This window comes from Oncorhynchus kisutch, linkage group LG6, assembly GCF_002021735.2.
Source record: "Oncorhynchus kisutch isolate 150728-3 linkage group LG6, Okis_V2, whole genome shotgun sequence".
Lineage (NCBI taxonomy): Eukaryota > Metazoa > Chordata > Actinopteri > Salmoniformes > Salmonidae > Oncorhynchus > Oncorhynchus kisutch.
In genome coordinates this window covers 75,644,501-75,715,883 of record NC_034179.2, presented here as the reverse complement: position 1 = coordinate 75,715,883, position 71,383 = coordinate 75,644,501, and the positions used below count along the sequence as shown (strand labels likewise).

The 71,383-nt window shown below is 41.8% G+C and overlaps 5 protein-coding genes and 1 non-coding gene across 13 annotated transcripts in view; 3 read left to right on the top strand and 3 right to left on the bottom strand.

Moving 5' to 3' along the window:
- Positions 1-4,203, bottom strand: part of LOC109884380 (caspase recruitment domain-containing protein 10-like) — a 13,916-nt gene extending 9,713 nt beyond the window's left edge. The window contains exons 1-2 of one of the 4 annotated variants that reach the window (XR_004210405.1): positions 4,024-4,202; positions 618-851 (exon numbers count right to left, since the gene is read on the bottom strand). Coding sequence is in view for 3 of the 4 variants with exons in the window: in XM_031827580.1 (XP_031683440.1) it covers positions 618-851; positions 4,024-4,030 (241 nt within the window). In the remaining variant the exon portion in view is untranslated. Of the gene's footprint in view, positions 1-617; positions 852-4,023 lie in introns of all 4 variants that reach the window. The other 3 variants (XM_031827580.1, XM_031827578.1, XM_031827579.1) reach the window with 3 other exon arrangements.
- A 15,549-nt stretch (positions 4,204-19,752) lies between these two features.
- LOC109884387 (cdc42 effector protein 1-like) lies at positions 19,753-30,345 on the top strand. The gene is made up of 3 exons (XM_020476360.2): positions 19,753-20,559; positions 24,611-27,339; positions 28,405-30,345. Exons 2-3 carry the CDS (start codon positions 26,886-26,888, stop codon positions 29,046-29,048), a joined length of 1,098 nt encoding a protein of 365 aa, XP_020331949.1. The 5' UTR covers positions 19,753-20,559; positions 24,611-26,885; the 3' UTR covers positions 29,049-30,345.
- A 7,413-nt stretch (positions 30,346-37,758) lies between these two features.
- Positions 37,759-45,952, bottom strand: LOC109884378 (galectin-2-like). 2 transcript variants are annotated; one of them, XM_020476348.2, is made up of 6 exons: positions 45,634-45,952; positions 45,324-45,421; positions 40,844-40,943; positions 40,361-40,440; positions 39,734-39,905; positions 37,759-39,468 (listed from the first exon to the last, which is right to left on the bottom strand). In XM_020476348.2, the coding sequence occupies exons 3-6, from the start codon at positions 40,856-40,858 to the stop codon at positions 39,322-39,324; spliced, it is 414 nt and encodes a 137-aa protein (XP_020331937.1). In that variant the 5' UTR covers positions 40,859-40,943; positions 45,324-45,421; positions 45,634-45,952; the 3' UTR covers positions 37,759-39,321. The 2 variants fall into 2 exon arrangements, with proteins under 2 accessions (XP_020331937.1, XP_020331938.1); XM_020476349.2 differs by lacking the exons at positions 45,324-45,421; positions 45,634-45,952 and adding an exon at positions 41,466-41,558.
- Positions 42,267-51,348, top strand: LOC109884376 (PRKCA-binding protein). 4 transcript variants are annotated; one of them, XM_020476344.2, is made up of 13 exons: positions 42,267-42,454; positions 43,117-43,186; positions 45,019-45,130; positions 45,346-45,474; positions 46,455-46,521; positions 47,170-47,259; positions 47,781-47,834; positions 47,927-47,989; positions 48,191-48,324; positions 48,516-48,608; positions 48,736-48,786; positions 48,917-49,061; positions 49,606-51,348. In XM_020476344.2, exons 2-13 carry the CDS (start codon positions 43,146-43,148, stop codon positions 49,863-49,865), a joined length of 1,239 nt encoding a protein of 412 aa, XP_020331933.1. In that variant the 5' UTR covers positions 42,267-42,454; positions 43,117-43,145; the 3' UTR covers positions 49,866-51,348. The 4 variants fall into 4 exon arrangements, with proteins under 4 accessions (XP_020331933.1, XP_020331934.1, XP_031683435.1 ...); XM_020476345.2 differs by having other exon boundaries at positions 42,275-42,454; positions 43,121-43,186; XM_031827575.1 differs by having other exon boundaries at positions 42,275-42,877; positions 43,121-43,186.
- A 3,862-nt stretch (positions 51,349-55,210) lies between these two features.
- Positions 55,211-55,283, top strand: trnar-ccu (transfer RNA arginine (anticodon CCU)). The gene has a single exon. It is a non-coding gene; the product is annotated as a tRNA-Arg (tRNA).
- A 10,506-nt stretch (positions 55,284-65,789) lies between these two features.
- Positions 65,790-71,383, bottom strand: part of LOC109884384 (heat-stable enterotoxin receptor-like) — a 17,920-nt gene continuing 12,326 nt past the window's right edge. The window contains exons 21-27 of the mRNA XM_031827574.1: positions 71,011-71,169; positions 70,414-70,606; positions 68,055-68,229; positions 67,793-67,891; positions 67,561-67,655; positions 67,394-67,470; positions 65,790-67,282 (exon numbers count right to left, since the gene is read on the bottom strand). Coding sequence (XP_031683434.1) covers positions 67,078-67,282; positions 67,394-67,470; positions 67,561-67,655; positions 67,793-67,891; positions 68,055-68,229; positions 70,414-70,606; positions 71,011-71,169 — 1,003 coding nt within the window. The 3' untranslated portion in view covers positions 65,790-67,077. The remainder of the gene's footprint in view (positions 67,283-67,393; positions 67,471-67,560; positions 67,656-67,792; positions 67,892-68,054; positions 68,230-70,413; positions 70,607-71,010; positions 71,170-71,383) is intronic.

The window sequence follows — 71,383 nt, the reverse complement described above, 5'->3', positions numbered from 1 at the left end:
AACAATGACCCCAAGCATACTTCCAAAGTTGTAGCAAAATGACTTAAGGACAACAAAGTCAAAGTATTGGAGTGGCCATCCAAAGCCCTGACCTCAATCCTATAGAACATTTGTGGGCAGAACTAAAAAAGCGTGTGCGAGCAAGGCTGCCTACAAACTTGACTCAGTTACACCAGCTCTGTCAGGAGGAATGGGCCAAAATTCACCCAACTTATTGTGGGAAACTTGTGGAAGGCTACCCGATACGTTGGGCCCATGTTAAACAATTTAAAGGCAATGCTACCAAATACTAATTGAGTGTATGTAAACTTTTGACCAACTGGGAATGTGATGAAAGAAATAAAAGCTGAAATAAATAATTATCTCGACTATTATTCTGACATTTCACTCTTAAAATAAAGTGGGGATCCCAATTTATCAAAGACAGGGAATTTTTGCTAGGATTAAATGTCAGGAATTGTGAAAAACTGAGTTTAAATGTATTTGGCTAAGGTGTATGTAAACTTCCAACTTCAACTGTACCTTTTACACTCTTCTCATTCACTTCCATAATTTTTTATCTCATTCTCCCTCTCTTTTTTGCTCCCACACATTCCCTCTCCCTCCCTCTCTCTCACCAGCCTTGCTGATACGTAGTGGGTACTGGATGGAGTTGAGGACCTCATCCTCATCCTGCTCGTCAATGACCTTGCACTGCCTCAGGTAGGGGGTGAGCTTGGCTGGGTTCAGGATGCGGGTCAGCTTGTGCCTCACCCCCTCCACCCTGTCCCACAGCTCCTCACAGCACTCCTCAGAGAACGGGGACACTGTCCGCCCCTCTTCCTGTCCCGTGTCATAATCCTTCACCCATACTGTAATGCCAGGTACAGAGAAAGCAAGTTAATACAGGACTGGTTTGAAAGAGGAGCCAACATTCTGTGTTATAAAGAGAACAGGCTCAAACTATGTTGATAATACAGTTTATGGCCATTGTCTGCTGCATTGTGAGAAGTAGCAAAAGGAGGTGCTTTTCTGGCTGTGTTCCAAGGAAAGCTGGAGGGGATTATTTTGCAATTAACATACAGATCGTTCGGAAAGTATTCAGACCGCTTGACGTTTTCCACATTTTGTTACGTTACAGCCTTATTCTAAAATGTATTCAAAAATTGATTTTCCTCATCAATCTACACACAATACCCCATAATGACAACACGAAAACAGATTTTTAGAAATGTTTGCTAAAAAACAGAAATACCTTATGTTTGATTTGACATTTTGAACATTGAGATATTAAATAAATGATGGAGAAGAAGCATAGAATAGTGAAAGTGACTGGGTTTTATGTCAGAAGTTAATGGTTCTCTGTAGAAAGACATATGGCTTTGGAATGTGTTGGCTGGATGGGAGGAGAGCAACATGTTGATATAGGGGAGAAAGATAGAAATCTGTGGATTAGGTGAAGGAGGGGTTGAGGTCAGGAGGTGAGGTCAGATCCCCTGAAGGGAGTAATAAGGGTTTAGTATCCTGTTACTCTTTTCCTGTAGAACCATAAGATGTAAGGATTGGAGAGAAGGAGGAGTGTCTTAAATGGGATATATATCTGTGATGGGAGAAATGTTGGGTTGTCTGAATTACAGCTGTACAGAACCTTTGGGAAGAATTTTACTTGGTTAAAGCTTATCTAGTGTCCTTAAGAATAAGAACCTAACACTTATTTACATAAGTATTCAGACCCTTTGCCATGAGACTCGAAATTGAGTGCATCCTGTTTCCATTGATCATCCTTGAGATGTTTCTACAACTTGATTGAAGTCCACCTGTGGTAAATTCAATTGATTGGACATGATTTGGAAAGAAACACATCTATATAAGGTCCCACAGTTGAAAGTGCATGTCAGAGCAAAAACCAAGTCATGACATCGAAGGAATTGTCCGTAGAGTTCCGAGACAGGATTGTGTCGAGGCACAGATCTGGGGAAGGGTTCCAAAAAAAAATGTAGCATTGAAGGTCCCCAAGATTGCAGTGGCCTCCATCATTCTTATATGTAAGAAGTTTGGAGCCACCGAGACTCTTCCTAGAGCTGGCCGCACGGCCAGCAATCGGGGGAGAAGGGCCTTGGTGAGGGGGGTGACCAAGAACCCAATGGTCACCCTGACAGAGCTCCAGAGATCCTCTGTGGAGATGGGAGAACCTTCAAGAAGGACAACCATCTCCGCAGCACTCCACCAATCTGGCATTTATGGTAGAATAGCCAGATGTAAGCCACTCCTCAGTAAAAGGCACATGACAGCCTGCTTAGAATTTGCCAAAAGGCACCTAAAGGACTCTGACCATAGGAAACTAGGTTCTCTGGTTTAATGAAACCAAGATTGAATAGTTTGGCCTGAATGCCAAGTTTCACGTCGGAGGAAAACTGGCACTATCCCTACGGTGAAGCACAGTGGTGGCACCACCATGCTGTGGGTTTTTCTGCAGCAGGGACTGGAAGGCTGGTCAGGATGGAGGGAAAGATGAATGAAGCAAAGTACAGAGAGATCCTTGATGAAAACCTGCTCCAGAGCGCCTAGGACCTCAGACTGGGTTGAAGGTTCACCTTCCAACAGGACAACGACCCTAAGCACACAGCCAAGATAACACCGGAGTGGCTTCGGGAGAAGTCTCTGAATGTCCTTGAGTGGCCCAGCCAGAGCCCAGACTTGAACCCGATCTAAAATCTCTGTAGAGACCTGAAAATAGCTGTGCAGTGATGCTCCCCATCCAACCTGACAGAGCTTGAGAGGATCTCCAGAGAAGACTGGGAGAAACTCCCCAAATGCAGGAGTGCCAAGCTTGTAGCATCATACCCAAGAAGATTCCAGGCTGTAATCACTGCCAAAGGTGCTTCAACAAAGTACTCTGAATACTTATGTCTGAATACTTATGGAAATGTAATAGTTCAGTTTAATTTTTTAATACATTTGCAAAAAATTCTAAAAACCTGTTTTTGCTTTGTCATTATGGGGTATTGTGTGTAGGTTGATGGGGGGGGGGATATTTAATTGATTTTAGAATAAAGCTATAATGTAACAATATGTGGAAAAGGTCAAGGGGTCTGAATACTTTCCGAATGCACTGTATAACAGGCTGTAGGATGAACTTCCAGTACTATGAACACATTTGATGGTGCATTTATCTGCGCCAATGATTTACTCAAGTTTCTCCTGGTGTTGCACAAGGTTGGTTGGTGGGTTGTAAACAATGATAGGGACGACATTAAATCTGTCTCAGAGTTCAAGAATGCAAACACTGATGTGATTCATATCACACACTTAAAAACCTACTGTGATAGCAAACAAAGACCTCAACTACTGAGGAGCAGTTGTGCCATCTCCCTGGACTAAGAAAAAACACGTTCAACTGAGACTCTCGACGCGTTTAGTAGCACAGATCAGGGACCCATAATCTAATTCCGTAACTGGGTGTAAATCCACATCACTTACTGTAGTTCAATAACCAAAATAGATTTTTTCCAACTCAAGGCGCCGTGTCATAGCTGACACCCCATTTTTTCCCGAAGAAGTCTAAAGCAACATAGTATATGTTTTAAAGTTAGCTATTTACCAACAATGAGGAGTAAGTAAGTGATCCATAACCACACCCCCCTTGCTCACATATAGGCTAACAGACAGACAGGTCGAGACACATCTGTGTCCTGTGGAATCTTTTCCTGACATCTCTCTTTTTCCCCATGTAGGCTACTCATGTAGTCCATAGAAAACATGAGATACTTTTTATCAAGAACAACATTTTCCCAGAGCAGTGTCAACATCTCAAAATAAAAATTAACACCCCTCAGACTACTTGGCAATATGAATATTTACTACATTAATTGACTGGAGCTTACAATACTAAAAATAACTGTGACTGACAAGACAATAAGGAGGGCGAAGTGTCATTCAGTGCCGCAACTTTTCACCCCCGATTGAGTCATCTAACTTTATCTGATAAAGTCAAAAATAAATTTAAATAAACACGACAAGAAGAAATCTTAATTTCCCACTTACCACTCATTGTCAAGGATTGATCGTGTTGTAAGCAAACTCGTCAGACAGATATTCCACTTTTCGTTTTGATCAATCATAAAAGGATGAATGAGTCCATAGAAACGTAAACTACTATTCCACTATGGCTATGCTATTGCATTGAGAAGCTGGTTGTGTTGTACCTGGGACACAGTATCACACCCCTCCCCAACTTTGCAGTCCCGCCTCCTCACAATTGTCTGCACATCCCATATTCCACCAATCAGCAATTGTTCACAACTGTCCTGATCATTCCAGATGACCAAACCAGGATAAATTTCCAACAACCGGATGTATCCGGTTTCAGGGATACAGCTAATTCAACATAGGCTTCCTTTTCTGCTGAAAACCGGATGTGGTACTCCTCTCAGGCGTTTTCTTTTAAGCCTGCTACTTTAGGTTAAGGCCAGGTCAACCCAAATACTGTATTTCTGGTTAACCCAAGGGAAACATTTTCTGTTTGAAGAATGAGAAAGTGGAGGAGTTGGACTGTTTTCATGCCCAAAGTTGACCGTTAAAGCTAATTTCCTGCAATAAAGTGGCCTTGGTCTTTGGAAATTGACATTCCTGTACACACAGTGTATGGTTAACTTTAAACAAATGTTGTTAAAAAGGAAAGCCTACCATAGTTCAAATGTAACCAGCCATCAGTAGGCTAGAGCACAACTTCCATTTCAACAGGCCATACAGATCTAAGATCATGAAGATCAGTCATTTTTGCTGTTGAACTTTTAGAGTTCACTCCCTCCAACTCAATTAGGTATTAAAGCTGCTTTGAAGAGGGGCTAGAGAAGGGCTTTCCCACAAGGTGGAGCAATCCACCCACTGTTTTACAAAGTTGCTCAGTTTAATTCTGTCACACCCTGACCATAGTTTGCTTTGTATGTTTCTATGTTTTGTTTGGTCAGGGTGTGATCTGAGTGGGCATTCTATGTTGGATGTCTTGTTTGTCTGTTTCTGTGTTTGGGCCTGATATGGTTCTCAATCAGAGGCAGGTGTTAGTCATTGTCTCTGATTGGGAGTCATATTTAGGTAGCCTGTTTTGTGTTGGGTTTTGTGGGTGGTTGTCTCCTGTGTCAGTGTTTGTACCACACGGGACTGTTTTGGGTTTTCACGTTTTGTAGTTTATTCATGTATAGTTTCATTATTAAAGAACCATGAATTATAACCACGCTGCATTTTGGTCTGCCTCTCCTTCCCAGGAAGAATCCCGTTACAAATTCACCTTTCTTTCGTCAATATCTTTGGAAGTTCCATTGCTCACACCAATAACACCAGTTGTTTTTATTACATCTTTGATTAATTCTATTGAATATATAAGACAGTTTAGTCCTATGTTATGTTTTGTTAGATAGCTATACCCTGGGGCACTTGCCCAGCATGTGACTCACCCTGGCCTGGTCCACTGAGCACTGACTTATTCATGGTCTCTCTTTTTTTCTCTCTTTTTGCTACCTTAGGAATGATATTTAGATAAGCCCACTTAACGCGTACAGTTAAGACTGATAGTGTGTTAGCGCTTACAATTCGACAGATTCTGTGTTATTACAACAGAAGTCAGCAGTGACATTGCAGAGGCATTCAGGCTGATGCGTCTGGCCTGGGCACAGTAGGGGGGTTTAAACTGGGAAGGTGTTAACTCCCTGTACTCTATCTGTGTGGTGCACTTTGTTTTGTTGTCTGTGTAAACCCTGATCCAAATTGTTTACACAATCCTAATAAAAAAGAGAATTACAAAAAAAGGCTAAAAAATTACATTTAATAATAATAAATAAACTGGGAATGTGTCTCAGTTACAGTGCAATGTGAGACAGGAATTGCGGGGTGCCTGACAAACGAATGTGTCTTTCTCTTGACACACTGAAAGGAAATGTCAACCTACCCTCGGTCCCTGGGCCTCCCCTGAATAAACAAGCAGACCAGTGTCTCAGAGCTGCTGGACTGAAGCAGGGCCTACAGCACAGAAGCCAAAGCACTGGGGCCTACAAAAAAACAAAAAACATACGTTACTTTTTTTTAGATATTCATAGGCGCCTTAATGTTCAGAAATAGATGTTTGAAACCGCTTTAGCACGTCCTCTCCCCATCTCTCTTTCATTTTCATATTTTCTCAAAGCCCTCCCCTGCTTCTCACATTCAGAAGCACTACGGCCACAGGCCAGGCCCAGAGGGGACATCATTCTTCTAATTTCTGAGGTGACAGAAACAGAGAGGGCATTGAGAGAGCCCCAGAGCCCAGTGCTGCAGTGGTGGAATACGTTGTCCCAGTCCAGCACAACCACACTGGCCTTCACCCAGTAGACCCACAGCCCCATCTCTGACTCGGGCCTCACTGTCGGCTCTGCTGCAGCAGAATCAACCCTTTGTCCCCACAAAGAATGTGTCTTTCCTCACTTTTTGGGGGATAACAGAGAACAAAAGAGGGATGGGTGGCATGAGTAAATTCAAATCTTGCTCTGTAATTTATTCTCCTCTAATTGTCCCCATATGATATGGAAGAGATTATGCATTTTCATGTTTTAGATTCAGATCAACACAAAAGATGCAACAACACCAAGGAGGATCCAGAGTCTCAGAGTGTAAGGAATTGTTTATTTAAACAAACAGAAGTCTGAGGAAAAACAAAGAAGAGAGAAAAATAGGAATGTTTCTATACATAAAGAAAATTCCTCAGCCCATCAGAGGAGGCTCTCTTTGGGCATTATGCACTGTTTTCAAAAGTTGGAGGGGCTCTCTTTCAATGGATTCACCCCGAGTGATTTGTGATTCAAATAAGTCAGCTGGGTAGTGACATCTTTCAAAAGCCATTAACTCTCAGATAGAGGCTGATGATGAGGGCAGGGCCCACTGTGATGGTCAGGTGTCTCAGGAGCCGCTCACTCCAGTCCAGATAACGCAGCAGCTTCTAGCATTCTGGCTGTCGCCAAGCTCAGTCAGTCAGAAAAATAACAATTTCCTGGAGACACAGTGACTGCTCCTCAAAAAACAGCAATGCACTTCACTAAGGCATGCGTGCCTAACTGTGGAAGCGCTGAGAGTAAACAGGAAAGGAGCAGGCGTTTCTCAAGATCCCGTGCTGACCCCCCTGCATTTCTTGATGTCTATACAAAGTTCTAGTGAGAGAACACAGCACTGTGAAATAGGTTAGCACTCTCACTTAACCCACATTATTTCCTAAGTCCTATAATTAGTAACAATTATAGTCTGTATAGTTTTTTTTTATGATTGGGCATGTCTCACAAGCTCAGAGGAAACAGGATGTTTGCTGAGGGGTGAGTGACTGTCACTGGCAGCTTCTTTGTTTTGCTTTGTCAACGGCTGCTCAGCCAGCAATTACAAAACACAGATATACTTCACACAAATGAGTTCAGTCCACTTTCTTGCCAACAAGTTCAAACCCTGTGGTGAATAATAACAAATAAAAATACAGGGTTACACACTTAGAAAATAGGTTTCCTCAAGGATTATTTGGTAAGGGTTTGTGCCCTTTAATGGTTCTTTGCAGTTCAGGAAAGGGTTAGTTTATCTTTTGTGATAATTAAAATGTAGTGGTGGCAGTTCATTTGAATATTTTGGGGTGTGGTTTTACCGTGAGTGGGAGTGTCATTCCAGTTGATCTAACCTGTTGTGTTATGTTTTTAAATGTTAATTATGACTATGGCCAATAACGGTGTTTTGTGAAAGACTCACTCACGTATGGCCTTGTGTCAATTGAGAACTGTTGACTTAATCAGTGGTTCTCAATTCTCCCCTCAGGGACCCCTAGGCATTCCAGAGCTGGCATGCCTGATCCAACTGGTCAAGTAACACAATAATAACACCTATGGAATTTTAGCAATATAACATGCCTAACCAGAATTTTAAAAACTTGCATGGTTATCCAAAAGAGCCTCTGAGTTTGAGAAATGTTCTTTATTTAACTGTTCTCCATAAAGGTTTCGCTATGGTTCTTTATAGAACCATTAAAAAGGGTTCTATCTAGCACCCAAAAGGGTTATAACCATAGTTAAACTCTGCTGTATGAAATGAGTATGGTTCTTTATAGAACCTTAAAAAAAAGGATCTATATACCACCAAAAAGGGATCTGCTTTGGTTAAAAGCCAAAGAACCCTTATTTTGCACTATATATATATATATATATATATATATATTTTTTTTTTTTTTTGTGTGTGTGTAGGTCATAGAACTTCCATTAGAACAGGGGCTTCTTTGGAACAGTGTTTGAATCAACTCTGTCAATCACCAAAGCACCATGAAGAAGCTGATAGCTGCCAACTGAAATATAAAGGAACTGGCCACGGATCAGAGACTTTGAACCAGCCAATGTCAAGTTGTTAAAAAATCTAAAATGGATAAAAGGATGCAATTAATGTAAAACATTTCAGTGAGGACCAAAGGTATCTGTATATGTCCCACTACTGGCAACTGAGTGAGAGAAGAAAGGTTTGAGAAAGGTTCTTTATATAAGAACAACTCTTCTCCCTCTCCTTCCATGGTTCTCCTCACTATAAATGTATTTTTCAGTCAGAAAAACCATCCAACACCATTAAACTGAGCCCATTGTGTTTTGTAGATCTAGTAACCATTCCAGGACATTCCCTCTCTCCTAACCACAGAACACTATACTGGGATCTGGGCACAGAGCCATGGGTAGCAGAGCAGCCACATCCACAGACCTGTCTGTGTTTTCCATCAGGCCCTGTGTAGTGCAGGACGCAGACTGTAACATAAAGCCCAGTTAAAAATGGAGCATATTGGCATTAGTGGTTCAGTTTGTATAGTTAGAGAATTTGCGGAGGGGTCATGGGTTGAAATTTGAGGCCTTATTTTGTCTTAATAACTCCCTCACTCACACTTAGAGACACACCTAAAAGAAAACATCCCTCTACCCAAAATGTACATACCTTGCACATGCACACAAATGCACCACCCAACATCACCTTATTCAATATTAGCCTCATGCCAGCTATATCTTTATCACTTTCTTTCCAAAAACATGTGGTTGTCATTAACCTTTAAATTATAGGATGTACTGTATGTAGCATGCATGGCTATCTAAATGTAAGCACTGCCACACATATGAACTGCATTTATAGACAGCTTTGTTGACCACTCAGACTTCATAAAACATTTCGATTTTAGAATGTGCCTTTTCATGTTTTCATGTTTAGTGTTGTGTTAAATGGGTTTAGACACATTTTAGAAAAAGCACTCAAACAGAAATGGAAAGTTGTGGCAAGGCCACACAATAAATACTGACATTTTTTTATTTCCTATTAGAGGGACTCCCAGTAATGTTGAAAATGGAACAGCAATACTTGGCTGACCAGTTACAGTCGCATCTGAAATTATTGGCACATTTGATAAAGATGAGCAAAAAAAAGACTATATAATAAATAATACATATACTGACCTATATTGTATGCTCCAAAAAAATGTTTTTTATTTTGATTTGGTACTTATACAATTGAGAAAACTATTTTGTTTAAAGGCCCAGTACAGTCAAAAACACGATTTCCCAGGTTTTATATATATCTCCACACTGAGGTTGGCATAATACAGTGAAATTGTGAAAATTATGATAATGCCCTTTTAGCGTAAGAGCTGTTTGAAAAGACCGCTTGAAAATTTCCCCTGTTTTGGTGGGATGGAGTTTTGGTGACATCATCATTAATAGACCATTAAGAAAGAGAGTTCCAAACCTCTACCAATGACAGCTAGTTTTCAGTTTCCCCCAAAAAGAGAAGTGTCAAAATTATTGGCACCCTTGTTTTTAATACTTTGTGCCCCCCCTCCCCTTGCGAGGACAACTGCACTTAGCCTTTTTCAAATAAATTGCATGAGATTGAAGAACACATTGGGAGGAATCTTAGACCATTTCTCCATACAGAATCTTTCCAGATCTTTGATATCCAACAGTTTGCACTTATGGACTGACCTCTTCAATTCAAACCACAGGGTTGGTGTTCAAGTCCAGAGACTGAGATGGCCATTGCAAAATGTGGATTTTGTGGTCAATTAATAATTTCTTTGTGGATTTTGATATGTGCTTATGGTCATTGTCTTGCTGGAAGATCCAGTTGTGGCCAGGTTTTGGCTCGTGGCAGAAGCAACCGGGTTCTTTGGCTAAAATGTCCGGGTACTTGGTATAGTTTCTGATGCCATTGACCTTAAAAAACAAAACAAAACAGCCCCATAACATCAAACATCTACAACCATATTTTACAGTAGGTATGAGGTTCTGTCCTGCATATGCATCCTTCTTCGGCATGGCCAAAGAGCTCTGTTTTCATCTCATCTGGCCATAGCACCCAGTTCCAATCCAAGTACCAATGCTGTTTAGAAAACTCCAGTTGTTCACATTTGTGTGTGTGTGTGTGTGTGTGTGTGTGTGTGTGTGTGTGTGTGTGTGTGTGTGTGTGTGTGTGTGTGTGTGTGTGTGTGTGTGTGTGTGTGTGTGTGTGTGTGTGTGTGTGTGTGTGTGTGTGTGTGTGTCAATAAAGTATTTTTATGGCAACCCTTCCAAATAGCCTATTGGCATTAAGTGGTATACAGTGGCTTCAGAAAGTATTCATACCCCTTGACTTATTCCACATTTTGTTGTGTTACAACCTGAATTAAAAAATGGATTAAATAGATTGACAAAGTTAACATATTTTTCAACATTTTAGCAAATATAAAATAAATAAAAAATACAGACATATCTTATTTGCATAAGTATTCACACCCCTGTGTCAATACATGTTAGAATCGTCTTTGGCAGCCATTACAGCTGTGGGTCTTTCTGGGTAAGTCTCTAAGACCTTTGCACACCTGGATTGCACAATTTTTGCACATTATTCTTTAAAAATTCTTCAAGCTCAGTCAAGTTGGTTGTTGGTCATTGCTAAAACCGCCATAAAAAAAGCCAGACTACAGTTTGCAACTTCACATGGGGACAAAGATCGTACTTTTTGGAGAAATGTCCTCTGGTCTGATGAAACAAAAATAGAACTGTTTGGCCATAATGACCATCATTATGTTTGGAGGAAAAAAGGGGAGGCTTGCAAGCCGAAGAACATCATCCCAACCGTGAAGCACAGGGGTGGCAGCATCATGTTGTAAGGGTGCTTTGCTACAGGAGGGACTGGTGCACTTCACAAAATAGATGGCATCATGAGGACAGAAAATGATGTGGATATATTGAAGCAACATCTCAAGACATCAGTCAGGAAGTTAAAGCTTGGTCAAAAATGGGTCTTCCAAATGAACAATGACCCCAAGCATACTTCCAAAGTTGTGGAAAAATGGCTCATGGACAACAAAGTCAAGGTATTGGAGTGGCCATCCAAAGCCCTGACCTCAATCCTATAGAACATTTGTGGGCAGAACTGAAAAAGCATGTGCGAGCAAGGAGGCCTACAAACTTGACTCAGTTACACCAGCTCTGTCAGAAGGAATGGGACAAAATTCACCCAACTTATTGTGGGAAGCTTGTGGAAGGCTACCCGAAACATTTGACCCAAGTGACCCAAGACCCGAATGTGATGAATGAAATAAACTCTGAAAAAATCATTCTCTTTACTATTATTCTGACATTTCACATTCTTAAAATAAAGGGGTGATCTTAACTAGGACCATGCCCCAGGACTACCTGACATGATGACTCCTTGCTGTCCCCAGTCCATCTGACCGTGCAGCTGCTCCAGTTTCAACTGTTCTGCCTTATTATTATATGACCATGCTGGTCATTTATGAACATTTGAACATCTTGGCCATGTTCTGTTATAATCTCCACCCGGCACAGCCAGAAGAGGACTGGCCACCCCACATAGCCTGGTTCCTCTCTAGGTTTCTTCCTAGGTTTTGGCCTTTCTAGGGAGTTTTTCCTAGCCACCGTGCTTCTACACCTGCATTGCTTGCTGTTTGGGGTTTTAGGCTGGGTTTCTGTACAGCACTTTGAGATATCAGCTGATGTATGAAGGGCTATATAAATACATTTGATTTGATTTGATTTGAACTGCGCTAAGACAGGGAATTTGTACTGGAATTAAATGTCAGGAATGGTGAAAAACTGAGTTTCAATGTATTTGTCTAAGGTGTATGTAAACTTCTGACTTCAACTGTATATATTTCTTTGGAGCATACAATATTGCTCAGTGTTTGTATTATTTATTTTATATAGTCTTTTTCTGCTCATCTTTATCAGAGATAATATGCCAATGAGTGTGTGTCTGTTACTGTGTGTGAACACGGGCATGCAAACGCATTTGCATGTGCGTATTAGAGAAGCAAGGCATAGACATGTCTCCGAGTGGTCTAGACCCTCAGTCACAGGTCAACAGTTAAAGGTCACACAGGGACATTTTTCATGACTCTTGACGGCAAACATCCCACTCCTCACATTCCCTTGGCCCAAGAGAATCCCACTAAATCTGTAATAAAGTCAGCAAGCAGGCACAGAAGTGTCATCTCTCATGAGGACCATAACAATGGGAAGAGTGTGGTGGGGACGGGATGGGAGAATGCAGGGTAACAGCAGGATATGCTGTTGTATTAGTGTGTGTGCATTTTATCTGTTATAATTAGGTGAGTGACACTATTTAGGAATTGTGTTTGTACGTTAAACGTTTTAGACAGACACATTTTCATACTTCAGTATACTGTGTAGGGGAACGTCTCACACAATAAACCACAGTGCACTAATGCATCCAGCACAACCGTTGAAGGACTGTTTTGATGTGTGCGTGTCTGGACCATGAATGTGTGCATGTTTAGGCGCACAATGGGCTGTTTCATACAATGGACTGTCTCGACCAGACATCCAAATACGGAGAAAGGGAGAGGGTATGAACCCCTGTGTCTCTATGACTCACCCATGACTCAAACTGGAAGACTCCACTCCACTATTGTCCCCTCTTTTCAACTGGGTTCCTCTGACCCCGTCCGTTCAATCCACCCCTCTTCTTCCACCTTTGACTGGTGAAACCTGGTTCTCTAGTTTCTTTGGTGTGTCAGTAAAACATACAGTACCGTTCAAAAGTTTGGGGTCCTCTAGAAATGTCCTGGCCACATTGAGCCTGTAATCGAACCCACAAATGCTGATGCTCCAGATACTCAACTAGTCTAAAGAAGGCCAGTTTTATTGCTTCTTTAATTAGAACAACCGTTTTCAGCTGTGCTAACATAATTGCAAAAGGGTTTAATAATAATCAATTAGCCTTTTAAAATGATAAACTTGGATTAGCTAACACAACGTGCCATTGGAACACAGGAGTGATGGTTGCTGATAATGGGCCTCTGTACGCCTATGTAGATATCCCATTAAAAATCAGCCGCTTCCAGCTACAATAGTCATTTACAACATTAACAATGTCTGCACTACATTTCTGATCAATTTGATGTTATTTTAATTGACAAAAAAAAAGCTTTTCTTTCAAAAACAAGGACATTTCTAAGTGACCCCAAACTTTTGAACGGTAGTGTATCTTTTGATTGGTGTGTTACAGTGAGCATCTCATACTATAAGTGCATATGAGACTATTTACCTTTGATAGAGAATACGTCTTTGAAAGAGTTCTAACTTTTAGAATTCCCCTGTTTGGTTCTTTGAGGAGCCCTGACTGCAAGATATGCCTAAATTATGGTTGAATTTCCTTGGAAAAATTGTATGGAAAAAGACATACTGGAAGAAGGAAAAGTAGTGGAAGGGGAAGGATTGCAGGATACCTTAAGGGCTCGATACTGTGCCGGATCATCTGTCAAGTCATGTTCAGTGTATCATCTGACCCCGGAGACACACAGGGCTATATATAGCCTGGCTCGTAAAAACACAGAGGTGAAGAGTCTCACAGCCTCTCAGTGTGTGTGATTGAATTTTTCAATGTGTGTCTCTGCATGAGTGTGCATGTCTGAGTATATGTGTATTTGTGCACACTCAAGTCAGTCTTCCTGTTTTAGCCTGACAGGAGCGGTGGCTGGACAGCACAATGATCCATTGTCTCTGAGCCAAGCATGGCTTCCTGACCGGTCAGAATTCACGGAAATAGGGGTGCAGTCCAAACAAAAACAAAGGGTGGAGACTTTGACCCACAGTCCCTTAGTATGTACCCCCTAACCCAACCTTTACATACATGACCCTTTCAACCACAGACACACACACACACACACACACACACACACACACACACACACACACGCACGCATGCACGCACACACACACATGCACAAACACACATTTGTTTTACTATCCTTGTGGGGACCAAACAATTAATTCCCTTTCAAAATTATATTTCCCTAACCCCTAAACCTAATCCTAAACTGTAGCCTTAACCCTAACCCTAACCGCTAACACTAAACCTATCCCTAACCCTAAACCTTAACCTTAACCCTAACCTTAACCCCTAAAACTAAACTTAACCCTAAACCTAAGCCTATACCCTAACCCTAATTCTAACTTTAATTCTAACCTTAACTCTAACCCTAACCCCTGAGCCTAAAATAGCCTTGTCCTTTTGGGGACTGGTGAAATGCCCCCTAATTTTCCTTGTTTTACTATCTTTGTGTGGACTTCTGGTCCCCACAAAGATAGTAAAACCAAACACATGCACACACACACAAATGCACACACACTGGCTCTGTCTGGATGGGAGTCAAACTGAGGAGATCCTCTTCCTCCTACACAAAGAGGACAAATAAATCTGAAGGGGAAATGTATGTGACACAGTGAATGGGTTCATATACGCTAGTACTAGGAACCTTCAGTATACCAGAGACCAATTGAGTCTGTCAGAGCTATGATCCCCCTCTTCCTATTTTACCACAGACTGTGCGATGCCATCCCATCCATAGTGTGGTTATGGCAGAGCGGTAGCTACATAATTCTCAGACCCTGCAGGGAAACCCTTGACTCTGGGTCCGAAGAGACGTTTCCCCAATGGCACCACCATGGTCTCCCTGAATCCCCCTCGTACATCCCTCCCCTCCCCTCCCTGGCTGTCCCCTACGTTCCAGGAGAACATCTGGGTTTCATAAGGGATTCTAACTCCAGCCCTGCTCTCCACAGCTCTCCTAATGCACTTTAATAGCAGGCCTGGCAAGGTAGCGCTGGAAGAGAGGCAGAGGAAAATACAGAAATGAACCATTTGTATTTGAAAAATATGTTGATGTATTTTTCCATATCCCACCAGCTTTGTACTGTATGTTTGATTGACTGTTCTAGATACAGGTTAGTGGCTAGTTTTAGTAAGGGCTGAAGAGGCTTTGAACAGACCAGTAGGGGACTGGAAAGCATTCATAGACACACATTATGCCCCCTGCCCTTGGCCATGCTGCTCTTGGCCCATGCTGTACTAAAGTATATTCTTGGTATTGTTTTGTTTGGCCGGCTAAAGAGATGGTCGATGCAACATAATTCAAAACTGTTTTCATTCCGGTGATCACACACAAATAATTCATCTTAACTGAGGGATGTGGTCTGCGGAGTGGTGACTGATGCATACTGGTCTGCCACTTCGATTTATGCTCTGGGTGCAGTGGATAGATGATTGTATGAACATAGTGCAGCATCAGCACCACTACTCTACAATATGACTTTATTAAAGATAACCCATTAGACATAGACATCAGTTCAAAGTTTAGTTTTGATGAACATTTCATTGAATTGTCATCTAATGTGAATTTAACGTGATATCAACAAAAATGTTAAATATGTAATTGGATTTAGGTTAAAAGTTTTGGTAAAAAAGACAAACATTCCCAAAATGTCTTTGCGTTTATGACTCTTTGCAAATTCAATCATTTTTATCCGTTTTACATGTTGATTCAACGTCACTGCATTGAATTTCGTTGAAATGATGTGGAAACAATGTGGATTCAACCAGTTTGTGCCAAGTGGGAAAGCACGTTTAATGCCCACAAGTATTTTGATGTACTTGCAACAGTGAGCACTCAATTGGAAACATGTGTGGTAGAAATGAGCAATACAGCATCACACATTAAACAATAACTTTAGTTAAATTAAGTAGTTAAGTTAAGCCAAATTAAGTAGTTGTTCCTATTACAATAAACTAACAAAACGTTCATATCTTACAATTGAGCGTATTTCTACTGTAGTTAAACCATATACAGTAAGTTAGTGAAAGTGTTTCTTGGCAGCCTGTAAAAGCTGTGTGAAAGTAATTTCCTGAGGAGAAATCCCTTTTCTGTCTGAGAGACTTCTCATCCTGTTTTACTAGCCCTCCTTCCTCTCTACCTCCCTCACGTTCCTCCTCTCATGCCCACAAGGCCTCCCATCCTCCCTGCTCTATCTTCCTTCATCTTTTGCTCCCCATGTCTCTATGTCCGTTCATCCTCTTTTTATGCATGTCTCTTGGCTCTTCTTGTTTCTCTCTCATCTTTTTCTCCCTCTCCCTCTCCCTCTCCCTCTCCCTCTCCCTCTCCCTCTCCCTCTCCCTCTCCCTCTCCCTCTCCCTCTCCCTCTCCCTCTCCCTCTCCCTCCCTTGTTTCCCTCATTTTATTTAGCTCATGTGGCTCCCCTTAAAAGAAATGGAACACTGGTTGACAGAATTCCGAGCTTTCTTTTGGATGTGAAAATTCTGCTCAGCTCCAGCTCTCTCTCTCTCTCTTTCTGTCTGTGTGACTGGCATGGGTCCAGCTCTAAACCCCCTCTAGTTTCAATCTAAAATGTCTAAATCTCAACAGGAAAACAACAACAGTGTCAGCCTGAGGCCATCAAAGCAAATCACTCTTACAAACAGAGATACTCAACACTGTGTACATTCCCATGTGTGAGTGATGTGTACGCAGCGGCGACTGTGGGTGTATATGACTACAAGAGGATCCTATAATAATAAGCAGTTGTGACTGTTCCCAGGCCAGTGTGTGTGCGTGTATATGCTAGCGCATTTGTGCATTTGTGCGCATGTGTGTATATTTTATCAGCATATGAAAGTGAAAAGCCCTCCAGTCTCTGAACTCGGCAGATTCCCGTCTTAACCTCGGGGCTTCTGGTGTGAAGAGGGCCTGCTGTTCCCAGGCTGCATCTGCACTCTCTGCATCAGGGTGTCAGATGACATCACATTGCTCATTTGTCACCAGCAATCCCCTTCAATCCCTTCGATTCTAGGGTCTGTCACACTTCAGGTGGTTTGTTTTGGGGATGCATGCGAATGCACACTCATCTCATTACTGTAAATCATGACAAGACAACTGGTATTGCATAGATACCTCATCAAAACATATTTTGCACAGTAAAACATATTGGCACAGAACTCACGTACAATTGAAAGGAAACACATGTATCCATGCATGCACATGTAACAGTAAACTTTAGACCGTCCCTCGCCCATACCTGGGTGCGAACCAGGGACCCTCTGCACACATCAACAACAGTCACCCTCGAAGCATTGTTACACATTGTTCCACAAAAGCCGCGGCTCTTGCAGAGCAAGGGGAACAACTACTTCAAGGTTTCAGAGCAAGTGACGTCACCGATTGAAACGCTATTTAACGCGCACCGCGAACTAAGCTAGCCGTTTCACATCCGTTACACACACAAACAAGCACACACACACATTCACACACTCAAAAGCCGCCAGTGGAGCTTAAAAATATATGATCCCCTAAGTGGTCACAAAGGAGCCATCAGTCCTTTTCAACTCCTCTCTCATTCCCACTGTGTAAACAGTGTGTGTGTGTCTGTGTGTGTGTGTCTGTGTGTGTGTCTGTGTGTGTGTCTGTGTCTGTGTGTGTGTGTGTGTGTGTCTGTGTGTGTGTGTGTGTGTGTGTGTGTGTGTGTGTGTGTGTGTGTGTGTGTGTGTGTGTGTGTGTGTGTGTGTGTGTGTGTGTGTGTGTGTGCGAGTGTGAACTGTGGAGATCATACTCCATTAGTACCCAGCCACTGTGGCTACTCTGAGGCAGATCTAATGAGCCACAACATCACACAGGAGTGTATGAAGAAAAGCATAGACGTGTGGATAAATTACTAAACAAGAAGTCCAAGAGAATAGCACTTCCCTAAAACAGGAAAATGAAGGAATAGATAGAAATGCAAAAAGAATGCATAGACATGCAGACAAAGACCCTTTATTCTGTATAATTTGACTGATCTATGTATCCATTTACCATGTGTTCATACTGTATGTGTTATGCATTATTAAACTTGACTGACCCTTGACTGACTTCAGTTGCTTCAGTAAGTGGTTGATTGGATTCTGGCCTGCTGACTGGTTTATGAGTGAAGTGGTAGCACCGATATCATCATGAGGGATCAGGACCTGAAGAACATGGGAATAGAAACTTCAAAGCCACCAAAAACTACGCAGAATCAGTCAGAATTCACTCTGTGACTGTCAAGTCTACACTCAAAACTTTAGAACAACAGTGCTGAATGTGCCAATGCCTCAACCAGCATAAAAGGTATCCCATAAAAACGGTCCTATAAGTTTGCCAGACTTTGCCACTGTACAAAGATATCCTGGGTGATTCTGAACATCCCAACGATGTGGATATTATTTGTTCTCACCCTCAGATCATCAGTTCATATTTTACTTCAACTTTGCACCAAGGCTTCTGGGGTTCGTGGATGTGCCTGTGGTTTCACTGACGCCCACTTCAGGAAGGCCTGGCAGCTGGAGAATTGAACAAATAGAGACTAATGGCAGGAGAGGCTTTCATAGTTGCCTGGGAAATAAGTGATCAGTGGAGAAATCAATTTCCCATGAAGGGGAATGTGCCGGAACCTCAGAAGCCAATAGGGAGGGATGGAGAGAGGGAGGGAGGGAGGGAGGGAAGGAGGAGTGGGTGTAAAGGATGGATTTGGGGGCTGATGAGGTCAGACAGACTTCTGTAAATGTATGAGGACTACCAGGTCCTGTTGACAACAGCCGCAAGAACATAAGTATCTCTAATTCTGAATGAGAGCATGGAGGGTAGAGCATTGAGAAAAGGTGATTAAAAAGGTGAGGATTAGAAAGTTGAGAGGGTACAAAAAGAGAGGAGAGCAATGGAAAATGGAAAATAGTATGTGAGGAATTAATTCTATGTATGAGAAAGTGTGAGAGGGAGAAAGAGTAAAAGAGGGGGTTGTAATCTTGCCATCCTTTAGGGACCAATGTCTGTCCAGGGTCCAAAACTGTCATGCTCTTTTTTGTTGAAGAACCGGCATACTCAGCCCAAGACTGTTTTCCTTTGGATAGAGTGGAGTGGGAAATTGTGAGGGAGAAAAAATAAGGAAAAGAGGGAGGGAGGGAGCTGACTTAGAGAGGGTTGTATGAGTAAGGGAAATCAAGGTTCCAAACTATGCCTCATCGTTCTGGTCTCAGAGTGTCTTCGGTGTCTGACATCCTTACACCCCCTCTTCTTTCTGCCTACTAACTTCAGCCCAGTGGTATGTGGTTTTGTGTTTTGGGGACAGACATGAAATGTAGCACATTGACCCCCAGACACTCCAGAGCTGCCTGCCTTCCTGCTGTTCGCCTGATGTTTTGAGAAACAGCCAACAGCCCAGGTCACCAGGGCTCAAGGAGTTTTACAAGATTATCCCAATCACTAACCACTTTGGAATTTGGAAACTATTTGTTGGCACATCAAGGCTTTGTCGATTCTTGGGCATTCCTGACGAGGCTGTATCCATTTGGAGTGTCCAGCAGTGCAACCCCCCGCCCACCCCCCCCCCTAACCCCCTCCATCTAACTCCCTGTTCCAAGCTCTTGCTGGCTGGGATGGATGGCAATGCTTTGTAGACATCAAGACCTACAATCTAGGGGAAAAAGGGTTCCAAAATGGTTCTTTGGGTGTCCTCATAGGAGAACCCTTTTTGGTTCCAGGAAGAACCCTTTATGATTCCATGTAGAACCCTTTTGGATTCCATGTAGATACCTCTATGGAAAGAGTTCTACATGGAACCCAAAAGTGTTCTACCTGGAACCGAAAAAGGTTCTTCAAAGGTTTCTCTTATGGGGAGAGTCAAATAACCATTTTAGGTTCAAGATATCACCTTTTTCAAGAGTGTACAAATAATTAGTGGCACGTTTTTGTATTGGACTAAAAAACATCCTTCAGGAACTAAAATAAAGAGAACGTATCAATTGAATTTAAAAGCCGGAGTTGATTAACAACCACATTGTATTTGAGAAAAGAAAATACAATGAATTTATGTATCATAAAGGCGCTTGCTGCTGCAACAGTACAGCGATTACTGTGCATAAATGTTACAAGACTTCCAAGTCCCCTCCCAATTTATTTTTTTACGGTGAACGTTTGTTGAAGGCGTCATTCAAATCCTGATTTTACAACTGTTTTGTCGCTCACGTTCCTGCGGCGCAAACATGTATCTCCTTCCCATCTTCCAGCGAAACAATTTCTAAGCAGCATCGCAACACCTCTGCACAGCACATTATGGACTTTACTGGAAACCTTTTAATACATCGAAGCATATCAAAGAAGACAAGGGTGGCACACATTGAAAATACTATTTTCTATATACCTTTTCCCTTTATAGTTTATGGAGCGATAGCGAACTTTCAGCGGATTTTATGGTAAGATTACATCGGAATAAATGATTACACTGTCTGTACTTCGTATGGAAATGACTTTATTCACATATATTTATCCTAACTGCTGATACATTATTATAGGCTAATGCATAAATAAACTGTAAAGTAAAGACAAATTGAAACAATTTGTTTTCAATTCAGTTGCTGATGGTGGGGGTAATGTACTGGTATAAATCACGTTGATCAGTCCCTTAAATTTTGTATCAAATCTGTAACGTATAGTCATTTTCTACATCGAGACAAGGTAGACTGTCGGATATTCTAGACGGGAGTTGGGATCCGTAGTGTGCCTGGAGTGCATAATTGTGTGTAGAGAGAGAGAGAGCTGACAGTGGCGCATAGCTGGGGACAGAGGGACCAGTACACAAGGTGACAGCAACCGCCACTTAGTGAATGTTCTCAGTCCAGTTACCAAAATATAATTAGAAATTCACATTGTTATTGTGTTTCAGTGATTATAATTTCAAGTAGGCTACAGGAAGGTAGGCTAATTATTTTGGAGTCTGGGACCATCATCTCTTATGCATTAATGTTTTATTGTGAGTGTCTGTGTGCGCGTGTGTGTCACCAACAAGGGAAGCTCTGGAAATTTGAAATCCAATCTCTGTGGGAGATAAAATTGTGTTTGTGTTTTGATATTTTCTTTCTCCAATCAAATTTCTGGCCCATTACATACTTACATTGTCAACATCCCCAGGTGCCATACTGTAGAATGAACCTAAAACCAGACCACTCATCTTGGCTGCATGTACATGTTTAAGAAACTGTAAATCAGGGTTAACTTACAAAATGAGGTCCAAGTTGATTAACATTGATTGATTTCCTCTGAATGTGTGCACCCCTACATCAGGGAATTACTACCCACTGCCAGTATTCAGCATGATGTGTAAATAGAACAAGAGTAGCCAAAAGCCTAATTCATTGTCCTGTAACAATTTGAATATGTAATTCTAACTCAATGCTCTCTCATATAAATTCTATAGAGGTTAATTATTTCACAAACAGGTGTCTTAAAATCTCTATGGCTTTCAATTGGACCCCAAGAAACCCAATACTTCGAAACAGTGAAATCAATTGGCTACTGCTGGTGTGTCATGGCACAACTGTACTGAGATCCTGCCAGCATCACAGGCCAGTGAATAGTGAGGCTTGCCTCACACAATCACTCTGCTAATAACTGATCTGAGAGCAGCAAGAAGGGAGCAACATTTCTGATGGTATTTCTGTAAATGGCCTCTACTGATGTTTGCTATGTGGAAGTTTAGAGAGCAAACACTCTCTGGTCTGGTGGTCTAACATGCTATTGAAATGGAATAGAGATGTATTTACACTCCACTGTTGTTCTGACTTATTGCCCCTCTGTTGTGTTAACATACAGTAAGTATGGTCAAGAAGACACTGGTTAATGACGAGAGAAAGTGTTGGCAAATTAACATCTTTGGAGATTTATTTGAGCATTAGGCAATGCAGTGTTGAAATGTTGCAATCTACTGCATCAAGGGAATTATGGGGAGGGAGGACTATGTATACACACACACACACACACACACACACACACACACACACACACACACACACACACACACACACACACACACACACACACACACACACACACACACACACACACACACACACACACACACACACCACTAGGGGACCTGGCAGACCTTCTATAGCCACGTCGCAAAAGTAGATCCTCGTAAACTAAGTGACAGTATTTGGAGTCATGCATCTTAACCCACAGCCTGGTGGTGCAATGCTCTTAAACCGGGATAATCAACTAGATTCTGCTGTGGGACGGATTTTTCTTGAGCAGATGTATATTTTTAGAATAAAACAAAATCATTTCAAACGTTGCTTACATTTTGTATATGGTCACATGTCTCTCTATAATGTGTGGGAATACCTGCAAACAGATTTACAAAATTAAAATCACTTGGAGCTGATTTCCTCCTTTTTTATGTCCTTCAATCGGGGGACGGGGGGGGGGGGGGGGGCCCGTGGGTGCGGTTGAAAGGGACCAGGACTATCCAGTGGAAGCAGCCTCAGAGCTGACCCACTGTGGCAGGACCGTTCCAGTGCAGAGCTCAGTTCTGCAATTTGCTGGCTTTGTGGTACCAGCTGTTCCTCTGAAAACTAAACCCATTTACTGGGCAAGCAGGAGGACACCGAGAGGGAAAAGAAGAAAAGAAAGAAGGAAAGAAAGAAAGAAAGAGGCAAGGAAAGAGTGACGAGAGAGAAAAAAGAGTATAAGGAGACAGAGAATGAAAACATTTACAAGAAAGGGAGATTAAAAGTGTTTCCATTCAGAGCTTTAGGTCCTTTATTTGACGGCCATAATGAAGCTCACCCGGCTGTCTTCCCCTCACACACTGCTCCCATCACAGTTTCAGATCGCCATGTCTCCCATAGTTTAGATACAATCAGACAGGCTGCCCTCGCCAGCCTTGCGGCGTAACTCATCTTGTTTACGGATGTGTGCCGGTACAATTAAATAATAAATATAATGTTTAGCAGAGCCATGCATCTCCCTGTGAGTCTTTAACCAGTCCATGTACTGTATAAAGAGCCTGCAGTGGATTCCTGATCTGCAGTATAGGGTTTATGAGCACAGAGGCATCTAAAAGCTCACAGAAAGTTGTGGAAGTACTGATAAAGAGAGGGAGAGATGGGACCGTGTAAAATGTCAGGGTAGCAGAAGGAGGGAGCCATTTAGTGTGAGATTAGAAGAGCTTGCAGAGGTGCTATAAGAGACAGAGACACCCACTGTGAACGATAGGAGTGGCAACTAGCCAAGGACAGGCATCCCTTACAACAGATTGGTTTTGACGCACCAGGCAACCAGCCAGCATCGACCGTCCCTCCTCCCTGTCACTCGTACGCTACCGTCGCAGACGACTAATCAGCCTCTTAATTGAATTGCAGCTAATCGTTAATGAGAAGACGAAACAGTACAGGCGCCAACGACAAACATCCTCAGTCCTCCTTCCCCCTTTCCTTCCCTCACTATCCTAAGCCCGAGTAGCAGCAGCCACAGGTGCCTCTACTCTAACCCCTGTACTCCAAATGAGACACCACGTCACACTGACAGGCCGTGACACTAATCCTCAGAGACGCTGTGGAGCAGTCAGCCAAAGCCACATGGGGCTAAGTTAGGTGTTCACTTCCTCAGCATGCAGGAAGAACATGGCAGACTAGAGTAGACCTACATAAACATGGCTACCTTGTACCTACACAGTCCTGAAGTGCCTTAAATACAGTTAGTGGTGTAAAATTAGAGGTATATTGTAACTCTAGAATACAGAATTATGTCATTCCGCATTCTTCCTAGGGTGTCAATTTAGTTAAGAGGGTTTGAGACAAACCTGACAATTAAACAATTAAGATTCTATAAAGCAGGGATCACCAACTAGATTCAGCCGCGGACTGATTTCTTTTCTCGAGCGGATGGTCAGGGTCCCGGAACATAATTACAAATCATTTGTAGACTGCAAATTGACCGCAAGAAGCCTGAAAAACTATCATGTTTGACCAAAACATAATCACATTACATTTGAATTAAATCACACATCTCTCTATTGTACTTGGGAATAGTTTGGAACAGATTTCCAAAATCACTTAGAGCTGATTTTCTGGTGTTTTTACAGTCTTTTATGCTTTTTTTTGCTCAGAAAACGGGAGGACAAATAAAATCACCTGACCTGCAAGTTGAACCTTGCTGTAAAGACCTCTGTGTGAAGTGGTCTTGTTGAAATGGATATATTGCATTTGGAGACTGGCAATGACATGCAAGGCTCTTTAAAATGTGTCGTGGTGCTCTCTTATTGTGGAAAACAACTCACATACCAAAAAACAAACATTTTATGACCTGTTGGCTGTAAGAAGTGACTCATGAGCCAAAACTGGGGGAAAAGAAGCATTCCCAAAATAAGTCATTCTAGATGTTTAGCAACCGGACACATTTATGTGACCCCATTTATGTGAGTCCTATTAATGGTTGCATTTTCTCTAACTCTGTAACTCTCTGAAGTCTTCTCCAGGCAGCCCTGACATGGTCTCAATGAAGAAAGAGAGAGGAGCCACTTACCTGTATCTCAAAACACTATCTGGATTGTGAGAGGCAGAGAACGAGGGAGGAGAGGGAGGAATGGAGAGAGGGATTAGAAGCTAATCCAGGACACAGCCAATCCCAGAGGAGCTCCTTTTCTTCCAAGACGCAGACAAAACAGTCGCACGGATTACTGCACTTTAGTGTATTGCCTTTTTTTTAAAAGCATTATCCCTTTTTGTATGGTGTTTCATTGTCCCTAAATGCCTGGTGTCCCGGGCCTGTGGTACATTTGCTGAACTGTACAACAAAGGATAAAAGAGAACAACAGTTCCGTTGAGAGGGGAGCGAAGTGACAGGATGTCCCATGGACTGTGTGGTGCCACACGCAGATAAAGCGCTTTAGTGGAGACGACATGTGTGAACGGACCCCCTGCTCTTTCTGCTGGGTCTCAGAGGGACTGAAAGCTGACACCCCTGTGGACGGTACATTCAAGATTAAACTTCTATGAGGGAATACTAAAACGACTGAGCAGCTAGTGAGTGACAGGTTGGAGATATTTTAGTTGTTGATTACAAGGGAGTATAAGGTGAGGTTGCTTTCAAAGCAGGATTACAAATTCGTTTCTGGAAACACTTACTGTATCTGAAGGGAAGAAGGACTTGATTGAGGGGACCTGCGGCAGCCTAGAAACCTCCATCACTAACGGGCAGGACCTGAGTTGTCAGTTAAGTGACTAAGTATCAAGTGTGTGTTTTGGTATTTGAGTGCAGTGTGTTCATGTGTGTAGGTGCATTAGAGAAGATTATTAGCTGCCAATCAAAGGTGTCAGCCTATTGAGTCACTCCTCAATAAGCCACATCTAAAGTGACCTGGTTGGTGAGAGTTGTTGTCTTGGTGTTGTGTTGGTGTTGAAACCTGTAGTGTTAAGAAGAGAAAGCACTGGGTGATTGTGAAGTGGTAATAGAGGTTGTTTTAAAGCTGACACAATCCCATTACAGTTCCTTAACAAGTTATTTATAATCTCCAACAACTTTATTGGACAGAGCACACAGGGCCAAGCAGCTTAAACATAACCACTTTCAGATGTATAACACAGCCTGACTCCTATCTACTGTACTGTGCCAAGTCGAGAAGGAATTTTAACTAGGTTTACAGAAAACATAAATATTTCTTCTCATTTACGAGGATCTCGTAAACCTCTGGCAAGGTGATTAGTGTCTAGACGGGTGGGATGTTCGTTAACTGTTTGTAAACAAGACCTTGGATGGTTTTCACAGAAAGGGGTCTCTAGGTAACACTGCTGGCTGTCCAGCCTTGACAGAAGACATCGGTGCTCATTTTAAAAGAGGCAGGTATAGACTTCAGTTTGGACTGATCCTAAAAAGAGGCTTTTTTTGTAAAGCCTCATTGCTTAACTTTGAGAGGGAAGTTTAAGGACCTGTATATTTTTGTTGCTGAAGGGAAAGGTGCATTTAAGTGACCTAATTATAGAAATAGTTGTTCACGTCTAATATTGATTTAGCTCTAGAAACGTTCACAGGTATGAGCTTGCCAACAGAGAGAGCATCATAGTTATACTGTTAGTGTTCACAAGCAGAAACACAAGTTCAAAATAGTGAAATGTATTTTGTCTGATGGACAGAATATGAGCATCTCTTGGTATTCTCTCACTCTTTCACTGCACAAATACTGGATGAGTTATGTTTCACTGTCAGTATATATTTGATAGCCGCAACTGGATATATTTTCTGAACTGATATTCAAAAACCCACCGTCTGGAAAAAGCCTAGTGGATCACAAGCTCTCAGACCACATAGGCTGTGGTTATTCCAGAATCCCTGGGATGTGTCATTCCTCTTCTTTTTATTCCTCATGACTGAAAGCTGCTGGGAAGGACAGGCCTCTTTGAGGCTGGAGTCATTCTAAAGCACAGAATTGGCCCTGAGAGAGAACGCTTTGAATGTTGACTGACTCCAATAGATAACCATCATTCAGCTGAAAACTTCAGTGGGACTTCCTAAAGCCAAACTGCAGGCTTACGCTCGATGAATAGCTGGCACTTGCTGCCGTGTGGAGAATGTATTCTACACACATTCTCAGCACACAATTTGTGTTTTTCTTTTTTTTAAGGATCCAGAAAGTTGTTTAAGTGTCTTTTAACACTCCTTTTACATTGGAAAAGTTGACTGATTTCTTACTGGATTTATTATCCCCGTGATTAATTATATTTCAAGGGTATTCATCTCTGCTACCATGAGTCTGGGAAAACTGCCAGGAATTAAAGGCCTAGTGTCGGGCTCTCAGGGGAAGAGGCGCTTTAAGAGCGAACTCTCCGTGGACATGATCAGCCCACCGCTCCCAGACTTTCGCCACACCATGCACGTGGGCCGCGGTGGCGATGTCTTTGGAGATACCTCCTTCCTTAGCAACCATGGGGGCAAAGGGGAATCAGTGAGCCCCGATTCACCCCCCAGCAGCACAAAGACCACCAGCTTCTTCTCCCGCACCTTGAGGCATGTACGCCGGTCCCCTGTGCCCCGTGCCAGGATCGGTTCCCGTGATCTTTCACCCCCACCGCCTCCTGTCTCACCCATCATCAAGAACGCCATCTCACTGCCCCAGCTGAACATTGACATGCCCAACGGCTACCAGAGGGTGCTGTTCCCCAGCTCAGAGAGCTCCCCAGATACCTCCCTCTACAGCTATGGTAAGAACATCTGTAAAGGGAAAAAGCACATATTGCACACACACACACACACACACACACACACACACACACACACACACACACACACGCACACACACACGCACACACACATTTCCTCTTCTCAAATCACCAAACAGTCAACAAACAGATTATTTTGTTCTGAGTCATCTGCAATTACCTTGGTTACACCTGTGCACAATTACACCTATAAACACAAACAAACACAGCTGGGGAGAGAAAGATACCGAGAGGGCATTTCCTGTCATCTTTAGTGTTTGTGTGCTGCTTGACTGCACCGCATAAACCCAACACTCATTTCCCTTTTTAATCACTGATGGTACAGCAAAACTGTGTGTGTGTGTTCAGGGGTAGGGTTTTTAGAATAGTATGTGGGATGTCTGGAATTCCCCCCAGACACTGGAATAGTTACCCAACTCAGATGGAATGTACCCAAATAAAGAGCACCAACAGAGGGCACAGAGAGCTTGATGATCTGGGGGATCTGTGATGTACATGTTCATTTGTATATTCTGGTCATTTCTTTAGCTCTTCTTTCTTTCCTCTCCTGTCCTATTTTCCTCTCATTCTTTTTCTAGTCTCCACATCATCAACTTTTTTTAAACTTTAAGTTCCTTTCTCTTTCCCTCTCTGGTATCCTCTTTATATATCTTTCTGGGTCCTCCCCTCACTTCTCTTTCAGTAGCGGCTGAGAACTGTCCACTATGCATAAAACCAAGCCCCCCCCCCCCCCCCAGGGAGCATTCAGAACCAGGAACCAGTGAAGTCATGGCACTGTGGAATGTGTGTGGGTTGGGCTGGTGCTCTGAAAACACTAAACACCTTGCTTGTTTTATACTGTCACCCTCTGGCGATTGTGGCAAACTGCAAGGCTCCCTGACAGGATTTTCAATGCACTTATTTGATAGTTGGTTTCTCTGTCTAATGAAAGTAATTGGATATTATACTGTAGATGCATTAATAGAATAGACAATTGACTTTTTCAAGGCATGAACTGTTCTAAAAATGTTTTACATTTGAATATGTTTGTCTCCTTCCTGTCTGAAGGTCTGCAGTCTGGTTTCGTCACACTACCCCGCCACTCCCGCCTTGATAAACAGCTGCAGGACGGCACCGGACTGTTCGCTCAGAACTTTAGCTGTGGCTCGCTCCCAGACAACAACAGCTTCGCGCTAACGCGCTCCGACTCCTTCACTTCATTCACAGTGGACCTTGGTCCCTCCCTCATGAGTGAGGTTCTGGGAATGATTGACAGCCCCGGTTGCCTCACTATGCCCAATCACAACTGGGAGTTGGGGGAAGAGGAGGAAGAGGAGGAGCAGAGCTCTGTGTTTGAGCTGGCTGTGCAAAGCCCCATGCTAAGCTCATCAAACCCTTCCATGTCAAGCACTCCGCTCAAAGTGAATGTGAACAACAGTGGGCGCTCTTGCAGCTCAGAGTGGGCAGAGGGAGAGGAGGAGGATGAGAGGGCTCTTAAGACGCCAGATGCATCTATGGGGTCTCCTACACAGGTAGAACCAGTTATGGAAGCTGAGAGGTTCCAGAGAGCAGCTGACATGCTGACGCGTCACTACGGGGGAGGTTCCTTCTCCAGGAGTCATCGCAGCGATTCTGCCTCCTCCTCCTCCTCACCCCTCAGCCAGCCTAAAGCCCCTTACGCCTTCCCTGAGGAAGAGGAGATCAAAGTCTGAAACATTTACCAAATGTCTACCATTGTGAGGAGAAGAACCCATTTGATCATTAGACTACTTACTAGGTGACCTTGGTTCTGAATCCTTGCACTCAAGACCTTCAGAGGGATCCATGTTTTTCTATAAACCTTTTACATGAATAATTTGAATTGGAAAGCTCCTCCTCATAATGATAAGAGCTCTCTTGTCTACCATCTAACAACTGGATCAATACTGTCTCTTGTTCAGTTCTAGAGAAGCTTGTGTAGAGTTTCTCAGACATGATCTGACAGCAACATTGGACAGGGTACATATAAAAAACAACCTTTAAAACATGACAGGTTTCATTATATCTTCATAAGAAATATACCTTATTCTAAGCAGATTCCATTAAACTGTCATTAAATTCTGGGATGGAACAATCTCTTGATATTGCGCAACTCTGTGCTATAGCAGCTGCAGTACAACAGTCACACAAGATCCCGTACAACAACCAGAAGGAAGGGCACAGGTGTCATGAGCCAAGGCTGTGTCTGCCAAAAGCACTCGTAGTGGTCATTCACAGAAGTAAGGAACATAATACGTTTTATTTTTAGAAGACAAAGGTAGGATTTCCAGCCTAATGACACACTCCTTCTGTGAAAAGGGTTGAAAAGGGAAATAAAACATGACTATCTGCAAAACTATTACTATTAAAGGGACAATACATTTTGTTTTGTTTGATTGTGTTTCTATCCACCTGACCTAAATGGACATATCTTCAGTGAGTTCAGTGGTCACAGTTTTTTACTTTCATTTAGACCTAACACAAAGCCAGTTTCATCATTTATCATTTCCTGAGAAAAGTTTGAAAGGAATAAAGCTTTTCTCACTAATATCTGGAATAATATCTGAGATTGTACTGCATGCTAAGGTGGAAATGAAGGGTGTGCCCTGTAAAATGTATCAAACTAATTTGGGTTACACAGCCCTATAATCGTTTAAACCTATAGCTGCCTTACAGTGATAGTTATTGTCAAGTACTTTTTCCAAGTATGTTTGTTCTCAGTGTTATGTTCATACATGTGAGTATAAATGTTTTTAATAACAAGGAAATGAATGCATTGTCATACATGAAGGTAATCAAATTAAGTTGAATATTAGCTATGTTCATAAGACTACAGGCACTCTACTTAATATTACCAGTACAGACTTGTATGTGATGTCACATATGAATACAGTATGTATACGGAATAAAATATGACTGTATAATTTGATCCATTTACCAGTAGCTGTCATAGCAGTCATATACTTAATAAATACCGTTTTTTAATAAGCATTGGTTCTGTCCTTTTTGACACATTGAGTGGATAAAGAAAATATACAGATACAAGCAGTGATTTTCAACCAGGAATGGATATTCACTATAGACCAGAGGTAACTTGATTCAGCCGTGGGACAATTTATTTCTGAGTGAATAGGGGGCCGGAACATAATGATAATCATTTGTACACTGCAAATTGACCACAAGTAAGACCAGATAGATATTGTATTTGGAAATAACATTATCATTTCATACCATACATTTAGACACTATCACATGTCTCTCTCCTTATTCAAGGGAATACCTGGGAACAGATTTACTAGATTAACATCATAATTTATACTAAAAACTACATTAGACATACAAATACTATATTGTCCCTTCATTCAGATGTAGAAGCTAAACACTCAAATTCCACTTTCTGAGATCCCAATGACTAAGAATGAGGACTCCATGGCACCTGTTGTATAGGACTGGGCAGAGCTGCTTTTAGTTCAGAGCAGAGGCACTGCATCTCTTCCTCTCTCTCTGTCAACTACTTCCTGCACACACACACACACTTGAGGTTATCTTGGTGCAAGTAAGATGACATTTCACAAAAGCATTCACAGACAAGCACATGTATGAACACAAATGCACTTTTACATCTACCCACCACACCCACACACACAATGCTATGCAATTTCTCGGAGCAAACGAAACTCATTATCCTTGTAAACCTGCTTTATAAAGGTGAGTAATTCAACTCTGTCTTCATCATATGACAGGGTGGGGGTATGCATTCTCAAAGGTCTACAGTTGAAGTCGGAAGTTTACATACACCTTAGCCAAATACATTTAAACTCCGTTTTTCACAATTCCTGACATTTAATCCTAGTAAAAAAATTCCCTGTCTTAGGTCAGTTAGGATCACCCCTTTATTTTAAGAATGTGAAATGTCAGAATAATAGTAGAGAGAATGATTTATTTCAGCTTTTATTTCTTTCATCACATTCCCAGTGGATCAGAAGTTTACATACACTCATTTAGTATTTGGTAGCATTGCCTTTGAAATTGTTTAACTTAGGTCAAACGTTTCAGGTAGCCTTCCACAAGCTTCCTACAATAAGTTGGGTGAATTTTGCCCACTCCTCCTGACAGAGCTGGTGTAACTGAATCAGGTTTGTAGGCCTCCTAGCTCATACACGCTTTTTCAGTTCTGCCCACAAATTTTCTATAGGATTGAGGACAGGGCTTTGTGATGGCCAATCCAATAGCTTGACTTTGTTATCCATGAGCCATTTTGCCACAACTTTGGAAGTATGCTTGGGGTCATTGTCCATTTGGAAGACCCATTTACGACCAAGCTTTGATCTCCTGACTGATGTCTTGAGATGTTGCTTCAATATATCCACATAATTTTCTGTCCTCATGATGCCATCTATTTTGTGAAGTGCACCAGTCCCTCCTGTAGCAAAGCACCCTCACAACATGATGCTGCCACCTCCGTGCTTCACGGTTGGGATGGTGTTCTTCGGCTTGCAAGCCTCCCCCTTTTTCCTCCAAACATAATGATGGCCATTATGGCCAAACAGTTCTATTTTTGTTTCATCAGAGCAGAGGAAATTTCTCCAAAAAGTACGATCTTTGTCCCCATGTGCAGTTTCAAACCGTAGTCTGGCTTTTCTATGGCGATTTTGGAGCAGTGGCTTCTTCCTTGCTGAGTGGCCTTTCAGGTTATGTCAATATAGGACTTGTTTTACTGTGGAAATAGATACTTTTGTACCTGTTACCTCCAGCATTTTCTCAAGGACATTTGCTGTTGTTCTGGGATTGATTTGCACTTTTTGCACCAAAGTACGTTCATCTCTAGGAGACAAAACACGTATCCTTCCTGAGTGGTATGACAGCTGCGTGGTCTCATGGTGTTTATACTTGAGTACTATTGTTTGTACAGATGAACGTGGTACCTTCAGGCATTTGGAATTTGCTCCCAGAGATAAACCAGACTTGTGGAGGTCAATTTATTTTCTGAGGTCTTGGCTGATTTCTTTTTATTTTCCCAGAATGTCAAGCAAAGAGGCACTGAGTTTGAAGGTAGGCCTTGAAATACATCCACAGGTACACCTCCAATTGACTCAAATGATGTCAATTAGCCTATCAGAAGCTTCTAGAGCCAATACATAATTTTCTGGAATTTTCCAAGCTGTTTCAAGGCACAGTCAACTTAGTGTATGTAAACTTCTGACCCACTGAGTTATAAGTGAAATAATCTGTCTGTAAACAAATGTTGGAAAAATGACTTGCGTCATGCACAAAGAAGATGGCCTAACGACTTGCCAAAACTATAGGTAGTTAACAAGAAATTTGTGGAGCGGTTGAAAAAACAGTTTCAATGACTCCAACCTAAGTGTATGTAAACTTCCGACTTCAACTGTATATAACTTTTAAATTAGGTCAAATGTATACTGCATTACACACATTCACGAGTTTTGTTTCCCTACCACTCCAATAAAGGATTGTGTGCTAACGCTAACACACCTTTGATTGGGATTTGTTTCGCTGATTTGGGGGTGTTTGAAGGATCTACGTTTGTAAGTGCCACTGCATTGAGCGCAGCTTGTAGTTTCCATCCGGTAGAGGTGTTGTGCGGTGGTAAATGTTGGTAAATTTTGTCAATTTAAATTTTGGGGTGGTAAATCAGAGTTTAACAATTGTGCTCTGAGATTTCTGTCCCGTGAGAATATGTCAGAAAACACATCAGAACTCTTGATTTTAACCTTCATTTACATTTCAGTTATGAACAAATTTGTATTTTCATTGGTGGTCTTGTTCAGGGGCAGAATAACAGATTTTTTTTAACTTTGTCAGTTCGTGACTCGATCATATCACGTTTCAGTTACAAGGCCAACGCGCTAACCACTAGACTACCCGCCGCCCCACTCCAAATAGCAGGTAGTAAGAATGCTTATTTTCTTCTTTCCTTTTTGATCTGACCATTTGTGTACCCGCTCTCCTTGAATTTATTTTGCATCTCAGCCATATTTCTCTCGAAATCTGATTGTTTTTTGCAAATTCTTTTGATTCGACAGATTTGGTTGTAGGGAAAACTGTTTTTCAAGGGAACAGCAATCAGCCCTCAAAAAACTCTTACGGTCAGTAGGTTTCCTATATAGATCAGAGTACAGAACATTAACCTCACACAAAATCAGAAGATCAAGGAAACGGATTTGACGTGTGCCAGACTGCATAGTAAGTCTCAGGTGCTCAGAACAAGAGTTAAGAAAAGCATGGAATGCCTGGAGCTGTTTTTCATCACCCCTCCATAGAACAAAAATATCAATGAACCGTTTCCATATAATAATGTTAGGCAATACATCTTTTTTGAGTATTGAGTACTGTTTCACATACAAGTTAGGAGCCAATGGATGATCCCATAGCAGTACTCTTGGTCTGAATGAAGAAATATTTTATAAACATTGAATAGTTTCTAAACGTGTGAGTACTATTTCAGTAAATGTTATAATGCATGCACTGGAAGGTAGTTCGTTAGGGTAAGGTTGCAGAAGAATATGTTACATGGTTTCAACACCGCCCTCGTGTGGAATATTCGTGTATAATGATTCAACATCAAAAGTAACTAAGTATTCACAGGGAGAGAATCAAGAGATTCAATAATAGAGATCATACTGCTGGTGTCCTAAGGAGGGGAGCTGTTCTGCGAGTGGTCTAATAAAAAAAGTCAACAAAAGTTGATAAAGGGGCAGTGACTGCGTCAATGCCCGCTACAATAGCATGCTCTGGAGGTTTTGTAACATTCTTGTGTAATTTCGACAAAGTATAGAAAGTGCCAATTTTAGGGTGATGAATAGCCCAAAAGTCGTGTTATTTTTTGGGTGAAACCTTGGGTTTGAAGTAAATGTAATCTGATCACTACCTTTTAATTTACACAGTAACTATAACAAAATACTTGTAGAAATGTTTGTACTCAAATGATGTAATCTAAATATGTATTTTGATACTCCCATGATAATGATTCATCCACTAAAACTATTTCTATAGTTGGAACCTGAGGGCCTTGACATCACAGACAAAGATGAAGAAAGGACAGACATCACAACAATTTCTTCTAATTTCCCACAAAGCAGTAAGATAGGTGGGAGCGTTGTAGTCAACCATCATTTAATGATCACAGTCTATCTTTGATTTAGAGATACTTCTCTAAATTGCTCTTATTATTATGCACTATATTTTTGTGACACACCTGATAATTGCATTGATTGGTGACATTGATTCTGTTGGCTCTATTCTCAGCTGGTGCCAAGGCGGTTATTGTCAAACAGTTAGTTAGTTAGTTAGTAATTTTGGCTTGTAAAAACTGGCGCTCTGGCATTTTCCACCTTTTGCACCAGGGTTGGCAATTTACCTGTTTAACATCAGCTCGTTTGCGCAGGGGTGAGAGGGGTGGCAGGTGGGGACATTTGAGAACCACTCAAATCACCTCTTTTCCCAAACGCAGATGATTACAGCATGGATTTTGTCAGCGGTGGCCATGGTGCAATGCCCATGTAAATATATATTTTTTTGTACATCTTAATCACCAAAGAATTATCAAAACCATGATCGAGAGATGCGATGATGCCGGTGACCCTAGTATTTAGAAACGTGTAATTTATTTTCCTGTACAATTTCTTGTTTTACGTTTCATTTAATTCAAAATCAGGCCATCAATAGGCTATCCTACTACAACAAAGTCTGGTTCATCTGCGTCTGTGCATATTTTAATGGCCATGCATTAGTCAAGCAACCTATCAATAAAAGGTTTTAAAATTGGTTTTAAAATTGTCTACTCAGAGTGCCAGAGGTTTTTGCCCGCATGCTTTTGTATAATTCACACACTGTACCTAACTTTTGATTTCACCTAATTTTAACATTGTCATAAGAAGGACATGTTCAACTTAATTAAAAAAACGAGTTTTTCCATCTCAAGAGGTGACAGGGTGAATGGAAGCTTGTTGTGTGTAACAGGGAGTGGCAATTGAATGCTAGCTTAATATATATCTTTTTTTAGTTAACAATTCTAACCTGTCTATCAATGGGTAAAGGGTTGACGTGTTATGCTCGACCTGCTCAGTTTGGCCACAAAACACCAGGAAATTACCAAAAAGAGTAGAACCAGTTCAACTGTTTTTACACTATGAACACCAGATTCAATGTCTCTTGTGAAAGCAATTATATTGAAAAAGGAATCATTTCATCATTTTAATATGAGAGTTCAGTTCCTGTAACAGGGACGTAGATGAATCACCAATCACATGAAATAAATAATTATATTCCCGAAATGACTTTGTCAAAGCTACAAAATAACTAGGGCTTTACAATGATGGTGAACACTTTGAGACATGTTGGGGTTAAGTGGATTCAAATCTTCCTAGAAGTCACAGAGCGTGCATGGAGGGACATGTCAAAATGCAGAATTTTGGCACTTTAGCAAATCTTTATTAATATTCCAAAAAATCTGATTTATTGCATTCTCCATGTGGTCTATATGAAATGGCACTTAAATTTAATATAAACGGCTTATAAAATGCAATATTAGCAAATCAAATCAAATCAAGCTTTATACAGCACATTTCAGAAATGGAATGAAACGCAATGTGCTTGACAGGAAAAAACTATGAAAATAAAAGCTGCAATATTTACTACACAACAAACATAAGGTAAAAAACAAAAGAATGACACAAACTGAACAACTAAAAAGCACCCTAAGGAAAAGCAAAGCTAAAAACATATGTTTTAAGATCTATTTGAAATATGTCCACAGTTTCGACCCCCCTCAGGTTCTATGGGAGGCTCTCCATGCCTCTTGGTCCTTGTCTTTGGATAGTTAAAAGGACAGTGCCAGAGGACCTGAGGGACCTACTGGGTACATAACTTAAAAACATGTCTGACATGTATTGGGGTGAACAATCGTGGATTGATTTAAAAACCAAGAGAAGAATCTTAAAATGAATTGTAAAACTCACAGGCAGCCAGTGGAGAGACCTTAAAACCGGTGTAATGTGTGCTCTCTGTCTGGTCTTGGTCAGTACCCATGCTGTAGCATTCTGTATGTTTTACAGTACAGAGACCTTTAAACCGGTGTAATGTGTGCTCTCTGCCTGGTGTTGGTCAGTACCCATGCTGCAGCATTCTGTATGTTTTGCAGTTGACCAATGGCTTTCTTGGGTAGACCAGACAGGAGAGCTTTACAGTAGTCAAGCCTACTTGTAATAAAAGCATGGATGAGTCTCTCTGTGTCAGCCTGAGAGAGAAACGGCCGTACCTTGGCAATGTTCCTCAGGTGGTAAAAAGCTCTTTTGGTCACATTCCTAATGTGTGATTCAAAATGTAGAAGATTTTTTACCTGGTGTTTTGTCTTTATTAACCGTGAATTCAAATGTGCGGCTAGATCCTCTCTCTGTGCTTTGGCTCCAACAATAAGTACCTTGGTCTTTAACTGAAGGAAGTTATGAGCCAACCAAGTATTTAAATCACTAATACAGTCTAATAATTTATCCATGGAGCTAAAATCCTCTGTTGACACAGAAATGTAAGGTTGTGTATCGTAGTAGTGAAAATCAATGCTCTGCTTTCTGATAACACTGCCAAGGGGTAACATATATAAACTGAACAGTACCGGACCCAAACTCAAAACTTGTGGAAAGCCACGTGATATGTATTTTCTCTGAGTTATGTTCACCAAGGGTCACAAAAAAACTCTTGACCGGTTAAATAGGTATAAAACCAATTTAGAACCGGAGAGGCCAACCCACCTCTCCAGTCTGTCCAGAAAGACATCATGGTCAACAGTGTCAAATGCAGCACTTAAATCTAACAGTACAAGGACAGAAAGCTGTTTGGCATCTGTGTTGTCTCTATAATAATTTACTACCTTAACTAAGGCTGTCCCTGTGCTGGGCACAATAACCACATTGGATTTTTTTATTTTTAAATACAGTTGGAAATCATTTAGCTGTTTGAACACCAATTTCTCCAGAATTCTGGTTAAGAATGGAAGGTTGGAGATTGGCCAAAAATTTCTAAAAGCTGAAGTATCTAGATGATCTTTCTTCCGAAGGGCTTTCACAATAGCAGTTTTTAGTGCACACCAATATCCCATTATTATTCTGGATACTTAAGTATTCTGTTTTTGAGTTGAGGCATATGAACATCATATCCCGTTTCCAATAACCCAAAAAGCTTGTATCCCGTTTATGAGAAACCTGGATAAAATGCCTGGGATATGATCATCTTAGACGGAATACTGTGGTATGTAAACATCTTATCCTGTTTACTGTTATTTTTCACAGTCTGTGCAGACTCAGTTTCACATTACATGGGTGTTGTGTGATGTTGTCATCTGATTGTCAAACAAATCACTTCAAAAAGTAGGTTTGATCCACCATACTCAATTCATAATAATTTATTTTGCTGATACTCATACTGCACCGTATTGCCTACTGGCTATTTTCACCCTTAATTTAGACAAGTTTCAATGACAATGACAGTTACGTGCAAGAAATAGCAACTCATGTCAAAGAAAGCATAAAGGAATTTGAATCTAAGATAAGAAAATATGCATTCAAAAAGGAATTTACGATTGATCTTTCACTTCATGTGTGTGAGCTTGCAGGAAGTAAGTTAGCAGATTCCCATAACAAATTCAGAAGCAACAATGATGCCCTTACTTACCTGGAGCAGAAGAGAACACAATACAACAACATTTCCAAGAGACACTGCAAAGGTTCCTCATCTGCAGCTGTGATTGGTGAGTGAATTTGCAACACACTGAAAGAATCTATTGTACAGGCGGTTTATGACCAGACGGCCATTGACTTGGCTGGAGAAACGCAATTAAGCCACCCACCATTCAGTGGAAACAGGCCTAACACAGAGAAACACATCCTGACATGACTGGCGGAGGAGAACTTTGACAAGTTCATGACCTACATTCACAACCCAAGGAAACACTTTGAGAAATTTAGAGAGAATGTAGAGAAATATATGCTCACAGAAAGGTCCACAGTCCTTGCCTTGATTGAAGGGAACATAAAAGTTAAAGAGCAGCGTGTGAGCCATGCATTGCATACAGCAACAAGACGGTCAAAAACAGGAATGGAGACACTAACATGTGGCTTAGAGAGCTTTCCAGGGCTCTAAAAGATTATCTGAAATGAGCAGAAAATCATTTCAGGGATTTCTGTGACATAACCGACTTTGACTTCCTCGAAGAAGAGGTAAGGGAAGGTCTTGCCAACAGAATCATGGAGATTAACAGAAGCCTCAGAAATGTGTCACTCCTGGGCATGAAGCAGTTCAGGGAGAGGCCAGATGAGATTCTGATCAAACACTTTTGTGATTGCTGCTGGGTACGGTGTCCCTTCTGTAAAGCCATCTGCACAAACACCAAGTGGCATCCAAACCGAAGGATCACAATGTCCCTTTTCATCGCCCTAAACTAATCAATGGATGCCACTTCAAGGACACAGTAGAATTTTGGATAGATTTTTGTACAACTTCAGTAACAAGAAGTAATGGCCGGTTTTACCCATCCCATGAATCAGAAGATAAATATATTTTGAAAGAATACTGAAAAAATGGCCCAGGATTTGCTGATTGGAGCATCACACCAGACCTCTCTGAAATTCCATACTGGAAGTGGTTTGTTTGTCGATTTCAAGAAGATCTGGAAAGGTATTATGACCTAAATTTCCAGGGCAAATAGTTCCATAACCTCATCTTCATATTACCCTTGAGGTTAGTGTACGTGAGATTGTGAATATTATTGCAACAAATATACCATACTATGGGGAAAAAAAGATAAACAGTGATAGACTGTGGTCAACCCAGATACATATTTAATATGCCCAACAGTTCACTAATACATATATTAGAACAATGATTTGATGAGTGTCATTGCTCCTGTCCTAACCCATTGATCTAACTAAATCACCCCTCATATATTGGGGTCTAGTAGATTTTGAAAGAAGTAAGTTTGAGGTCTCCTTTGATACGAATGTAGGTAATGACGTGTAGGCCTTCACGATTGGGGAACTGGATCTCCTGTCCATCAGGCATCTCCACTTCAAACATGTCGCCCGTCAGCTTCAGCACAATCTTGAGAGGGAGAAACCCCAATTGTTTACATCATTAGTGTTGTAGCGCATTCACCCTTACACCCACATGGCCAATTGCAACGAACAAGCGGGACTAAGCATTAGCGCTAGTTTCCTTAAAACGATACTAGCGGGAGATTACATGGACATAGGCCCTAATTGTTTCTGTTATATTGAACACCTGAAACATTATGCCCAATATTCTAAATTTTTATAGTCAGGACCAAACCCCCCTCCCTCCATATTTTCAACCTCCATTTTCACACCTTAAATGTAGAACCCCTTTGGAGTGGATTGTGGATCTCTCTCTTCTCATCACCCCAGCAGCCGGCAATCTTTGAGTTGCACACGAGCACAGTACCATCAGTGTCATCATTGAAGCGTGGGTTAAAGTGCAGTGCCAGGTCATCTTCATCACAGCCCAGGTCGATCTGGAACCTGGATATGGGAAATAGGAAATCCAGAAACCCTAATACATGTCTGTCTAACATGAATTGATTTCACACATACAGTATACCAAAACAAAACCCTTCTCTGGTCCGTCCTCTCCTCTTTCGAGCAATAATTTGTGAAACTGGTCGTTTTATTTGTATTTTTATGCAAAATATTAATTTATGGGTCCCTCTGTGTGATATAAACACACAAAAAACAGTTAAATGCAGCTCCCAAGTGGTGCAGACATTGCATCTCAGTGCAAGAGGCGTCACTGCAGTACCTGGTTGGAATCCAGGCTGCATCACATCCAGCTGTGATTGGGAGTTCCATAGGGCGGCTCACAATTGGCCCAGCATCGTCCGGGTTTGGCCGGGGTAGGCCGTCATTGTAAACAAGAATTTGTTCTTAACTAACTTGCCTAGTTAAATAAAATGAAAAATGAAAATGTTTAAATGTACCTCTCAGCCTCATCCATAATCCTCCCCTGTACTTTGAACTGGTCTCCAGCTCTCAGCTCCACATGCTTCAGCTCAAGTTCCTATGAAGAACAATATAATTAAATGGAGTGCTTTTGAACACAAGGTAAAAGTGATTTTGTATTTTAATATGACATGTTGGGTTATAAAATATTTAATGACTGACTTTTAATAATCATTGGAATCACAATGTGCAGTGCATGCATATATTTATTTTTCAACAATTACCATGTTGTCAAAACATAAAGACTCAAGGGCCTGACCTTTTAAATGAATTCACTCAGCAACACATATCTGAGTGCAGTAAGCATGTAGGCCACTATGGCTGCGTTTACACAGGCAGCCCAATTCTGATCTTTTCCCACAAAAGATAAGATTTGGGCTGCCTGTATAAACACAGCCTCTTCAGTAAGTAACTGTGTGGAATAAAAGTATCAGCCATGCATGAAAGTTAATGAGACTTACCATTGGCATTGCCATGTTGTCACTGGTGGTGAAAGGGGCCCTGAATGTGGTTTGAGTTGCAAGATGGACGGACTGGGATCAGACAAGATAGCCTTATTTCCTGAGATACAGAGAGTAAAATGTTAGTTGGAAGTTTGAACTATCCTTTTATGTGCGCAACCCTCCTCGCACAGGTCACTCACTGATTAGCATGATAATGAGGCATGATTAATGATGATTCAATAAATAAAAATGATTATCTCACTCACACCCCAATACTAGGTTATTAGAAGAAGCTTGGTGGCAGACTGGCAGTGAAGATAGTTGCCTACTAAACTGATGCTTTTACTCACATGGAAAAGCCTGATCTTTGATCAAAGTCAATCTGATCAGTAATCAACTGTGTAGTGCTGCACTGTATATTATTATCTGGGTGGTTTGAGCCCTGAATGCTAATTGGTTGACAGCCTCTAGTGGTGCTGTAATGACAGTGTTTTAAGTAAATGACTGTCTAGTGAAAAATCTCACTTTTAAAAGCTCATGCTGTGTTAACTCATACCCAAATAATGTTATCAACTCATATTTTACTCATATTTTGTGGCCAAAGCATACATTTCAGAAGAAAACACACTTCAAACCCCACCTTAAAGTTGTATCTCAAACAGACCGTTAAAAAAAGCTTGCTATTTCCTCATATAACGTGATGTCACGTTTTTGTCCCAGACGTCTCATTGGCTCATTGGCTGAGCTGGCTATTAAGTCGTTTACTTGTCATTAATATTTTTAATGACTGGTATACACACACAGCATTCTGTTGTTTCAAACACAGAAAAGATGCTTTTAAACATAATTTAAAAAAAGAAGGAAATAACTATACAACTAATATTGTAATTAATTATAGGTCATATTTAATAGAAATCTGGAACCACTGGACAGTTAAAGTGCATGATCTGCCCTTAACAAATACAACAGTGAATAGATTTTACGAATCAACAGTATATTCAGATATATGTGCTGTGAAAGTGTGACTACGTCCCTATACTATCAACCGTTTAGTCTTTGAATGGTCTTCCAAGTGCAAAAAAAACACAAAAACGCTATTGAAAAACTTTTAGAAAAGGCATCAGGTAGAATATGTAGATGAATCCACAAATACAATTTTATACATATCTTAAATTACAGCGTGTTTATTAATTTTATGATATAATATTGAAATCCAGTCCAAAACAGTATGGTCCTTGCTATCTGGAATTCTTGGGACCTCCCTACCCCATTGAAGTAGAAACGTTAAATGGTTAAGGTTAGGTAAGGATTATGGTTAGGGTAGGGGTTAAGGTAAGGGTGGGACGTCCCAAGGGTTCAGGATAGCGCTGTTTTGCATGTTACTGTTTAATAAATAAAAATATCTTTGGGGAAAGAGGAAAAGGGAATCAGTGACAGTTTCCGCTAAATTCCCGGAAGTGACGAGAACAAGTAAACAGAATCTTCTTTTTGACAGATGAATAACCCGTGAAGTGGTCCGAAGAAATACAAAATAGTCTAAAATAAAATGTACATTTAAAGAAACATTCCCCAGGGGCATGAGATAAACGTTTGTGTTAAGATAACAACGCGCGTCATCAACTGTCGGAGGTAAATAGCTGGCCAGTGGCCACCTTTCTTTTTTATCATGCTCATTTGCAATATACTTACTGCTGACAGCTGCCAACATTGGGTAGCCTAGCTAGCATGTAGGCTAACCAGTATTTAGGGAAGTGGCTAGCTACGGTGCAGCGGTCCAAGGCACTGCATCGCTGTGCTAGAAGCGTCACTACAGACCCTGGTTCGTTTCCAGGCTGTATCACAACCGGCCGTGATTGGGTGTCCAATAGGGTGGCGCGCAATGGGCCCAGCGTCGTTAGGGTTTGGCCGGGGTAGGCCGTCAGTGTAAATAAGAACTTGTTCTTAACTGACTTGCCTGGTTAAATAAAAGCCTAGCTAGGCTTGAACCAGGACCGACTAACTGTGCTTGTGGAGACGACCATCTCGTCATATTCGTCGTCTACTAAAGCCCAGGTACTGGTTCAAGCTAGGCTCAGCTATTTACCGTTGGCTTCATCATTAACTGACAAGCTAATTTCAATTTCAAGCTAAATAATTTCTTATTTGTTGCCCACATATTCTGTTACACTTACTGTGTCAGCATTGGCAACCATAACCCGTGATGGAATTTTGTGTGACATAACTAGTTAACTTATTTTTTTTATGTCTTTATAGACTAAGATTAATCAATGCCATTCTTGTTTTCCTCTTAGCCAGATTATACAGGATAAACAGTCCTGGAATGTTCACAGACATGGACTATGAGTTGGAGGAGGACAAACTGTAAGTAAATATGATTTGCATCCTTTTCAAAAAGTGAAAACAGGTTTTTAGAAATGTATATATATATATTACTGCTCCAAAAAATAAAAGGAACACTTAAACAACACAATGTAACTCCAAGTCAATCACACTTCTGTGAAATCAAATTGTCCACTCAGGAAGCAACACTGATTGACAATAAATTTCACATGCTGTTGTGCAAATCGAATAGACAACAGGTGGAAATTATAGGCATTTAGCAAGACACCCCCAATAAAGGAGTGGTTCTGCAGGTCACTTCTTAGTTCCTATGCTTCCTGGCTGATGTTTTGGTCACTTTTGAATGCTGGCGGTGCTTTCACTCTAGTGGTAGCATGAGACGGAGTCTACAACCCACACAAGTGGCTCAGGTAGTGCAGCTCATCCAGGATGGCACATCAATGCGAGCTGTGGCAAGAAGGTTTGCTGTGTCTGTCTGTTTCCAGTGATCATCCTTGAGATGTTTCTACAACTTGGAGTCTACCTGTGGTAAATTCAATTGATTGGACATCATTTGGAAAGGCATACACTTGTCTATATAAGGTCCCACAGTTGACAGTGCATGGCTGAGCAAAAACCAAGCCATGAGGTTGAAGGAATTGTATGTAGTGCTTTGAGACAGGATCGTGTCAAGACAGAGATCTAGGGAAGGGTACCAAAAAATGTCTGCATCATTGAAGGTCCACAACAACAGTTGTCCCCATAATTCTTATATGGAAGAAGTTTGGAACCACCAAGACTCTTCCTAGAGCTGGCCGCCAGGCCAAACTGACCAAGAACCCGACGGTCATGCTGACAGAGCTCCAGAGTTCCTCTGTGGAGATGGGAACTATCTCTGCAGCACTCCACCAATCAGGCATGTATGCTAGAGTGCCTTGACTGAAGCCATTCCTCCAGTAAAAGGCACAAAACAGTCCAATTGGAGTTTGCCAAAAGGCACCTAAAGGAATCTGATCATGAGAAACAAGATTCTCTAGTCTGATGAAACCAAGATTGAACTCTTTGGCCTGAATGCGTAGCATCACATCTGGGGGGAACGAGGCACCGCTCATCACCTGGCCAATACCATCCCTACGGTGAAGCATGGTGGTGGCAGCATCATGGTTTGGGGATGTTTTTCAGTAGTAGGGACTCAGAGACTAGTCAGGGTCAAGGGAAAGATGAACGGCGCAAAGTACAGAGGGATCCTTGATGAAAACCTGCTCCAGAGCGCTCAGGACCTCAGACTCGGGCGAAGGTTCACCTTGACAACAATGACCCAAACCACACAGCCAAGACAATGCAGGAGTGGCTTCGGGACAAGTCTCTGAATGTCCTTGAGTGGCCCAGCCAGAGCCCGGACTTGAACCTGATCAAACATCTCTTGAGAGACCTGAAAATATTGGGAGAAACTCCCCAAATACAGGTGTGCCAAACTTGTAGCATCATACCCAAGAAGACTTGAGGCTGTAATCGCTGCCAAAGGTGCTTCATCAAAGTACTGAGTAAAGGGTCTGAATACTTATGTAAATGTCATATTTCCGGGGGGGGGGGGGGGGGGTTATTATACATTGGCCAACATTTCTAATAACCTGTTTTTGTTTTGCCATTATGGGTGTATTGTGTGTAGATTGATGAAGGAAATAAAACATTGAATACATTTTAGAATAAGGATGTAACGTACCAAAATGTGGAAAAAGTGAAGGGGTCTGAATACTTTACAAATGCACTGTACATCTAATATAATTGACTTTGACAGCGCTTGCTTTCCCAAATCATATTGTAGACACTAGACAGACAATGTATTAACAAGATCTCCAATTATTCTTCAACAGGGGGATCCCTACAGTCCCTGGGACTATATCCCTGAAGAAGGATGCTCAGAACCTGATAGGGATCAGCATCGGGGGTGGGGCGCAGTACTGTCCCTGTCTCTACATTGTACAGGTATTATGTACCTTAGTCCATTAGAGCGGTTGTTTGGTTCAGTAGCTATGTATCCAGAGTGTTAACTGAATCAGGAACATTATATTATAGATGCATTGCATAAACCATTATCTTGAACTTTCTTAAAGCAGTTTGTTTTAAGACTCTGTGCTCTTATGGCTTGGTTTTTGTCATTATTGGATATATTCTTTACCTCTAACTGGGATCTCTGTCAGGTCTTTGACAACACCCCTGCTGCTCTGGAGGGGACTCTGGCGGCTGGCGATGAGATCACAGGAGTGAACGGCAAACCTGTGAAGGGCAAGACAAAGGTGGAGGTGGCAAAGATGATTCAGGCTGTCCAGGTACATTAAGAGGGCTTGGAATCAGCTTTTCAATACATTTTTGTTTGCTACTGCAAAAGACTACAAACCAGTTAGTGTATTTCCTGTAGTTCTTTTTTTGTTAGCCACACAACCCAAACCTTGTACCAACACTGACAAACTAACAAGACTAACACTTACCAGTAGATAAAAATAGAAAGTCCAAAGCCACAGTATTTAATTCTGGATTCTGTGTTTTTTAGCAGTAAATTACCAGTCAGTCTGAAAAGGACTGCGGTCACTATTCAATGTTAAATAATAGGGACACCTCCGATCGCTCAGCGGAGCTAGTGAGAATTGGACCCTCACGTCACCAGTGTGGAGTGGCAATGTTGTTTTTAAATCCATTGTGACAACACAGGAAGCTATGCGAGTTCAATGACTACCCCACCATGGTCTGTGCTCAGGATTAGAGAGATGGGGAGAGACGCTCCACTGTTTGTATAAAGGATTAGTATGTGCCATTGTAGCCCTTAGGCTTCGCTGACTCTTTCATTTTTTTTGCATGCTATGCCCACTGAGTTGAAATTGTCAGTGGTATTTATTGATATTACTTGCAAACGTTGTGCAGTTTTATCAGAGAATCTGTCATTCTTATGTTTATACACTTGCAGAAGCACCTTTGTTTGGCTTAAAGACTGCTATATTGTGCAGTCTTGTCCTTCATGATTTTCAGTTGAAATTAGTTGCAGACACACTATACACATGGATTGTTTGGCAATACCTTGTCGACTATAACCTGCCTGTAACACGAATCTCCAGATAAACCAGGGGAGAAAGCCAATGTTGGGTAGATCTAGCAATACTGTATTGCCTGGGGAACTCCATAGGCTATATATTTTTGTTTGAGTAATATGATCCCTGGGGGAAGTGTCTGTGGATTTGCATCATGGTTTTATTATACTGAGGTGGTGTTTGAGTGACTGTCTTGTCTCTTCCATTCATTCCTCTTGTCTTTGCAGGGAGAAGCAACAATCCACTACAACAAGCTGCAGGCTGACCCCAAACAGGGGAAGTCGCTGGACATAGGTAACAGTCGCAGAATACATCTCTAAAATATACAGGTCATTGACAAAATAAAGGAAACACCAACATAGTGTCTTAATAGGACGTTGGGCCGTCACAAGCCGCTAGAGCAGATTGAATTCTCCTTGGCATAGATTCTACAAGTGTCTGGAACTCTACTGGAGGGATGCGACACCATTCTTTCACACGAAATTCCATAATTTGTTTTGTTGATGGTGGTGGAAAAGGCTGTCTCAGACGCCGCTCCAGAATCTGTTCTGGGGTTGAGATCGGGTGACTGGCAGGGCCGTGGCATATCATGAAACATCAGCAAATTGAGCAGTATTTTCCACTGAAGCTCTTGTCAAACCAGCCCCAACAATCATCCCTCTTGCAAAGTCACTAAGATCTTTTCTAGCCATGGTAGTAGCCAAAATATTGGGCAACTGGGCCTGCCCAGCATTTTTATACATGACCCTGCATATGGCGGGATATTAATTCCACAACTGTGTGGAAGCACCTGCTTTCAATATACAGTACATAGTATCCCTCATTTACTCAAGTGTTTCCTTTATGTTGGCATTTTCCTATATATGGGTAGAGTACCATTCTTACCCACCAGACCGACAGATGCTACCATCATAGTATGTTTCTACATCTGGTGTGTTTTAGTGCTGAAGAAGGTGAAGCACCGCCTGGTGGAGAACATGAGCTCTGGTACAGCCGACGCTCTGGGGCTCAGCAGAGCCATACTCTGCAATGGTGAGACTGGGACAAAACACGCTGTCCGTCTGGCCATGTTATACATTTCTATTATTTCTGACTTTACTTTCCTCATTGCATACACTTGAAGCCAATTACAGTCAATTGAAGCCAATTTAGTTGACATCACCCCTAAGATACTGGCCCTGTCCGAATAACTGTACTGGCGTACTACATACTTAAACTATATACTAATTTTGGCATTTGATCTCGTAGAATTCACTTGCCTTTTCTGACTCGCGTGTTTGACAAAAGCTGATAATCAGATAAATTGATGCGCAGTACCAAAGTGAACGAATGGCGGGAGTCAACGCAATCATGTATTCGATGACTCATTCGGAGTACTATTTAAAATATGTCAACCTTTTTCAGATACTATCTAGTATGCTAGTATGGGTATTCGGACACGGCCACCACATAAGCTCTGTGCAATCTCATGATGACTGATATCATCTGGACCGGAGAGGGGGCACTATGCTACTGCTGTAAGTGTCCTCATACTAGGCCCTTTTCGTTTTCAGATGGTCTGGTGAAGAGACTGGAGGAGTTGGAGAAAACAGCAGAGCTGTACAAAGGTATTTTTTAAATGATTAATGTTATTATGTGTGACATTCTCCATACGTTCTCCCCTCTTCATGCACCACTGTCCTTGTTTGTCTCTTCACAGGCCTGATGGAGCACACGAAAAGACTGCTCAGAGCCTTCTTTGAACTCTCTCAGACACACAGAGGTGAGTTGCCACGCCTTGAAACTACACAAACATTATGTTAAACTACAGATCTAGACACAATATAACCATGTACTATGATCATACTCAAGCTCCCTCACACTGAAAGTGAACAGGTTTGTATTTCCAGTAATGTGTTGCATGCCATGAGACTGGATGATGTTTGATTGTTCCACTCTCTCCCTCTGCCTGGACGACCCTCAGCGTTTGGGGATGTGTTCTCTGTGATCGGGGTACGGGAGCCTCAGGCTGCAGCCAGTGAGGCCTTTGTGAAGTTTGCTGAGGCCCATCGCAACATGGAGAAGTACGGTATCCAGCTGCTGAAGACCATCAAGCCTGTGAGTAGTATAAGAAATTAACAAACAGTCAAATCAATACACAAACCATTAACAGGATTCATATGCCAACACCCAACAAGATTGCATTCACTCCTTCATATACCTAGATTAGATAACTTCCATCCCCACACATCCATATATATATTGGGAATCAATTAATCATGTTCCTCTTTCTGTCTCCTGTTTTGTAGATGCTCCATGACCTGAACACCTACCTTCATAAGGCTATACCAGACACCAAGCTCACCATCCGCAAATACCTGGATGTCAAATTTGAGTACTTGGTGAGAGCAGACCCCTTATTCAAAATGTCAACATTGATCAACTAAAAACTGGGCCTAAACTGTACCGACGCGTTTATTTCTAATGTGTTAGTCATTGGCTTAAAGGTTAATCCATTTTGTGTTCCAGTCTTACTGTCTGAAAGTGAAGGAGATGGATGATGAAGAGTACAGCTGCATTGTGAGTACCTTACCTTACTTCCTATGCCTGTAGTCCACACAGAAACATTGATATATCAATGAGTAACAAAGTGGATCTCTGTAGCGTGTTTGTGATTTAGTTTTTCTTATATACCTGTGTGCTTCCTTAGGCGATGGGAGAGCCCATGTATCGCGTCGGCACCGGGAACTACGAGTACCGGCTTGTGCTGCGGTGTCGACAGGAGGCCCGTGCTCGGTTTGCCAAGATGAGAAAGGATGTGCTGGAGAAGATTGAGCTACTGGACCAGAAACATGGTTTGTTCTCTCTGTTTGTCTACCTAGGAGAATCATCCTCTCCATTAACGCTCTGTCCAGCTACCTGTAATAAGTGGACAGAGTATCTCTCCAAACAGTATCTCTCTGTTTGCCCATTACTAATGGATATAAAAGCCTTTCCACAGGGCAAAAACTGGGTATAGCAACGTTGTTTCCACGTGGAAAACTGATTGGATTTGCAAAATCATCAACGCAAGGGAATTAAAATAAAATAAAAATTCACCCAACTTTATAATAATTGTTTTAGATTGTTGGATTCAAGTTAGTTGAAACCTCAATCAAATGTAAATCAAATCTAGACGTTAAACAGTGTGGGTAAATTTTATCCAATGTATGATCAGTCCCTCTCTCCCTGCTTCACGATATACTAATGTATCAGGATGAGCGTTTCTCGGCACAGATGGCCTACTAATTCTAAACAACTCTTTCTTTGACCTCTGCACTGCTAGGAAACACCAGATCTGTCTAAAGTATGGTATAAAGGTAGGGTGCGTGTTCACATCTTTCTCCCTTCCTGCTTCAGTCCAGGACATCGTGTTCCAGTTGCAGCGTTTTGTGTCAGGCATGTCGCGCTACTACGACGAGTGCTACGCCGTGCTGAAGGATGCTGACGTTTTCCCCATCGAGGTGGACCTCTCCCGCACAATGATCAACTACGGCAGCCAGTCACGCTCCTTCACAGAAGAAGAGGAAGAGGAGGGGGGGGAGGGAAGTGAAGAACAGGATGGGGGTGCTGGCAAGCAGGCTGAGAACGGTGCTGAAAAACTGATTGATGATTATTGAGAGTTAATATGATTGTTTTCTGGAGCTAAATTCCACCTACGTCTACCAACTGCCACTCTGCATTTATTTAGCAATGATTAGTTAAATATGTGGAAATGGTCAGCAAAGTCATCACAATGGAGAATACTACTGTAAATTGCTGCTATTCAACTGTACTGGAACTAACTATTGCAACCTACTGTAACCAATACCATTTCCACAACTGACAGCCATCACTGTAACTAACTTTTTGGGGCTTGAATTGATTCAACAGGTTTTTTCTGGGTCAGTTTATTCTGCAAGTTTATTTCTAGTTCCTACCAAACACGTATATCAGATTGGTGGATGATATTTCCTTAAAAAAATGTTATATCGTTGCTAAATGAGTGCAGCATAGTATGTTACAGAATGATTGGGCAAAGTGTATTTTTATCTACAGGTTTTAGGAGGTGCTGATGCTTCAGTTTAGGAGTGTATATATGTTTGGGGTGCCTTCAGTCTCATTTGAATCATATGTGAACAGACGAGTCTATTCTGAACAAGCGGCCAGTCCTGTCTTGATGAGATGACAGTGGTTAAATGCTGTTCCCATTAAAATGATGTAGTCATTTGGGGCGAGCACATGACTAAGAGTGATCATTAACCAGGACTGGCCACAGACCAAAATAGGACTAATTTTCCATTGACACAAGCCCTGATGTTACAAGTTTATCAGTCCCACTCAATATTTTGCATTGTATCTGCACTAAACCACATGAAATTTTAATGGGGTAGCTGAACATAGTGAGGCACAAATCACTTGTAAAGGATGAGTGTGCAAGGGCAAGGTTCAGCCCAAACCGCATTTTAAACTAGATGAAGGAACCTCGGTCAAATGAAATGTTATAATTCCAGTGTGTTTTTTTTGTTGTGTAGTGTGTTTGTTACTTTTGTTACTTTCTGTCATTGTTAAGAATTTCTCTGCCTCGCTGCTGCACCCGATGCTAGATTCTCAGCCCCACTACAGTTTAATAATCATATAACAAGTGCAGTAGAGGGCTGTGTTCTTTCAAATTGGAATGTATTTAATCAAAGGGACCTTTGTTGTCTTTATGTTTTGATTTGTCAACTACTGAACTGTATTGATTTTGTGCTGAAGCTTTAATCTGGTTACATTGCTACTCTCGCTCAGTTCCACAAACAAAGTGAACCTTGAACATTATACCAATTTGATATTTTTGTGTAAATTGTTTTTATTTTGCTCTATGCTTCATGTATTATTCAAATACAGTATGTATTCATTGTGAAAACCATGGACTCCTAAAGGATTTACAATATTAAGAATATATCAGAATTTACATTGCTGGAGCTTCCAGAATGTCTTATTTTATGAAGATATTGAATATTTTTATTTCTTATGGGTGTTTTAATCTTGTGTTGAGCTCTTCTGTCTTTGTTTGTTACATGTTGTGTGGCAGAAGGATACATTCATTATTCTGATTGAATTAAAGTTTCTGCAAAAAAAGATTTGGTAACCATTCTGTGTAAAGATAAAAAAATATATAACTGGATTGTTTGGATCACATGTTTACATGTGACCTTCTTCGCACGCTTTGAGGATAACACAGTGCCCCCGACGCAGCCTGCGACCAAGGACTGTGTGCTCTCCTTCTCCGTGGCCGACGTGAGTAAAACATTTACAGTGGCTTGCGAAAGTATTCACCCCCTTGGCATTTATCCTATTTTGTTGCCTTACAACCTGGAATTAAAATAGATTTTTGGGGAGTTTATCATTTGATTTACACAACATACCTACCACTTTGAAGATGGTAAATATGTTTTCTTGTGAAACAAAAGAAATACATTCTTTTTTTAAACAGAAAACTTTTCACCCTCCCCAAAGTCAATACTTTGTAGAGCCACCTTTTGCAGCAATTACAGCTGTAAGTCTCTTGAGGTATGTCTCTATAAGCTTGGCACATCTAGCCACTAGGATTGTTGCCCATTCTTCAAGGCAAAACTGTTCCAGTTCCTTCAAGGTGGATGGGTTCCGCTGGTGTACAGCAATCTAAGTCATACCACAGATTCTCAATTGGATTGAGGTCTGGGCTTTGACTAGGCAATTCCAAGACATGTAAATGTTTCCCCTTAAACCACTCGAGTGTTGCTTTAACAGTATGCTTAGGGTCATTGTCCTGCTGGAAGGTGAACCTCTGTCCCAGTCTCAAATCTCTGAAAGACTGAAACATGTTTCCCTCAAGGATTTCCCTGTATTTAGCGCCATCCATTATTCTTTCAATTCTGACCAGTTTGCCAGTCCCTGCTGATGAAAGACATCCCCACAGCATGATGCTGCCACCACCATGCTTCACTGTGGGGATGGTATTCTCAGGGTGATGAGAGGTGTTGGGTTTGCATCAGACATAGTGTTTTGCTTGATGGCCAAAAAGCTTAATTTTAGTCTCATCTGACCAGAGTACCTTCTTCCATATGTTTGGAGAGTCTCCTACATGCCTTTTGGCGAACACCAAACGTGGTTGCTTATTTTTTACTTTAAGCAATGGCTTTTTTTCTGGCCACTCTTCCATAAAGCCCAGCTCTGTGGAGTGTGCTGCTTAAAGTGGTCCTATGGACAGATCCTCCAATCTCTGCTGTGGAGCTTTGCAGCTCCTTCAGGGTTATCTTTGGTCTCATTGTTGCCTCTCTGATTAATGCCCTCCTTGCCTGGTCCATGAGTTTTGGTGGGCGGCCCTCTCTTGGCAGGTTTGTTGTGATGCCATATTCTTTCCATTTTTTAAATAATAATGATGCTCTGTGGAATGTTCAAAGAAATGTTCAAAGTTTCAGCTATTTTTTTCTAATTCAACCCTAATCTGTACTTCTCCACAACTTTTTCCCTGACCTGTTTGGAGAGCTCTTTGGTCTTCATTGTGCCCCTTGCTTAGTGGTGTTGCAGACTCTGGGGTCTTTCAGAACAGGTGTATAGATACTGAGATCATGTGACACTTAGATTGCAAACAGGTGGACTTTATTTAACTAATTATGTAACTTCTGAAGATAATTGGTTGCACCAGATCTTATTTAGGGGCTGCACGCACCACTTTTATTTTTTAAACAAGTTCTTTTTTTCATTTCACTTCACCAATTTGGACTGTTTTGTGTATGTCCATTACATGAAATCCAAATAAAAATCTATTTAAATTACAGATTGTAATGCAACAAATTAGGGAAAACGCCAAGGGGGATGAATACTTTTGCAAGGCACTGTAAAAGTGTTAACCCTCGCAAGGCTGCCGGCTCAGATGTCATCCCTAACCGTGCCCTCAGAGCATGCGCAGACCAGCTGGCTGGTGTGCTCACGGGCATATTCAATCTTCCTATCCCAGTCTGCTGTCCCCACAGGCTTCAAGGTGGCCACCGTTGTTCCTGTACCCAAGAAAGCAAAGGTAACTGAACTTAATGACTATCGCCCCGTAGCACTCAACTCTGTCATCATGAAGTGCTTTGAGAGACTAGTCATAGTCACTAGTCATATATCACCTCTACCTTACCTGCCACCATAGACCCACTTCAATTTGCTTACCGCTCCAATAGATCCACAGTCGATGCAATTGCCATCACTATGCACACTGCCCTATCCCATCTGGACAAGAGGAATACCTATGTAAGAATGTTGTTTATTGATTATAGCTCAACATTCAACATCATAGTACCCTCCAAGCTCATCATTAAGCTCAAGGCCCTGGGTCTGGACTTCCTGAGGGGCTGCCCCAGGTGGTAAAGGTAGGAAACATCACCTCCATTCTGCTGATCCTCAACACAGGGGCCCAACAATGGTGCGTGCTCAGCCCCCTCCTGTACTCCCTGTTCACCCATGACTGTGTTGCCAAGCACCCCTCGAACTCGATCATCAAGTCTGCAGACGACACAACATTAGTAGGCTTTATTACCAATGATGACGAGACAGCCTACAGGGAGGAGGTGAGGGTTCTGGGAGTGTGATGCCTGGAAAACAACCTCTCACTCAATGTCAACAAAACAAAGGAGATGATCGTGGACTTCAGGAAACAGCAGAGGGTGCACCCCCTATCTACATCGACGGGACCGCAGTGGTGAAGGCGGCACAACAGAGCCTCTTCAACCTCAGGAGGCTAAAGAAATATGGCTTGTCACCTAAAACGCTCACAAACGTTTACAGATGCACAATTGAAAGCATCTTGTCGGGCTGTATCACCGCCTGGTATGGAAACTGCACTGCCTGCAACCGCAAGGCTCTCCAGAGGGTGGGGCTGTGCTTTGACAAAGTGGGTGGGATTATATCCCGCCTGTTTGGCCCTGCCCCCAGACCCCTCCTGTCTCAGCCTCCAGTATTTATGCTGCAGTAGTTTGTGTCGGGGGGCTAGGGTCAGTCTGTTATATCTGGAGTACTTCTCCTGTCTTATCCGGTGTCCTGTGTGAATTTAAGTATGCGCTCTCTCTAATTCTCTCTTTCTTTCTCTCCTTTCTTTCTTTCTTTCTCTCTCTCGGAGGACCTGAGCCCTAGGACCATGCCTCAGGACTACATGGCCTGATGACTCCTTGCTGTCCCCAGTCCCCAACAGCTCCTTTCTCAAGGCCATCAGACTGTTAAACAGCCATCACTAGCACAGAGGCTGCTGCCTATAGGCATAGACTAGAAAACACTGGCCACTTTAAGGAATGGAACACTAGTCACTTTAATAAGTAATGCAAGACATGTAAACATTATCTCATATGTACTGTGTTCTATACTGTTCTATGTTATCTTAGTCACTTAATAATGTTTACATATCTGCCATGACTCATCTGATATGTATATACTGTTTTCTATCTTTCTACGGTATCTTTGTCACTTAATAATGTTTACATATCTGGCATTACTCATCTGATATGTATATACTGTTTTCTATCTTTCTACGGTATCTTTGTCACTTAATAATGTTTACATATCTGGCATTACTCATCTGATATGTATATACTGTTTTCTATCTTTCTACGGCATCTTTGTCACTTAATAATGTTTACATATCTTGCATTACTCATCTGATATGTATATACTGTGTTCTATACTATTCTAATGTATTTTAGTCCATTCTGCTCTGACATTGCTCGACCATATATTATATAGTCATAATTAATTCCTACTTAGATTTGTGTGTATTGGGTATATGTTGTGTAACTTGTTAGATATTACCGCACTGTTTAGAAGCACAAGCACTTCGCTACACCCGCAATAACATCTGCTAAACACGTATGTGACCAATACATTTTGATTTGATATGATGCTATGCTGTGCGTGTTAGGAAAATGAACGTTAACGAATTACTTTACATTTAAAATGACACGCCCCCGCGTGTTTGCTCGCACTCGCCCCAGTGGCCTAATGGATAAGGCACTGGCCTCCTAAGCCAGGGATTGTGGGTTCGAGTCCCATCTGGGGTGTACTATTCTTTTGCGTCAAATTTCCTTTTCCTTCATTGGAATTAGGGTTCGATCATTAAACGTATTCTGGATGATGTATTTGGTACCGTATGTACATATAATGTAATGACTTTAGTGGAGTATACTTGTTTCACTTTGTAGGCTGATACAATGGGATCTTGCTTCTGGTGAGAAATCCAAGATGGAGGGTAACCAATCGTGATAAATTGTGTGTCATGAACAACATTCCCGAGAGCAACAATAGTGGAATCGGCAGGTTCGTCTTTGAAATAAGAATCCGTCATTGTAACGGATGTAAACTGATAAAAAATTGTGAAAATATGCCATAATTGGACTAGATAATGCTACACAAGGTTAGAATTTTGTTATATGAATTCAACAACCAAATGATTTGTTCATTTGAAGAATATATATTTTTTTAATGTGGATATATTTGAATTTAGAATTACACTGGGCGCATAATTACAGTTTATGCACTGAACAGCCTAACCTATGGATTGTGCACCCAGACATGGGGTATCAGCCTACTCAGTGACATTCACAGAACACAACTGTGAAGAGTTTACACACCAAAAATATACACAGTAGGCTGAATAGCGTGGTGAATTACCACAGTCAAAGTCCTGCAATAAGAGTTAAGATGCTAATATTTGTGTAAACTCATTTTAACATTTTTAATTTGTTGTTTTTATTTAACCTTTATTTAACTATAGTTGTGTTCTGTGCGTGACACTGAGTAGGCTGATACCCAATTTCATGGGTGCACAATCCATAGATTAGGCTGTACAGCAGTGGTGGAAAAGTACCCAATTGTCGTACTTGAGTAAAACTATAGATACCTTAATAGAAAGTTACTCAAGTAAAAGTGAAAGTCACCCAGTAAAATACTACTTGAGTAAAAGTCTAGAAGTATTTGGTTCTAAATATACTTAAATATCAAAAGTAAAAGTATAAATAATGAGAAATTCCTTATATTAAGCAAAGCAGACAGCACCATTTTCTTGTTTAAAAAATGTACGGATAGCCAGTGGCACACTCCAACACTCAGACATAATTTATAAATGATGCATTTGTGTTTAGTGAGTCTGCCAAAACAGAGAAAGTAGAGATGACCATGTGTTGTCTTGATAAGTGTGTGAATTGGACTATTTCCTGTCCTGCTAAGCATTAAAAATGTAACTAGTACTTTTGGGTGTCAGGGAAAATGTATGGAGTAAAAAGTACATTATTTTCTTTAGGAATGAGGTGAAGTAAAAGTAAACGTTAAAAAAATATTAATAGTGAAGTAAAGTACAGATACCCACAAAACTATTTAAGACGTACTTTAAAGTATTTTTACTTAAGTACTTTACACCACTGCTGTACAGTGCATATAAGCATGCCCCCAATGCAATTCTGAATTGAAAGACATCTGCAGTGCAATTTCAACTAACTTTTTAGTCATATTAACGAATAATTGTTTTTTGTGGAATTTATATAACAACATTCCAAACTTGTTTAGCACTATCTAATCCAATTGTGGTATAATTCCACTATTTTTATCAGTTTGCGTCAGTTTCAATGAGGAACTTTTATTTTGAAGGCAAATAACTGATTCCACTATCGTTGCTTATGCTAATATTGTTCAAAACACGTTTGTGATCAATTCCCCACCGGCTCCAACATTAAGGAAACTATAAACTAGAACCAGACTTTCAGTTCCCCACTGTTTTTATTTTGTGAATAGTGTGATTTATTCAGGTAACATTCATCTGTAAATCACGCATTTAAAACCTGTATTTTCTTCGAACAGAAATGAAGAGGCTGTGTCTTTTGTTTTCTTTCTATGTTGCTGCGACTTTCGCCAGTGCTGACAGTAAAAGTGAAACATTGTAGCCGAAGTTATTTTGTGAGCTGTATTTGATTACACACAGCGAATGCGTGTATACGTGTAGGCTAGACGAAATAGGCTGACATCTCAGATAGTGAAACTTACAGTGAAACGTCAAGGGTTGTACTGTGGTCGAGACAATTTGTTCCATTAAGTGCAGAAATGAATCCATTGAAATCAATGATAAACCCAGCAATTTCCAAAGCTTGTGTTTCTGTAATGATTAATTTCATTTTATTTTTTCATTAAAAAAAACTAACTTTTTGTCTATCCTGCACAAATGGAGCTAGTATTTCGCTGCACCTGCGATAACATCTGTAAATCTGTGTACACGGCCAATACATTTTTACTTGATAATGTCAATAGAAAGAAATACTCTAATGTTTCTGTTGAAAGTTGACGTGTAATATTGCCTGCTTTACAGAGTTGAAAGCAGCCGCAGTGTACTGGGATGCTACACATAAGACTGTCCAACTGAAAGAAGGAGTGATAGAAAAAGAGGGGGATGCATATGGATACCTCAATGACAGCCTCTGTTAACATGTGTAGAGAAATGCTATTTCTTATGCAGGTGACCAACCTATTGCTAATACAGGGCTACAACTCAAAGTAAAGCCTGTGGGGTCCCCTACAGGATAGCTCCCGCATTACACTAACTGCCAAAACCAGCGCACACACATAATCTCCTTTGTAGCTGAACATTGTGTGCCCGAAGAGGATTCTACGATGACGGACAGACAACTGAGCCAATGGCGGAAGACTACAGACTACACCCCAGCTGAACCAATCCAAAGATCCGATCTTCCAGAATCAACCTACTTTCTGTTCTATATATAAGTGGTGTACTGATTGTAACGGTCTCTTTGCCTGCAGTTCCGTACGAACTAGCGGAGGAGCCGTAATTATGCTGTTCTAGATATCTTCACTCTGAATAAACTGTCGCTTGTCATACAATTTACCACCTTGTCTGAATCGATCCTTGACCGACTCGCCCGTCTACATATCTAATTTCTAACACATGCTTCAGAATTCATCAGTACAGAAACAGATACTGTGAGAACACCCTCTACACAGGCTTCCTGGTGTCTCTGGATGACTTCTACCTCCTGGGCAGTGGCCTGATGATGACCCAGACCACCAACAACGTCTTCAACACGTCCCTCTTCTCCCAGGTCCCGCCCCACAGCCTGCATACGAATACGCTGATTCGGTGAGCGAGTTCATTAGGAAGTGCATTGAAGATGTCGTTCCCATAGCAACTATTAAAACATTCCCAAACCAGAAACCGTGGATTGATGGCAGCATTCGCGTGAAAGGTGACCGGAAACATGACCGAATACAAACAGTGTAGCTATTCCCTCCGTAAGGCAATCAAACAAGCTAAGCGTCAGTATAGAGACAAAGTAGAGTCGTAATTCAACGGCTCAGACACAAGAGGTATGTGGCAGGGTCTACAGTCAATCACGGATTACAAAAAGAAAAGCAGCCCCGTCACGGACCAGGATGTCTTGCTCCCAGGCAGAATAAATAACTTTTTTGCCCGCTTTGAGGACAATACAGTGCCACTGACACTGCCCGCAACCAAATGCGGACTCTCCTTCACTGCAGCCGAAGTGAGTAAAACATTTAAACGTGTTAACCCTCGCAAGGCTGCAGGCTCAGATGGCATCCCCAGCCGCGCCCTCAGAGCATGCGCAGACCAGCTGGCTGGTGTGTTTACGGACATATTCAATCAATCCTTATCCCAGTCTGCTGTTCCCACATGCTTCAAGAGGGCCACCATTGTTCCTGTTCCCGTAGCACTCACTTCCGTCATCATGAAGTGCTTTGAGAGACTAGTCAAGGACCATATCACCTCCACCCTACCTGACACCCTAGACCCACACCAATTTGCTTACCGCCCAAATAGGTCCACAGATGATGCAATCTCAACCACACTGCACATTGCCCTAACCCATCTAGACAAGAGGAATACCTATGTGAGAATGCTGTTCATCGACTACAGCTCAGCATTTAACACCATAGTACCCTCCAAACTCGTCATCAAGCTCGAGACCCTGGGTCTCGACCCCGCCCTGTGCAACTGGGTACTGGACTTCCTGACGGGCCGCCCCCAGGTGGTGAGGGTAGGTAACAACATCTCCACCCCGCTGATCCTCAACACTGGGGCCCCACAAGGATGCGTTCTGAGCCCTCTCCTGTACTCCCTGTTCACCCACGACTGCGTGGCCATGCATGCCTCCAACTCAATCATCAAGTTTGCGGACGACACTACAGTGGTAGGCTTACCAACAACGACGAGACGGCCTACAGGGAGGAGGTGAGGGCCCTCGGAGTGTGGTGTCAGGAAAATAACCTCACACTCAACGTCAACAAAACTAAGGAGATGATTGTGGACATCAGGAAACAGCAGAGGGAGCACCCCCCTATCCACATCGATGGTAGTGGAGAGGGTAGTAAGTTTTAAGTTCCTCGGCGTACACATCACAGACAAACTGAATTGGTCCACCCACACAGACAGCATCGTGAAGAAGGCGCAGCAGCGCCTCTTCAACCTCAGGAGGCTGAAGAAATTTGGCTTGTCACCAAAAGCACTCAAACTTCTACAGATGCACAATCGAGAGCATCCTGTCGGGCTGTATCACCGCCTGGTACAGCAACTGCTCCGCCCACAACCGTAAGGCTCTCCAGAGGGTAGTGAGGTCTGCACCACGCATCACCGGGGGCAAACTACCTGCCCTCCAGGACACCTACACCACCCGATGTCACAGGAAGGCCATAAAGATCATCAAGGACAACAACCACCCGAGCCACTGCCTGTTCACTCCGCTATCATCCAGAAGGCGAGGTCAGCACAGGTGCATCAAAGCAGGGACAGAGAGACTGAAAAACAGCTTCTATCTCAAGGCCATCAGACTGTTAAACAGCCACCACTAACATTGAGTGGCTGCTGCCAACACACTGACTCAACTCCAGCACTTTAATAATGGGAATTGATGGAAATTGATGTAAAATATATCACTAGCCACTTTAAACAATGCTACTTAATATAATGTTTACATACCCTACATTATTCATCTCATATGTATATGTATATACTGTATTCTATATCATATACTGCATCTTTATGTAATACATGTATCACTAGCCACTTTAAACTATGCCACTTTGTTTACATACCCTACATTACTCATCTCATATGTATATACTGTACTCGATACCATCTACTGCATCTTGCCTATGCCATTCTGTACCATCACTCATTCATATCTTTAAGTACATATTCTTTATCCCTTTACACTTGTGTGTATAAGGTAGTAGTTTTGGAATTGTTAGGTTAGATTACTCGTTGGTTATTACTGCATTGTCGGAACTAGAAGCACAAGCATTTCGCTACACTTGCATTAACATCTGGTAACTTTGTGTATGTGACAAATACATTTGATTTGAAATCTTGTCCTGGTTTATCCCTCTGATAATGGTCTACAGTACAGTAGTTTCCAATGCATTTGTTCACACATTTCTTCACTCTCCCTCTCTCTCTATGCACCTATAACAACCAGTACATGATAGGGGACATGAGAAAAGTGACCCTGGGCCACAGTATAGAGGATGAGGATCTGACAGTGGTGGAGCAGATTCTTGGCCTTGTGGAGTTCTCTGACCAAACTCGGGCCCTGCGCAGGGGTGAGGAACATGGATATGGATATAGTACTGCCAATAGATGTACATCTTAAGCATAAACTTAGCAGGGATAAAGTCCATGGGGGAGATGGTAATTGAGCAAGATCTTCCTCTCCCAGGTTACTGGTCCTCCTATAACGTGCCTTTCCACCCAAAGATCTACACCCTGAGTGGCTATGGGAAGATGTGTGAGGAGTACGGGGAGGACTTCTCCTATGACCTCTGCCCCTGGGCCAAGATATTTCCTCAAACACATCATGAGATACAACGTTCCTTTCCTTTACCTGTGGCCATTTCTTATTACTCTGGTTAGCTTTTAGTTATTTCCTTTAGTTCATTTCCTCCCGACATTCTCTCAGCTCTCACTTTGAGTAGCTGTTAACCGTGTTCCTTTCTTTTCCAGACTACAAAAATGACCCCTACTCCAAGGGTAGGTCCATCTGTTGCCGTAATGACCTGAGGGAGAAAGACCCCAGCCCAGGAGGATGCTATGACACCAAGGAAGAACTTTAACTAGCGTTCATTCAGTTCGATCTCTAAATATTAAATAATGTAATAAACATCTGTCTCTGTCTCTCTCTGTAGGTGACTGATTTCCACATGGCGCAGGAGTTCAGAGCGGAGGCGGTGAACGGTCCCACGATGCAGGGCGACCTCCCTCCCTTCTCCTGGGAGGACTTCAATAGCACGGCTCAACAGGGTCTGCCAGACCACTACGACTTCCCCTTCATCAGCATGCATCCTGCACTCTTCATGCCCTGAGAGAGGTGCCATAGAGGGGGGGGGGGGCGGGGGGGGGGGGGGGGGGGGGGGGGGGGGGGTTGAAGAGTTGCCTATGGGGTTAGGGTAATGGAGGAGGGAGGTTAATGCAGATAGATTTGAATACTTTCATCTTTATTTACAGTCCAACATAGTAAATCAGCCTCAGGGGGGAAAATGCTGCAATAATGATCAAGCTTCAAGGAAATCTTATTTCATGTGTGTTTTGTCAATAGCCTACCTACTTTTTTCTTCATGCACTCAGTTGACCTATGTCTTGGACGTTGACTAAGAGTTGCTGCTGTACTGCCGTCATTTAAACATATTTTGAAACACGCTGAATCAATGTAGAAAATGACTGAAGCCTGGTTTGTTCGGTGCCAAATACTATCTTTTTAAATTCAGGTCAATGGCCTAAACCTAGATTCAAATTCAGTACCCTTTGTATTATAATCAAATCCTGACCTTGAAACTAATTACAGTTCATGTTGTCATATGTTGAATTCACTATATGATAATATCAATGCTATTCTCAGGGCTCTTGATCTCATGTTTGTTGCAAGGCCTGCTCTGCTACGGTGGGTGTTTCTGTTTTTATACATGGAAGAATATCTTTCAACTTTGTACTTGTTTGATGTCTTGGAAAGCTGCTCTTCAGAAATGTATTTTCTATGATCGGTGTTAATAGATTTAACATAACTTTCATATCTTTATTGACTTTTATGTGCACCCACCAGCTGAACACATCTTATCCAGTCCAATATGACTTTTTCTGGTTTAAATTTGATCTCTCTCGGGACACATTGGTGATTAATCCTTTCCTACAAAAGGAAGAACTGAAACATCTGTTGAGGGACTCCTCCCCCCATTGCCCTTTCTTTCCCCTCAAGTCTTTCTCTCTGTCTGGTCCAAATGGTTTCACTGTATGTTATTCTCTCTCTCTCTCTCTCTCTCTCTCTCTCTCTCTCTATCTCTCTCTCTCTCTCTCTCTCTCTCTCTCTCTCTCTCTCTCTCTCTCTCTCTCTCTCTCTCTCTCTCTCTCTCCTCTCTCTCTCTCTCTCTCTCTCTCTCTCTCTCTCTCTCTCTCTCTCTCTCTCTCTCTCTCTCTCACTCACTCACTCACTCACTCTCACTCACTCACTCACTCACTCACTCACTCACTCACTCACTCACTCACTCACTCACTCACTCACTCACTCACACACACACACACACACACACACACACACACACACACACACACACACACACACACACACACACACACACACACACACACACACACACACACACCCATGAGGGCAGAGTGAGGCAGCAGGTTTCTCTAGTGTGGGCATTAATTACATGACCAGGCATCGACATGGCAAAGAAGACCTGTAATCCGGACACAACCTGCTCGTCAGCTGGACAAGTCCTCAGCCAAAGCCAGACACAGGTGAGTTTCACTGCTCTGGTTTGTCTAAGGGCTCTATTCAATCAGTATCGCAGAAATTCAACATTACAGCATGGAATTTAAAGACAATGTACCCACTTTAGCAGAGACTCAATTCAAGGTAAACGCTGCAGATGTCGGCGCAATAGGAAATTACCTTTACATTTCTACAGCGATACAGATTGAATAGAGCCCTGATCTTGGTTGTCCTCACTTATTGTCTGCAAGTGCTTCTTTTTGGAATTTTTTTTATTTCACTGGCTTCTCTATAGTATGGCATTAATATGGCGCTATATATCCTCCCCATTGTCTTAGCGATGGATGCAGCATAGTCACTGATAAGCAGCATTGATACAGTATTATGGGGACTTTGTCATCCTTTTCCACCAGAATCCCAACCTGTAAAATGGAGTAGCGATGTTCCTCCCCAGTACGACCCGGCAGTGAGTCCAGCTGTCTGGATATCAGTGGTAGTCGTACTGAACGGCTCCATCTTGGCAATGTTTCTAAAGTTCATCATATACAAAATGCAGGCAAGGCACAATCACACTGCAGGTAAGGAATGCCATTTGGGCTAATGGAGAATATGTGTATTTTTATGTGTGTTTCACAGCAAGTGTTTTGTTCAGTGCTTTCATTAGAGTGAAGTGGGGTTGAAGACAAATTAAGCATGAAGCTCCTCTAGTTTCTGTTCCCCTCTGATAGGCTCTCTGGGGACTTCCCTACTGTCTATTCAACTCTTAACACACATCCGTTGGTTTTTGAGGACCAAAAAAGTATTCTTCACACCCAATGACCTCACACACTCATACTTACACACACACACACACACACACACACACACAAATAAACCCCCAAATGCCAGCAGTTTCAACTACATGCGAGTACACCACTGAATGGTAATGAGATTACTAGGTTAGCTGCATTACATTCAGGGATACATGCCCTGAATACCAACCCTCATTTACATCTCTCCTGCTCACAGTTCACTCTGTGTTGAGCTGGATAGAAGACATAGAACAACCATTTAACTTAACAATGTTTGGAATTGGGTGTCCTTTTATTTAACTAGGCAAGTCAGTTAAGAACACATTCTTATTTACAATGACGCCCTAGGAACAGTGGGTTAACTGCCTTATTAATGGGCAGAACAACATATTTATACATTGTCAGCTCTGGGATTTGATTTTGCAACCTTTCAGTTACTAGTCCAATGCTCTAACCACTAGGCTACCTGCTGCCCTATTGTTGTATATACATTACCATTCCATTGTTTGGTGCCACTTAGAAATGTCCTTGTTTTTGAAAGAAAAGCACTTTTTTGTCCATTTTTAAAATAACATCAGATTGATCAGAAATATAGTGTAAAAATTGTTCATGTTGTAAATTACTATTGTAGCTGGAAACGGCAGATTTTTATTTTAATGGAATATCTACATAGGCGTACAGCAGCGCATTATCAGCTACCATCACTCCTATGTTCAAATGGCACGTTGTGTTAGCTATTCCAAGTTTATCATTGTAAAAGGCTAACTGATCATTATAAAACCCTTTTGCAATTATTTTAGCACAGCTGGAAACTGTCGTGCTGATTAAAGAAGCAATAAAACTGGCCTTCTTTAGACTAGTTGAGTATCTGGAGCATCAGCATTTGTGGGTTTTATTACAGGCTCAAAATGGCCAGAAACAAAGAACTTTCTTCTGAAACTTGTCCGTCTATTCTTATTCTGAGAAATGAAGGCTATTCCATGCGAGAAATTGCCATGAAACGTACAACGCTGTGTACTACTCCCTTCACAGAACATGTTTGTTTCTGCTCCAGGTGAACCAGAGGCAGGACTTAACCCTCCAGCTAAAGCCCTGCCACCTGTGGATGGAGACTGTACAGCAGCCGTGGTACAGAGAGAGGAGGAGGCCCCTCCATCCTGTCCTCAGCTGAACAGTGGGCCCCAAACATGCTTCATGCAGGAGGTGTCTACCTACAGCGGTGCTTCGGGGTGTGGCTCTCTTGGAGAGGTCGGTGGCATGTTCATGTGCAATGGTCTGAGGGAGCATTGGATCCCACTTCCTGCCACTGAGCTGGGGGATGCTGCTTTGGTGACCACCAAGACTGTGCAATGCTCTGACTGAGAGGACATCATTTTGACATATAAAACCACCTGGCCATTGTTAAGCAAAAGGACTTGTTCTTTACAGTATTGTTGGTACTGTATAATCATTTAGATGTAAAAATACACATTTGTGATGGTGTAGGCATAAAGACAAACCTGTAAGCCTATACTGTGGGAGACAACTATGTACTTGTGTTTCTATACTTAAATATTTTCAAAGACAATAAGACAAATCTGAGTAGATTGGGTTAACTCCAATAATAACAGGGCTGTTATAGGATATTTCTATTTGAACTCTTATTCTGTGTAGATTTTCCTGGTAGTTTTAGAATGAAGGTATTATCTGGACAATTATATGGCTATATATTGTGCATGATTGTAACGGTTCTCTTGTGGTGAAGGAGAGTTGGACCAAAATGCAGTGTTGTGATGATTCATGTTATTTTAATAAAGGAAAACCTATACATGAAAAAACTACCAAAATAATGAAAATGTGAAAACCGAAACAGTCCTATCTGGTGCAAACACAGAGACAGGAACAATCACCCACAAACACACAGTGTAACTCAGGCTACCTAAATATGGTTCCCAATCAGAGACAATGACTAACACCTGCCTCTGATTGAGAACCATATCAGGCCAGACATAGAAATAGACAAACTAGACATGAAACATAGAAGGCCCACTCAGCTCACACCCTGACCAACCAAAACATAGAAACATACAAAGCAAACTATGGTCAGGGTGTGAAAATGATGTGGAAAAACAATAACATGGAATTCATCAAATGCTGCAAAATGATTTGATGCAATTTGGCGATATGTCAATGTAAAACCAGTTTTAAATATTACTTTAAAATGAGCAAAAATGAGGAATAACATTTACATTAACTTTATAATTCACTTTTAGATAATGTAGAAGTAAAGGTGGCAACTGCTATTAACTTGGGGATATATTTGACACAACAGTCAACAAAACAAAAAACGTATCATGTAGAAATTTTACCCCGACTCATATATAGTACATTTTGATAAGAATGGGGTGGCAGGGTAGCCTAGTGGTTAGAGCGTTGGACTAGTAACCGGAAGGTTGCAAGTTCAAACCCCTGAGCTGACAAGGTACAAATCTGTTGTTCTGCCCCTGAACAGGCAGTTAACCCACTGTTCCTAGGCCATCATTGAAAATAACTTGCCTGGTTAAATTAAATTTAAAAAAGAGGCAAGGTTTGTGGTTAAACAAAAGTATACTCATCTTTTACAGAAAGTTATTTTGTTCCAATTCAGTGGACACACTGGAAAACCTAGAAAGACCTAGAAAGACAATTGTCGGCCTTTAAAATTATGACATATTAGTGTTTCAGACTACTATCAAATTTGAGGATAAAAACACATTTAGTACTATGAACCAATAAAATGCGTTGAGATTACGATGATAAACTATGACACAATAAAATGCACTGAGAAACTATGAACCAATAAAATGCACTGAGATTACAATGAGAAACTATGACCCAACACTGTGTGTATACATCATTTATAAGATGTAATCATCACGTTATTGATGGCAATATTAAGCTTTAGTATTATTATTAGGCTTCGGTGATAATCAGTGATATTATTTTGAACAATTGTTCATTGTTGATCGCTGGGAAAATGCAACAATACTCATATTTGTCTTTTCTTCAGGGGCTTCTTGGTTTACTGGTTCAGGTTTTCCTAAAGCATCTTTGCTCATGTGACCCAAAATAACCTTTAGCTCAAACCAGAAAGCCATGTCTTTTACCCAGAAATTCATTGGAAAATAGTCAGGTTTCCTATGTATAAGGCATTACTGTAACTATTGTATCAGGTGAATATAAGGCTACTTGACTTCAATGTCACCATTTGACAGCATGTAGTAGCCCTGTATCTCCACAGGAGGCAGTCTGGTCCTGGGTGGCTACAGGTAGGTGCTGGGAATGTCTGTGATGGCCAGGTGCAGGTACTCTGGCAGGCCGTCCTCCTGGCTCCCATTGGTCTCCCTCCTCCTGACTCTGGTGGAGAGGGTCTTCCTCTTCTCCATGCCGTTGTTCCCCGGCCCTCTTTTCTCCAGGCTGGACACGATCATCTCAGACAGATCCTGCTGTAGCCTCTGGAAGTTCTCCCTGAGGAGACAACCAGGGAGAAGATGTTTGAATTATTTGACATACATAATACTCCATTTAGATATGGTTGATAGATAGAGTATACGATCAGGATGGGTGGTTTCTACTCACGCTGTCGGGGGCTTTGGCAGGTTGTATTCTGTCCCTGTCACCCCTGTTAACCAGTATGTCATCTCATTGCCTTTACCCTATAATACATACACAAACATACAAATTGTTGGCATAATCTGAACTCTATACTCACAAAACCATCGCATAGCTTTATGAACCCAGCTTACCTTCAGAAAGGTCTCTCCTCTCTGCTCATACTCAAACTTGCAGTCTGTCCGTTGGAGGATGTTTATGGTGGACTGGCTGACATGGATTCTTAGTGCTGGAGAGGAAGCATGAGAGGTGTCATCCTATGGTGAATATATGCTGCTAGAATGGAGCTGTGCTTGTGATAGCTGAGGAGAATGTATGTAAGAGATCATGTTTGATGTGTCGGTGTCTGTGTGTGCTGTCTCTTACGCAGGCCTGTGGACTCCATGCGTGAGGCAGTGTTGACCGTGTCTCCAAACAGACAGTAACGTGGCATCTTGTTCCCCACCACACCCGCTGCACACGGCCCTGTAAATACACCAGACACAGTGAAAGCTAAACACACAGCAGGCAGTGAAAGTGTTGCTAACAGGACTGTATTGGCCCAATATTATGAACTTAAAATAAAACTAAATAAATAAATAAATAAAACTACTGTATGGGCCAGTTATATTGTGCTGAGATGGGGTACCTGAGTGCACCCCGATGCGGATCCACAGGGGTATGCCCGGTAGGTGTTGGAGCTGGAAGGTCCCTACGAAAGCTAGAATGTCCAGGGCCATGTGGGCAATGTCCACTGCGTGCCGGTTGCCATTGCGCCGCGGCAACCCCGACGCCACCATGTACGCATCACCGATCGTCTCCACCTGGCAGAGAGAAGAGACAATAACCCTCTGAAATGTAATCTGAATACAATAGTAACATTCATATGAAAACTGTTTTCCCCACTCAACTATTCCATCTCAAATGGTATGAATGCTTTCAATTCCATAATACTACAGTAACAACAGTACTGTAGATTCTTCTTTAGTACAGTGGCTTGCAAAAGTATACACCCCCCTTGGCATTTATCCTATTTTGTTGCCTTAGAACCTGCATTTAAACAATATTTTTGGGGGGGTTTGTATCACTTGATTTACACAACATGCACAACACAACTTTGAAGATGCAAAATATTTTTTACTGTGAAACAAACAAGAAATAAGACACAAAAAAACAGAAAATTTGACCATGCATAACTATTCCCCCCTCAAGTCAATACATTGTAGAGCCACCTTTTGCAGTAATTACAGCTGAAAGTCTCTTGGGGCATGTCTCTATAAGCTTGGCACATCTAGCCACTGGGATTTTTGCCCATTCTTCAAGGCAAAACTGCTCCTTCAAGTTGGATGGGTTCCGCTGGTGTACAGTAATCTTTAAGTCATACTTTGACTAGGCCATTCAAGACATTTAAATGTTTCCCCTTAAACCACTTGAGTGTTGCTTCAGCAGTATGCTTAGGGTCATCCTGCTGGAAGGTGAACCTCCGTCCCAGTCTCAAATCTCTGGAAGACTGAAGCAGGTTTCCCTCAAGAATTTCCCTGTATTTAGCGCCATCCATCATTCCTTCAATTCTGACCAGTTTGCCAGTCCCTGCTGATGAAAAACATCCCCAGAGCACCATCCCCCATGCTTCACTGTGAGGATGGTGCTCTCGGGTGATGAGAGGTGTTGGGTTTGAGCCAGACATAGCATTTTGCTTGATGGCCAAAAAGCTAAATTTTAGTCTCATCTGACCAGAGTACCTTCTTCTATATGTTTGGAGAGTCTCCCACATGCCTTTTGGCGAACACCAAACATGGTTGTTTATTTTTTACTTTAAGCAATGGCTTTTTTCTGGCCACTCTTCCATAAAGCCCAGCTCTCCAGCTCTCCAGCAGGAGTGTGCTGCTTAAAGTGGTCCTATGGACAGATACTCCAATCTCCGCTGTGGAGCTTTGCAGCTCCTTCAGGGTTATCTTTGGTCTCTTTGTTGCCTCTCTAATAAATGCCCTCCTTGCCTGGTCCATGAGTTTTGGTGGGCAGCCCTCTCTTGGCAGGTTGGTTGTGATGCCATATTCTTTCCATTTTTTAAATAATGGATTTAATGGTGCTCTGTGGAATGTTCAAAGTTTCAGATATTTTTTTATAACCCAACCTGGTCTGTAATTCTCTACAACCTTTTCCCTGACCTGTTTGGAGAGCTCCTTGGTCTTCATTGTGCCCCTTGCTTAATGGTGTTGCAAGACTCTGGGACCTTTTGGAACTGGTGTATATATACTGAGATCATGTGACACTTAGATTGCACACAGGTGGACTTTATTCAACTAATTATGCGACTTCTGAAGGTAATTGGTATCACCAGATCTTATTTAGGGGCTTCATAGCAAAGGGGGTGAATACCTCTGCATGCACCATTTATCTGTATTTACATTGGGGGTGAATACCTCTGCATGCACCATTTATCTGTATTTACATTGGGGGTGAATACCTCTGCATGCACCATTTATCTGTATTTACATTGGGGGTGAATACCTCTGCATGCACCATGTATCTGTATTTACATTGGGGGTGAATACCTCTGCATGCACCATTTATCTGTATTTACATTGGGGGTGAATACCTCTGCATGCACCATTTATCTGTATTTACATTGGGGGTGAATACCTCTGCATGCACCATTTATCTGTATTTACTTTGGGGGTGAATACCTCTGCATGCACCATTTATCTGTATTTACATTGGGGGTGAATACCTCTGCATGCACCATTTATCTGTATTTACATTGGGGGTGAATACCTCTGCATGCACCATTTATCTGTATTTACATTTTTTACATTTTTTGAAACAAGTTATTTTTTTCATTTCACTTCACCAATTTGTACTATTTTGTGTAAGTCCATTACACGAAATCCAATTAAAAATCAATTTAAATTACAGGTTGTAATGCAACAAAACAGTTTAAACGCCAAGGGGGGGAATACTTTTACAAGGCACTGTATGTGAACATGTCAAGCCTCAGTCCCAACTACCTTGTATACATCATGGTGGTCCAGGATCCTGTCAAAGTTCTTGTAGATGTCGTTGAGCATGTCCACCACCTCCATGGGCGTGCTGTAGTGGCACAGGGTGGTGAAGCCCACGATGTCGCTGAAGTAGACCGTCACCTCATCAAACAGCTCTGGCTCCACACTGCCCGTCTCCTTCAGGGAACGCACCACTGGGCTGAGGAAGGAAGCAGGGGGACGGGAGGTTAGGCTGAGCAACTCCTTATTGCTCTGTTGGCTTCCAAAAGCTAAATAGGCTGGCAGGTGTGTTAAGGTTAAGCGTTAAGAGGATTAGGGTTGTTAGAGTTGAACCAGGATGTGGACATAACGCTCAGTTTAGGTTTAATGTTAGGGTTGTAGCTAGATTCAGGGTTGAACCAGGATGTGAACATAAAGCTCAGTTTAGGGTTAAGGTTAGGGTGATAGCTATGGTTAAGGTTGAACCAAGATGTGGACATGAAGCTCAGTTTAGGGTTAAGGTTAGGATGATAGATAAGGTTAGGGTTGAGCCAGGATGTGGACATGGAGCTAGTGTTAGAGTTAGGGTTAAGGGTTAAGGTTGAGCTGGGATGCATGACATACGCTGGCAGGAGCAGGAAGTTGAGCCTGTCAGCCCTGTCCCTCTCAGCCTTGTACAGAGAGGTTCTCTCCTCCACCAGGTGCTCCAGGTTCCTGGAGTACATCTGCAGCCGACGGATCAGGTTGTCCATGTAGCTCTCATTAGCCTGGTTGTGCAGGTTGCTGAATGATTGTGGAACATGGAAAAAAATGACCAAATCTCTGTAATGGTAAAAGCCCAATAGCTCAGAAAATCTTTAACAAGAGAAAAATCCAAATTGGAGATTGTCTATCACTCCAACGTTTGCATTGATAGAACTCTACATTTCTAAGACGTCTGTATGTTAAACACAAATCAGCTGTTGACATGCCATGGCTTTTGGTTTGTAAAAAGGGT

What these genes read in the sequence shown, in the direction of transcription:
- LOC109884387 (XM_020476360.2), top strand. Translation starts at nt 26,886, where the DNA reads ATGAGTCTGGGAAAACTGCCAGGAATTAAAGGCCTAGTGTCGGGCTCT. An exon ending in TACCTCCCTCTACAGCTATG is followed by an intron (nt 27,340 to 28,404) that starts GTAAGAACATCT and finishes TCCTGTCTGAAG; the next exon opens with GTCTGCAGTCTGGTTTCGTC.
- LOC109884378 (XM_020476348.2), bottom strand. An exon ending in ATTATGGATGAGGCTGAGAG is followed by an intron (nt 39,906 to 40,360) that starts GTACATTTAAAC and finishes TCCCATATCCAG; the next exon opens with GTTCCAGATCGACCTGGGCT. An exon ending in AAAGGGGTTCTACATTTAAG is followed by an intron (nt 39,469 to 39,733) that starts GTGTGAAAATGG and finishes CTCCCTCTCAAG; the next exon opens with ATTGTGCTGAAGCTGACGGG.
- LOC109884376 (XM_020476344.2), top strand. Translation starts at nt 43,146, where the DNA reads ATGTTCACAGACATGGACTATGAGTTGGAGGAGGACAAACT. An exon ending in CCTGTCTCTACATTGTACAG is followed by an intron (nt 45,131 to 45,345) that starts GTATTATGTACC and finishes GATCTCTGTCAG; the next exon opens with GTCTTTGACAACACCCCTGC. An exon ending in GCTACTGGACCAGAAACATG is followed by an intron (nt 49,062 to 49,605) that starts GTTTGTTCTCTC and finishes TTCCTGCTTCAG; the next exon opens with TCCAGGACATCGTGTTCCAG.